The 52269-nt window shown below is 49.2% G+C and overlaps 9 protein-coding genes across 9 annotated transcripts; 6 read left to right on the top strand and 3 right to left on the bottom strand.

Moving 5' to 3' along the window:
• Positions 1 to 384: 384 nt before the first annotated feature.
• Positions 385 to 1245, top strand: PtA15_4A192 (uncharacterized protein; the record flags this gene model as incomplete). The annotated part of the gene is made up of 2 exons (XM_053168051.1): positions 385 to 628; positions 698 to 1245. 2 exons carry the CDS (start codon positions 385 to 387, stop codon positions 1243 to 1245), a joined length of 792 nt encoding a protein of 263 aa, XP_053019299.1.
• Positions 1246 to 4276: 3031 nt separating this feature from the next.
• Positions 4277 to 6611, bottom strand: PtA15_4A193 (uncharacterized protein; the record flags this gene model as incomplete). The annotated part of the gene is made up of 7 exons (XM_053168052.1): positions 4277 to 4349; positions 4421 to 4593; positions 4665 to 4746; positions 4820 to 5238; positions 5358 to 5658; positions 5737 to 6415; positions 6485 to 6611. The coding sequence occupies 7 exons, from the start codon at positions 6609 to 6611 to the stop codon at positions 4277 to 4279; spliced, it is 1854 nt and encodes a 617-aa protein (XP_053019300.1).
• A 63-nt stretch (positions 6612 to 6674) lies between these two features.
• On the bottom strand, positions 6675 to 7167 carry PtA15_4A194 (uncharacterized protein; the record flags this gene model as incomplete). The annotated part of the gene is made up of 2 exons (XM_053168053.1): positions 6675 to 6949; positions 7023 to 7167. The coding sequence occupies 2 exons, from the start codon at positions 7165 to 7167 to the stop codon at positions 6675 to 6677; spliced, it is 420 nt and encodes a 139-aa protein (XP_053019301.1).
• Positions 7168 to 8445: 1278 nt separating this feature from the next.
• On the top strand, positions 8446 to 10291 carry PtA15_4A195 (uncharacterized protein; the record flags this gene model as incomplete). The annotated part of the gene is made up of 5 exons (XM_053168054.1): positions 8446 to 8515; positions 8586 to 8654; positions 8724 to 9160; positions 9260 to 9565; positions 9635 to 10291. The coding sequence occupies 5 exons, from the start codon at positions 8446 to 8448 to the stop codon at positions 10289 to 10291; spliced, it is 1539 nt and encodes a 512-aa protein (XP_053019302.1).
• A 1135-nt stretch (positions 10292 to 11426) lies between these two features.
• PtA15_4A196 (uncharacterized protein) lies at positions 11427 to 14200 on the bottom strand (the record flags this gene model as incomplete). Its single annotated transcript, XM_053168055.1, has 10 exons — positions 11427 to 11446; positions 11527 to 11589; positions 11684 to 11746; positions 11833 to 11895; positions 11974 to 12033; positions 12123 to 12266; positions 12344 to 12889; positions 12957 to 13589; positions 13670 to 13921; positions 14017 to 14200. The coding sequence occupies 10 exons, from the start codon at positions 14198 to 14200 to the stop codon at positions 11427 to 11429; spliced, it is 2028 nt and encodes a 675-aa protein (XP_053019303.1).
• Positions 14201 to 14567: 367 nt separating this feature from the next.
• On the top strand, positions 14568 to 15518 carry PtA15_4A197 (uncharacterized protein; the record flags this gene model as incomplete). Its single annotated transcript, XM_053168056.1, has 1 exon — positions 14568 to 15518. One exon carries the CDS (start codon positions 14568 to 14570, stop codon positions 15516 to 15518), a length of 951 nt encoding a protein of 316 aa, XP_053019304.1.
• A 17563-nt stretch (positions 15519 to 33081) lies between these two features.
• Positions 33082 to 33605, top strand: PtA15_4A198 (uncharacterized protein; the record flags this gene model as incomplete). The annotated part of the gene is made up of 4 exons (XM_053168057.1): positions 33082 to 33090; positions 33172 to 33256; positions 33338 to 33455; positions 33575 to 33605. 4 exons carry the CDS (start codon positions 33082 to 33084, stop codon positions 33603 to 33605), a joined length of 243 nt encoding a protein of 80 aa, XP_053019305.1.
• An 8540-nt stretch (positions 33606 to 42145) lies between these two features.
• Positions 42146 to 43801, top strand: PtA15_4A199 (uncharacterized protein; the record flags this gene model as incomplete). Its single annotated transcript, XM_053168058.1, has 2 exons — positions 42146 to 42664; positions 42749 to 43801. 2 exons carry the CDS (start codon positions 42146 to 42148, stop codon positions 43799 to 43801), a joined length of 1572 nt encoding a protein of 523 aa, XP_053019306.1.
• An 89-nt stretch (positions 43802 to 43890) lies between these two features.
• On the top strand, positions 43891 to 45359 carry PtA15_4A200 (uncharacterized protein; the record flags this gene model as incomplete). The annotated part of the gene is made up of 6 exons (XM_053168061.1): positions 43891 to 44090; positions 44174 to 44198; positions 44267 to 44352; positions 44446 to 44545; positions 44689 to 45288; positions 45354 to 45359. The coding sequence occupies 6 exons, from the start codon at positions 43891 to 43893 to the stop codon at positions 45357 to 45359; spliced, it is 1017 nt and encodes a 338-aa protein (XP_053019307.1).
• Between the last annotated feature and the right edge of the window lie 6910 nt (positions 45360 to 52269).

Genomic DNA, 52269 nt, shown 5'->3' on the forward strand with positions numbered 1-52269 from the left:
TGCCATCAATGTTCCTCTAACTCATGAAGCCAATGAAAATGTAGCTGATTGGTTTGGCTCATACCTTGTTTTTTTGCTTGGGTTTGGGTTTCTTCGGAAAGACAGCTCGCTGGTTTTATGATCTTGACTGCCGCATCCATGATCCTGAAATCAACTCGAAAACCTATCAACAAGGCTTAGACCAAGACGAAGCCAAGGCGCTGGCCGTGATGCAAAAAAAGTGGCCAAAGCTTCGAAAGCAAGAGAAAAATGTTGACCTCTGTCAGATTATTGAACAAGTAGGGGTCTTGCTCTGCATAGACCGTTTTGAAGATTTTGCACTGAGGTTGGATTTTCTGGCTGAATTCTATCAGCATCCGGTTCATATGCCTATTGTTGGTCTGTATGACCTGCCCACTTGGGCCGTCCTTGATTCCCTCAAGCACGTTCTCTTGGGCCGATCCCGCCGAGTCGCGCTTCCTGGTCTCAAGCTGGCTACGCTGCAAGAATGTGACCTCATGGTACTTGTTGTTTGGCCCGATCTTTGGCTTCTCCTCCAGCAGCCCTCTTCGCCCTTCACTTGCAGACCGGACCCGAGACATAATCCTCGGGATTAAAGATCTGGATCTTTCGCGGAACTCACTGACAGGTATTAATTACACACAACTACTGGGCTCAGGTTGGCTTGTTGACTGACGTATGCCCCCCCCCCTCTTAGAAATCCCCCGGAGTCTGCCGCTGGTCTTTCCTGGCCTGTGCAAGCTGAATCTCTCTGGCAACCCGCTCGGTTGTCTGCCTGCGAGCCTCCGCCAATGGAAGCTGGTGAAACTGAGCGTGGACCCGCCCATGCGTCAGCCCTCAGGCCGGCGACGGCTTGCTCGCATCCTGGCCTGCGCAAGCGACCCCCCAACGCTAGCAGAAAGCTGCTTGAGCCGTCTGATCAAGTCTGCGGCCCGGCCGGGCTTACCAGTCGTTCCCGCCCCTCAGCACCCGCTCCCAGCCCATCTATCCCGCGCACTTGCGAAGGGACGCCTCTGCGACGACTGCCACCGCTTCCGGTGGTCAGCTCAGAAGGCCATATATCTTCGTGCCCCTCCCGGGATTCAACGGGAACCGCTTGAAACCTCACTCCCTCATCCTAGGCCCTTTGTTCCTATGCCCCGCTTGCCTCCGCCTTCATTGCATCCGCACCCACCCTTCGTAACAATGGCGCCAACAACTCTATGCTTGATTTGTATTCTTCCTGCTACCCTCTCCACTACATGATGGATTGGCGAACTCCCAAGAGGAACTATTCAGGGATGTAACTGGAAATCAATAGCAAAAGCGCGGCAACCTTGATCCCTGTGCCAAATGTGTCCTCAAAAATGTGTTTGTCCCCCGTCTCGCCAACTCTTCACAAACACCAACTCACTGTAGGAATTCAGGATCAGGCCCAGAGCCAAACTCAGACCCAGACCCGCAGCAACCCCCGAGGAAGCTCGCGAGGTTAGACCCAGACCCAGCTGCAAAGAAAGGTAAGCAAAAGGCAGGTATCATCTATAATTGAGTCAAAAAAGGATGAAAATAGGGTGAAAGTATGTTTCAAGTCAAGCTTTGAGGTTTGTGGCACCAGATTTTTCGCAGTCCAGACCTAACCCAGACGCAGAGCTAAAATGTATCGCCACGATTGCAGAAGCCAGACGATCAGCCGCAACGCCATCGGTAGAACTTAAAGCAGCAGCTCCAAGAAACTTGTGAGTACAAGAGATCAGACAATGGAAGGCTTGTAACCAAGACTGACCTAGATGTGTTTAAGCACAGGACTCTCGCAGAAAGACTAGGACTAAAATCCCGAGACAAACTGCTCGCCAGAATCACGGAAGCCAACGCAACCCGTAAGCACCAAAGCCACGCAATTAGGCTAGACAAGGCCATGCGACAGATAAGCTAAGAGACCCGGTTGAAATGTAGCACAGGAAACAGCAGGCCCATTTGTCAGAATACAGGAGATGATGCGCAACCTGCAAAGAGGCGCGGGGGAGAAACAGACTGTGATGGAAAGACATGTAAGCACAGATGTTTCATCTGTAAGGGTCCGGTGGACCCTCACTGAAGATGATGGGAAAAGGCACGTGGAGCGGGCGGAAGCCGGAAGTTCTAGGTCCAATCTGTATTGCAAGCTAGCCGGGAGGGAATGAGTCCCTCTAATTGGTAAGTACAACCATGTAGGAGAGGAAGAAGGAGGACAAGGGAAAATGAAAAGGAATCAGAAAAGACTGCTTACCTAGCCGGGAGGGAATGAGTCCCTGCCGGACTAGGGAAGTGGGGACTCGAGTATAAGTGTTCATCCGCGCGAGGGGTCACGTAATACCGTGACCCTTTGTGTGAAACCCCGTCGGAGGCGGGGGCTTCACATCATCCCTCCAAACAAAGCCACAAGTACGGTAGCTAACTTCGGGTTGTTTCATTGCGACTACAGCAGATGTCACTAGCAGCAACACCCCTAGGACACAAGCCACAGACTACAGAAGCCGCAACAGCAAGGCGAGCACGGTTCCAAGACCTTCGGAATCGTGAGTACTTAAGCAGCAGACTAAGACGGGCAGAAGCACTAGACTAACAGCTCCATCGCCCGTACAGCTCTCTATTCCACAGAATAACCAATCACCCAGCCAGCCTCAACTCTTGCATCAGTCCGCTGACCGACGAGTGAGTGCAGACTTCATTCATAGCTAGACCGTCACATGATTGAGACTAACCAGGACGGTCTCTTAGCCACAGCCTTAACCGGAACGACTCGTCGCGATCATAGACCGTCACTACGAGCGTGCACGTTACAAGAGGTAGAACATCTCTCCTCCATTGATAGATCATGCAATTAGCATTGAGCGAGTTAGCTGACTCGTAGCATTAACATCACAGACATCAGACTGCACTCTTGTCCGAAGCCGATCCCTTCCTACTTCAACCTCTCTCAAGACTTCTTGTCCTTTCAGTTTCCTTTTTCTCTCTTCTACTCAGAAGCACGGCAAACCGGCCTGCTCTTAGGTGATTAGCTATTTCACCTCATCTTCTCATTACATTTAGATAGCGGCAATATGCCATTGTATATAGTTTTGATCTAGGCTATTCTAACATGAAATCATATCTTAGTTGTCAGAATTCTTACAGATTTACAGTCTCGACTGCTCAAACAACCTCACTCACCACCATCAGCAACTAGGAGCAGGATCGAAAATGCCGACCGCCACTCGACAAGGCTCTCTTCCTCCAATCAGCATTCCAACCCCAGGAACCGCTGTCACCAGCAAGAAGGAAGAGAAAGAAATCATAATAATTCCAACCTTCAATGGCAGCAACTATGCCAATTGGCAAAACACCATGAGTGCCTACCTGGAATTCAAGAAGCTATGGCCTGTTGTGGAAAAGGATACGTCCAAGTCAAATGATGACAAGATTAAGGAACAAAAGTTGGAGGCGTGGCTCATCCTCAACTCAAAAATTGTTCTGGAAATTCTTACGAGCTTGTCAAGCACCTGTGGACGCGACCCACACAAGATTTGGAATTGATTAAAGACCAATTACGCCACGGCCACGATTTACGGCATATATCGCGTCTGGTCGCAGTATCTTTGTATCTCCTACAACAATGACCTCCTCAAATACATCATCAAGGTGGAGGCATCACTGGCGGAAATCAGCACCATTGGACTCAGCGTCATGAACGAGCTCATCAGCGTGAGCACTTCAAGGATAATTGAATTCCCCAAAAAAAATATTCAAAGTTGAAGGTCCGGGAAACACTTTTTTTTGTTATGTTGGAACACCCAAAAAAAAGTATGTTGGGCTGAGTATCCTCAGCCCCCGCAAAACACAACAAGAAAACTGAGCCTCAGCAGATATTCTTCTTTCTCTTGTTTTTTTGCACCTTTTTCACTTTGGTACTGTGTGTTTCTATAAACCTTTTTGTCTCCTTTTTTTTTTTTGTAATTTTCAATCAATTTTGACTTCATTTTCACAGTATATCTTATCTTGTTTGTTTAATGGTTATTTGTTTGTTTGTCTTGTTTGTTGCAAGCTAAAAAATTGTGATGCAATTATTGACAAGAAGTTGAAAAAAACACTATGTACATTATGGAACAAAAAAGGCAGTCATCTGTCTTCAAAAAACTAGGCAAGTGATTTCAATCTAATGAGCATCTTTTTCACAACTGATTGCGATACAATATTTAAGCCATCAACAATAACCCTATCTTGGGCCTCTAGCCATTCTCTATTGTAAGTATCTTTGGTTAAAGCTTTAGCTGGTTTGATTTTACTCATTGTGGGGCACGGCGGTCGTCGTCTGCTCCGAGCTGGAACCCCTCTGTGAGCTTTGCATGTCGATGCTGTTTGTTTATCGCGGTATTCATCTAGTAGAACAAATGCCTGAGTAACCTCCTTGCTGCGCCACACTAACTGCCGGGTCTTGCAAAATTTGAGTTGGCCTCGTTTAGACAAAGAGCTAGAGGGTTCGGGGGCTGGAGTGATTTCGTCATCAGTCTCATCGTCACTGGTGCAACTCTTGATGATTGGGATCAATGCCTGCAGGCCTCCGATTTCCAGTGCGGATCTGACTCGGGCATTCCGCACCTGAAAGCCAAGTAGAATGGGTGATTTCAGTGATAGGAATACACTTCAGCGGATAGGCCTAAAAATCTTACATTCACTCTTCGTGAACTCCTTGACTTTTCCTTTGCTCGCAACAGCTGCACTTCCATTGGGAGTTTCACTCTCTCTCTTGCCCTGAATAAATAATGATAAAAGGGTTTTAAGTATGCGTACAGAGCAAAGGGGATCAAATGTCAAGGCAACACACTTTCGCACAAACTTGTCCCTGGCATAGTCTGTTAGCTGCTTCAAGATAAAGTCCGGCGCGCACTCGTGAGGCTGGAGACCATCATATTCACCACACTCAACCAGCTTGACAAATATATCGCGGGCAACAGTGAGGCAAAAAACGTTTACGGGATCCGTTAAACTGGCGGTAAAATCCATCCGGAATTGTTTGATTCCTTTGGCTTTTAACATGTGATACATGATCTTCAGCTGCTCCTGCGAGGCCCAGGGATGGCCAGGACCGCCACGGTACGGGAAATGGGGATATGAAGCCTCCTCGTCGGTCTCAGGGTCATCACTGTCATGTTGCCTTTCCGGGTCGTCTAGAGAATCATCGTCCATGTGAGCACGCCACTTGGTTTTTTCGGAAGTAGTTGGAGGAGAGGGAGGTAGCTCCGCCTTAGCAGGCAATCCAAACAAAGATTCAAAAAACAGTTTTTGGAGTTGCTTATAAATGGTTAATGTAGCAAAGATGGTCAGTAATCAGTGCAAATGTTTGTGCAAGGAAACACACATACCTTGAGCCTCCCCGTACAAGGAATGGCCTGCAGCACAGGAGCATTGGTTTCCGTGGGGTTCGTGCGCGTGGGTCTGCCCGGACCCGGACGGGAGTGCAGCATTAATTCCGATAGGATTTCCAATTTCTCTTTGATCTCTTGCTGATGTCGAAGTGTTGAAGCTATATTGTCTTGGAGTACTGAAAACTTCATGGAGTGCGTTCGGAGCAGCTCGATGATTGCAATCTGGTTCTCTTGCATCGTGTGTAGGGCTGAAGGACTCCCGCGGGAGTGATGACTAGAGGTGTCGTCATTCTCTTCACTCGATACAGGCACAAGAGGCGGTCAGCATTGCATCAACTTTGCTTTGGATGGATGTTGATGCACGGAATAAACTCACTTATGGTTGGGAACATCTGGATCAAGGCCCGGCAATGAGGAAGGGATCACGGGGTCACAATCCGGGCGATTGCCTTTAAGGGAGGTCACGGGAATTGAGGACGGGTTGGGAGAGCTTGGGTGCATTCGCTGGTACCGAAGATTAGGTGTGCACCGAGGGTTAGGAGTGTTCCGACGGTTAGGAGGTGTGGTCCACTGGATCAGATCGCCATTTCCAGGAGTCAAGACGGAGGCTGCCCCTCCTACTTCAGCTGGGCTATTTGAATTGACAATGGGCGGCTGAGACAAACTTGCGGGGAGGTGGATGGAGTTGGTATTTAACTGACTCGACTTGGTACCGTTCAGGGGGTTTTCTGCTGTGTCGGAAATATGTTGGGTCTGGGGAACGTTTGATGAGGATTCAGGATTTGACTGGGGGTTCGTCGGGCGGCTTGGAGTGATGTCTGCTGAGTTTGAGACAGTGGCTTCCGGCGCCTGGGGAGTGTTGCCTCGAGGGGACTGAGACGGACGCGGATTTGAGTTGTTCCTGTGACTATCCAAGTAGGGAGTTGCACCGTTTGGAGTAGAATTGATTCGGTTTGAGGAAGTGGCGTCCGGCGGCTGAGAAGCGTTGGGCAAAGAGGACTGATGCTGCGAGTTGGTCGAGTCGGAATTCGACTGCTTACTGGGTAGTTTTAGAACTTGTTGTTTTGTGTCGGAAAGTCAGCTTTGTAGACGTACACAATCACAAAAGCTGAAGAGATACATACTTAGCTGTGCATATTGAATGCATAATTGGATGAGTTGAGGCCTGGTTTTGACAACCAAACCGCAGCATCCAACTTTCCGAAGGACACCTCTCATATCATCATCTTCAACTTGGGCAAAAAGAGACATGCGCTGGTTGCTTTGGCTCAACTCCGGCAGAGGTATGGAGAAACCCCATGGGAAGTTGACAATTCAAGGCGGCTGTCGGGTTCCTTCGATGCCGGTGAAAATACATTCATTCAGCTCGCCGGGCATCTGCTGATTGGGTTGGCTTCCAACCACGGTGAGCTTGTTCGGGGCGTTTCCGCAACGCGGCCGGGTAGTCGGAGGCCGATACGTTTCATCATCGGTTGATTCGTCACTATCGCTGTCTTCAACAACTGTCCGGGACTTTTGTTTCCGGGCAGTTCGAGGAAGTGAGTGGGGTGGAGATCCTGGGGTCAAATGTCTGGGACGCCTGTGTCGCGCTAGACGCAAGATGAATACAAGGGGGAACTCAGTGACACGCAACAAACAGAAATGGCTGGGCAATTGACTTACAGGTTGTGGAAGATTGTACAGGTGCTTGAAACGATTTTCCCGAGCGCGTTCGTTGAGGGGAGACTGCATGATGTAAAGTCGGGTGGGGGTCTGATATTGCAGGTGGGATGACCAAAGGGATCTGGCAACGTCGTTTGGGTGGCATTTTTAATTACAAGGAATGTTGACGGAGTGTTAATTCAGAGAGCAGGGAATTGAATATAGACAGATGTGATTCCAGATCAACATTAATGTAGAAAGATGATCAGTCGGAGATCAGGATTGTCAAAAAATAATTGAGGGAGAGCACTGGGGGCTGGGGGAACAACGGAATTGGAGGACATGTATAACTCACCTTCAATTACCCAACCGGCGAATGGCTTGTAATGAGACGTAAAGCCAAGAGAAAGGTGCGGAAGCCGGTACCAACGGCGTTTCAGAGGGCCATTGCCACATTCTTCCTATGAAGGGGCTGGTGATAGTGTTGACAGGTGGGGAGGATAAAATTTGGAAGGGCTCGCAACGACCGGCTTCTGTGTAAGGCAGGCAAGACCACAATGAGTTTTTTGGTGCAGTTGGCGGACGGTGGGATGATCAAAAAGGGGGATTGGTGTTTGGGTGTGCTGTGCTTGCTACTCGCATCCAGAAGTCTAAAAAAGTCAGGTGGTGGGTCTTGGTTGTCACAAAGGAGAAGGTGATAGCCATTTAGCAGTCAAACGGCGAAAAATAGAGATATGTATACGGTCACTGAAGAGTGTTGGATTGGGCGGGTTTGAGCGTATCGGGCTTAACATTCAAAACTATGATTGATAACAAATTGGGTTACATTGGAACGTGGGGGATAGACTGGTCAATTGACAATAAAATCGCCAGCCCCGCTGTTCAGGATAAAATCGCCGGCCCGGCAGTTCAGTGAGATTAGATGTTCAGGACTGGGTAGCACGTATCTCTTTGAAGGGAGATGGCGATGTAAAACAGTTCAACTAATGAAAATGGCGTCATTGTCTGTTTGGGTACATAACAATAATGATTGGCCGCGGTCGGTCGGCCAGGTCAGATGAGTGGGGAAAACGGCGAAACTGGGGCAGAAATGAAGGTGATCAAAGGAGTCAAGGAAGAAGTGGTGTGTCGAAGGAAATTGGGCAAAGAAAGGGACTCGTCGGAGAGAGTTCATCCCAATACTTGATCTTTCGGCCACCTGCAGCGCAAAACTGAAGTTATCATCTGTCTCTCTGAACGACCATCCCTCCTCATCTTTTGAAGTCCTCTGTACCTACCTAGGGGTGTCGGAACCAACTCTAACGCCCTCTAACCACGCTATAGTCTCCACCCTCGTGTTTTGAATTCCTCTGTACCTACGTGCTTGTCCGTCGGGATAAACAATAACCAACTCAACGTTTCAACGTTCTCAGCAAGATATAGTCAAATCCCTGGCCCCTCAGAAATGTCATCCCGTCGGAGCCGCACCACCGTGTACATTAGTGATCGTGAGCTGCCCGAGAGGTTCCGAGAGTGTGAGTGGCTTGTGGAAAGATTTGGGTATTGGGTGGACTGTACTGATGGCTTTGACTTTAAATTGGGTAGTGACCGCGGAAGGTATGGACACCGATACTCGCCTGAGATATCTGAATCAGAAAATCAATCAAGTAATCCGTAAGTTTCTCTATTTTGTGGTCAACTACTCTTAACTTACTGGCTGATTATCATTTGCTGCGCGGGTAGAAGTCTGTAACACAGAAGCCAGACAGTTTCATCTTGACATCGAAGCCGTCGAGGAAAGGATCAATGGCTTGTTGCGAATCATTGAAAGCCGTGGGATGGTCGGTGTTCCCAATGCGGGAGAAGCTGCTAGTGTTGATCAGGAGGAGGCAGACGTTGCGTTACCTGCCGCAGCGGAAGAAGATCCGATGGATGTCGATCACACAATTGAACCCCACTTGCCGAACGAAGGCGCGGCCCCTGAAGCAAATGACCCCGATACTGAACCAATTCCCGACAACATCGAACCATTGCACGGCTTGGTCGCAGCAATGAAGACTAGTATTGCTCGAGCTGTGCTATCTACGATGTTCAACTCTGAACTTTTGGGTCGTATCACCGAGGAAGAAAAGGCGAGGCTGCTGAGTGCTGCTGGGATTCCACGGGAGGAGCTTTCTGCAGTGCTTGGGGGAGCAATAGTTTATCAGGCCTTTGTGGGACGTGTCTTGGACGGCTTGAACCGGGCGGCTTGGCAAGACGAGACTGAATTTTGAGCGAAGTTCTGGAGTCTGCTTGGGACTGAACAACAAGCAAGGGCGGACTCCGACGAGAATTTTTGGCTGCAGGTGGACAAATACCGGAGGCGGTTTATCATTGAGCAGCAGCAGCTGGCGGATGAAGTGGGCGGGCCAATCAATGATCCTGTGCAGGGAGACAATGATAATCCAGTGGAGCCGGCCGTCATGGATCGGGATGCGGATGATGATCGAGTGGAGCGCGCTGTCGTGGATTGGGTGGAGGACGATGATCCAGTGGAGCCGGCCGTCATGGATCGGGATGCGGATGATGGTCGAGTGGAGCCGCCCGTGCTGAATCCGGCTCAGGCGAGGGAGGCAAGAAGAACCGAGATTCGAGACGAGATGAGACGGATGGAGAGAACCATCCGAGGGGCCAGGCGAACAGTTCGGCGGGCCGAAGCGAGGATTGCAAGTGCGGCGCAATTACTAGCCCTGCGTGACTCCGAGCTTTTGAGGACTTTCTATGATGAGGAAGAAGACAACCAAGCCGAACACCGCCGCATTCAAGAAGCATGGTACGCCAACCGTGAAGTGAGAATGCGATGGGAAGGAGCAGATTTCTCAGAGGATTGGGCGGATGTGGTTGAGGAGGGGGAAGGGTATGAAGATTATATGAACAGAATTACCGGCCTCTTGGAACTTTGTGATATGGCCGAAGAGGCTGCTCGACGGGACACGGAGGCGCTTCGTGATCCACCCACGCTGCGAGTCCATTCACCACCTCATGAGGCAAGTCCCCCTCCTGAGTCAATCGAGCGTAGCGAGGCAGAGGCAAGTTCGGCCCCTCCTGAGTCAATTGAGCGTAGCGAGGCAGAGGCAAGTTCGGAGGCTTCTGAGAAAACCGAGCTTAGCCAAGCAGATGGTGCGGAGGAGGATTGGGTCGACGCGGCTGAGGAACGAGTTATCACGGCTGAGGAACAAGATTTCAATGCGGTTGTTGCTAGGATTAAGCAAAACGTTGACGACTCCGAGCCTGTTGCTGGTCCCTCAAGCAAGCGCGCCAGGTTGGACTGATCTGGAAGTGAGTGCGGTGAGTTTATCTAGCTTGCAGTTGTGTGTTTTTGGGTGCAAAAAGTACTCACTTTTCCTTCCTATGCCAGGTGCTATTGCGTGGCTGAAGATGGTTTGAAGCCTGGGCGTTTTTGGAAGTCGTGCGGGTCCTTTTGGCTTGGTGCTCACCATTGCTTGGTCCTTTTTCTGCTTGTGTTGCGTGTGTTTTTATCTGCCCTGTATATAGTTGTAAATATCTCAGTCAGTAAAATGCGGGAGATCAATCTCATGCGTGAAATCAATGTGGCGGAGAGCTTGCCTGATGAGCCTTCGAGATTCTGGTCTTGATTACTAGGAGTAAGGGGCACAAACTACAGAGGCTCGCACGGGGTTCTTGATGGCGGGCAGGAAGTCAAAGAGGGAATGCAAGGGGAGCATTTGCTCCCCCAGCACAGGGGGAGTTACGAGAGGACCGTTAGGATCCTGCGAGTCAATTGTTACTGATTCACTTCTTATTATTTCTGGATCGGCCACTCTTGCTGTGGCCACTATAGTCTATGCCCGGCGGCGCATGTTTGTGTGTATTATGTATTTAGATGTTTGGGAGACTCTCTACATACGCTTTCATTCTCTTTCATTCACAAACACATCAAAGAGAGTTTACTAGTGTAAGCGATAGGTAAATATATACAACGTGTGGCCTATCACTGGTGGTGATTGTACAAGTATTAGGGGGGTTCACGTAAGGCTGATTTTGCAAATCAGCAACCAAAACAAGCAGATGCAGCTTTTGAAAATTGTGAGAAAGCAAAAAGGTTTGGCTGGGCAGCTCCCCTTTCGAAGCAATCTGCAAGGCATAAACCTTACTCACAGGTGCATGAGCAGACGAAATCAGCATTGCTTTTTTTGCAACGTGAACCCCCCTATTAGTAAATACACATATGTATGAAAGGTGAGCCTTTACAAACAAGTTTCAGTCGCGATAGGATAGCACAAGGGTTGTCACGTTTGGCCGGCATATGTATTTGTTTACAAAAATCAGTGTTTCCGGCCAGGGTGGGATTGTGAGGTTGCAGGGCACAAGAATGATATCAGCTCGTCCGTGATTGATGATCATTGATGACCCATTAGGATCCATCCGAGTCCATGTGTAGCAAGTTCATGGGGTTGCCCCCGGCCCTATATAAACCATGATTTTCAGTTGATGTAAATATCTGGCCCGAGAGCGGTCAGTCATGCTCCAATGCTCAAAAACTCACCGGTTAATTCTCTGTGTAGATCCCCGGAGATAAAGTTGGCCGGTGACGGTGAATGAGGTGCGACTACATGTAGTCATCCAAGCTACTTTCAACTTAAAAATACCCAATTGGATCCGAGGGCGGTTACATACAAAGATAGTCAAGCTCAAAGGCTTACCTGATGATGTTCTGTCAAGATCCATGGGGGGGAAAAGTGCCGAGGCTGATGACTGAGGTCCGACTGGACCTCAATGGTACGTGCATGAACAATCAGTTTAATCTTTTCTGATCCGGAAGCGGTGATGATGTCAAGCTGATGTATCTTACCGGTGAATTTTCTGTCCAGATCCATAGGCATAATGTCGGCCGAGGCCAGTGAATGAGGGGCGACTAGTCATCCGAGGTACGTGCGTCAACCATCACTTAGTTATCCAATCCAAGGGTGGTTAGTTCAGCTCGCAAGCATACCTGATAACTTTCCGTACAGATCAGGGATAATGCTGGCCGACGCGGAGGATTGAGGTCCAACTGGTCATCAATGGTATGTAACAAACAACCCCACTGATTAATTAGCACCTCTTTTTTTTGACCTCATCAGGCGGCAAAACATTGCTGACTTTCAATCAAATTTTGACTGTCCTCAGCTGGGGCAAGCGTGGTGACCGTCTCATGGACTTCAGCAGCTCTGGTGGAACCAAAGCACTTGATTGGCTTGACTTTACGGTAGGCCTGATAGGCATATTTGTAAACCTCTGCAAAATCTTTACAATCAGCAGAGGGACAGGGTCATGAGTTGACTATTCATTTTCATTTTCTCCTGCACAGGAAAGATTCTTACCGTGATTTCGGATAGTGGAGTCATTTTTCTCAACATTATCTGGGTACATCTGATTAGGATCCGAATTGTTCTTATCCACGGGCGGGCGGGAGCGCGGCAAGGAAAGGCGGCAAGTGCTTGTTTCTGAAAGTTTTGATTCACACTCAAGGCTTGAGTCTACATCGTTTGAAGAAGCAAAGGTAGAGCTCGTCATCTGCTGAGCAACTCTTTCTTCAGGCTGACAATGGTCGTTTCCCTCCATGGCATGGGTGGTGTTGGAGAGTGGCGGACTGAAGATAATCAGTGTATCTACCGGAACGCTTGATTCAATAGCTCCCATGGCCATTGGTTTCTCGATTGAGGACAGAGGTCCTAATTGAACCTGTCTGATGCGGAGGCCGGCTTGATCAGACTGAGGCGGCGCAGATCGGACGATGAGACCCCTCTGCACTAATTTATCCAAGAAGACATGCGTCGGCTGATCTTCCCTCACCAAATCCCTCTCATCCGGGTTGCTCGAGTTTGATTCATCAACGCCTTGGGGATCACAAAGGTTTTGCCATCCCGCTGGTAAGCCCTTGTTAGTAAGTGCCTCAGCTCACAAGCAATTGAAAATGGTTTGTTGGGAACTCACAGCTCAACAACCCAACTTGTAATGTCCTCATCACTTGCATAACGGTCTGACTCAGCGTGTCATCGGCCGGCTTATTATTTTTCAAACGCAAACTTTCAATTTCGCCTAGCTCTGCCTCAACAAAAGGATCCACGGCCTCTGGTACTTTTTCATTCGTTGGTGAGGGTATTCTTCTTGGCGTCGGCTTCAGAGGAACCCAGCTCGACGTAAGGCCGGGGGAGGATGATTCTAGCGGCTGATCTGGCTCAAACCAGATCATAGGTTCTTGACTGGGTAAGGACTCTTCCAACGATTCTATTCCAGTTGGGGAGATCAGAGGAGCGATCTGGACACGACCGATTGGTTTGGGGGGCTGCTTCTTCCTCTTTGGGCTATTACGTCCGGCGGCAGTGGGGGCTGTCTCCGACAAGATCACAGGTGCGAACTGGACACAACCGATTGGTTTGGGGGGCAGCTTCTTTCTCTTTGGGCTATCACGTCTGGGACCAGTGGCGGCTGTCTCCAACCCATCTTCCATTTGGCGACGCTTGGCTGAAGTACGATTGTTCGAAGTGCTTGCCACCGGGTCCAATCGTCCGACATTGGATCGCCTACCCGTCTCATTAAAGTGCACTTCCTTCCGATTCCCTGCACCTGTATATCGAAAAGGTATGCTGATACTGATCAGTTCTCCACATGCAAAGAATAACGGTATCATCTGACCTAACACATACCATTCCCCCGCCCCAAATCCATATTTCCCTTCTCCTTTTCAGGACTGGTCCCCTCATCTTCATGGACAGAGGATAGAGGACTACTTATCGGCCCCGTCTCGTTTGTTCCCTCTGTCTGTCTGACACTCGCAGGAATACTTTCGGGCCCTTCTTCATCGGGGTGCTCACGACGCAGGACGAGTTTGAGCCGTGGCTTCAACGGGGCTGTACCTTGCTGCATCATTTGCGATGTGCCCACATCATCAGTTCCTCCTAAAGATGAACAGTTTGCTATCAGCAATTACTCCGAGTTGGATGGCTCACAAGATACGTGACCCAAAAACAGAGATATGGAAAGTCAGACGTACGTGACTCGCATAATCTGGCCGCTGCCCTTTGCAGTACATCCCTCGGCGTATTAACATCAAATCCACTCTCCTCTCCGGGGGCCGTCCTCAGGTTGATAAAGTTGACCAACTGTCGAGGAGTTGCTTTGGGATTGTTCGAGTTGAACGGTGGCTTTTCTGGCCGCTGGCCTGATCCCTTCGGCATGGTCACGTTTGGAGGTAGGCCTAATTACGGGTCGTAGGGATTCAAGTAAGTCTGCGGTCGCACCAAGCGTTCCTAAGACCCGCATGTGTCTGAGTAACACAGGATTCCTTTGTGCTTTCTCTCCGGTGCGGAAATGTAAATCCTGACGAGACTATAACTAAAAAATCCACTCCATCTGACCGTTTCCATCCCCGCCATCACCATCCAAGAAACAGCCGATTCGACCATCCAACGACACTGTCCTCAAAACTTTTTCTAATCCACCCCTCGGACCACCAGGTAATATATTGAGGACTTTTTGCATATAAACCTCGGAGAAAGTTCACTTATACAATGAATTGCATCCTTTAATTGATTCCCCATCAGCATGGCCAGAAGAAAAACCACTCGTACCAGCGTACTCGTTCGAGCCACCCGTGACCCGACCGCTCCCCATGAAGATCAAGGGCCAATCCAACTTGTGGGTGAAACCGCGACCAATACCGAGGGCGGAGTGGCCCCCCCTGTTGATCAAGTCACCGAATCTCAGTTGCGTTCAAACGTCTTGGCCCCCCGCGGATCCACTTTAGATCTCATCGGCACCGTTCCGGAGCACCTTACATTCTACCTCAAGCGAGCCGTGAATTTGGAGAAAAAACCCAGTACAAAGCCCATCCTTCTCAAAATCATCAAGCATTTCTACCCTGAATACAAACCGCCCTCCGGCTACTCAAAGGGGATTCTCATCAATTACTATTCCAGCAAGGTGTACCCCCTCATCCTAGCCTACCTTGAAACGCAAGAGGCATCAGACCAAGACGAAGAGAAAGATGACACCTCGGACAATGCTGTGATGATGGACAACACCAAGCTCACCACACCTCGACTCAACCCGTACAATAATAGTATCACCATCGCCATTGTCTTGAAAGCCATCAAGCACCTACATCCCAAAGTGAAGCTCCCCGATACAATGAAGAAAGACGCCGCCATCGTATTTTGGCACAAATGGGTCTCGCCCCCGCCCGTTGGTGGCTATCCGGCCCCTTTCACCACGTTCCCAAAGGTGGTTCCGGCCCCGTTCCATGTTTCTCTTACCAGGGATCAACTCCGATATGCCTTACAATGCCATTTTCCTCGGCTGTATACTCAGATTATCTCAGACAAAGACGTCCTGATTGCACTTTACGAAATGTTTGTCCTTGAAGATATTGCGTCCAAAGTACTCTACAAAGGTATCGATTATCATATCCGAGAAGACCCCGCCTCTTTAGCGCCACAACCAGCCGCCTCAGCTCAAAGAAAACAGACTTATCTCGAGACGACCCCGCCTCTTTAGCGCTCCAACCATCCGCCTGAACTCAACAAAAACAGACTTGGGTCCTCTGAGAACACAGGAAGATATTACGTTGTTGGTTTCCAACCTCATGGCTTTTTTTTCTCCCTTATACGTCCCTGCTGTGTTCCACCGTTTGTACAAGTTTCACTCTCTACGGTGTGGTGTGCCGCATGGTACAGATGTAGACTCAGTTCAAAGCATTGCGCGCTGGCGCGCGGCTGGTCAAGGTGCCCTAGGGTTCAAGCTTCAAGACTCAAGACTCAGTTCCTTTCAAGATCTTCGCGACGCGGCGCGCGTCGCGCCTTCAAGACGTGTTCAGGATCACCCTTTCCTTTGTTTGTTCTGCTTGTTCTCTCAGGTTGTTGTTTTCTTTTTCATGGATCCTCTGTTCTATTTTCCTTTTTCTCTACTGCGCGCTTTGGATGGGTTCAGTGGGGAGGGTTTGGTTTGTTCTCTTTTGTGGCCTGCTTGTGGTTTTGTGTTGTTTTGTTTTGTCTTTGTGCGCGCGCGGGGTGTGATGACTGGTCCGCAGCGCGCTGCGCCTCCCTGAGTCTGAGTTCAGCCCCGAACTCAGACGAGGGGCGGCATGGAACCTAGCTGATCCCAATCAGGAATCCATGAGAGTTTATTGATCATTATCCGGCGCCCTCCATAGCGCTATTCCGAATCCTATTGATCTTTCAAGTTTTCTTCCTTCTAACAACAAAACCGCCGACGCGCGCTCAACGCCGTCGTAAAATTTCCCCCCCCAAAACCTCATCGCTCAACCGATCCTCACCGCTCATCCCGACCATCACCCGGAGGGCACATAAAAACTTCTTTTCCCCATTCCCCTCCAACTAACTGCCGCCGGCCTGCACCGGACGGAGTTCCACATTTGGTCCCCCGAGCCGGGATCGAACCAGCGACCTCAAGATTTACAGTCTCGCCGAATTTTCACGGTTTCGAGACGCTTGGCGGTCGAGTTTCTTTTTTTTCTGTTTTCCTTTTTTTTAGTGAGTTCAGCGGCGGAGGCACAAGGAGCTAGAAGTAAGTCCTCCCCAATAGTGCACCTCCGAGGGCTCTACTACTTGTTTTTCAAAAGCATTACGTTGCCACAGCCGTGAGCCGCCCTCGATCGCCTCTCTTCCTTTTCTTGCCAGATCATTATGGATACACCTCAAGAATCCGGACCATCGCGTAAGATGGTGAAGATCAAACCTCAAGATCGCAATCTCAAGTTCACCGGCACGCGCGTGGAAGCGTTTCTTCGTCAGTATGAGCTGGCCGCCAACCTCGATGGCGCGTCGGATGAGGACAAGGTCCTCCAGATCCCTTCCTTCCTCGGGAGCGAGGACATCCAGGACGCAGTGTGGGATATGAGCGGCTACGCGACGAAGTCGTGGGCCGTGCTCCGCGAACAGATGGTCAAACGTTGGGGCCAGGTTGATATAGTCCGCTACACGGTCGCGGATCTCCAAGCCCTCAAAGACTCGTGGACCGCCAAAGGCGGCATCGCAACGTTGGACGCGTACAGATCCTTCAAATCCGTGTTCGACGTCATCCTATCTTATCTGATTCGCTATCAGCACCTATCTTCGGAGGACCTAGCCGTCGACCACTTTTTCTTTTCATTCTCTTCCGGGTTCCAGCAGCGCATCAAGTCCTATCTAGTCAGGAAGAAGAAGATGGTTAAGACGTTGGACGGGCGGTACCGCCTTCCAGCCCTTAGTGAGCTCAGAGCAGCCGTAAAATCAGAGATGGAAGAGGAGGTGGCTTTTACCTCTGAGCAGATCAAACCCGAGCCAGTCGCAGTTCCCGCATCCGAATTCAAGGCCGCGAATGACATCATGCAAAAAATGGAGGACGATCGACGGCCGAAGGATGCCTCCGTCTCGGATAAGGCTCCTGCGACCGTAGATGAAATCTCCAAGATGTTGCAGTCGTTTGAGCAACGCTTGGAAAAGAAGTTCGGGACGAAGGGCGCGCTTCCTGCGCCGGGAACGCCGCGCGAGCCGCGTGGACCTTTGGTTTGCTACTATTGTCATCGAGAGGGACACGGCACGGGGCGCTGCATGGAGCTTGTCAAGGATAAAGAGGCGAATCTAGTCGAGCAGAAGGGCAGCAATTTCTTTTTGCCAAACGGCGCGCTGATCCCTTTTGACTCATCACGCCCAATTCGGCACGTGGTGGCGTCTTATCAGCCTAAGGCCGCGGTGGCTTCTGAAACTCCGGAATTCCGTGCCACTTGCGGTGCGCTCAAGCCCTGGTACCCTCCGGCAATCTCTTCTCAGACCTTCTCTGGGACCTACGAGGCCGACGCCGCAAGGAAGAAGCACGAAGCTCCCAATCTCTACAAGGCTCCGATGGTTCCGCCCTCTGCAGCGCGCAAGCCGGCGCGCAAGGCTGCGAAGGCGCCAGCTGAATCTGATGTTGAAGATATGGACGAGGAGCCTGAACTGTTTGAGCAAACCCCCGCTGCTCCGGCTGAGGACGCGATTCCTTCGACCGCGGACGCGTCGGAACCAGCGGGCAAATCCAAATCACCCGCTCCTAAAGTGCGCTTCGAGAGAGGGGTTACCAAGGATCACCCCCACGCGGTGGAAGGGATGTTAAAGAAGATATTCGATCTTCCGGTGCCGGGCGTGACGGTTTCTGAACTCTTGGCGTCTTCGCCATCGGTGGCGGAGGGAATGAAGAAGTGGGTCTCCAAGCGGCGCGTGGAGATTGGCGTTGAAGATCTCAAGGTGTCCTCTGGCACGCTTTTGGCTGAAGGGCCTGACACAGAAGGCTCTGGTGGCGACGCGCGCCTATACTCGTGTCCGTTGGGTTTCCTTCCGTGCTTGATCGGCGATGAGGAGAGTTCGGCTTCCCCTCTCATTGATTCAGGATCCCAACTGAACCTGATCTCCGACGCAATGGCTAACAAGTTTTGTATAAGCCCGCGCGTTAACTTTAGCTCCGCCGTTTACGGCATTGGCAATCAGTCGTGCGAGCTCGTGGGCGTTGCGGAAGACGTTCAGATCAAGATTGGGCGGACAATCCTCGGGTCTTGCCACTTCTGGATCACTAAGGCGGCAGGGCCCCTAATCTTAGGTCGCCCCTTCCTCATAGACTTCGAGGCCACCCTCATATTTTCAGGTCGTGGAGGCGAGAAGATTCTGCTGCCCGACTCAGAGGGACGCCAGATTGAAATTTCACTCTGCGCCACGGATCAAGGGCGATGGGAGCGGGATTTTCCCGCGAAGGGAAGGAAGGCGGTGCTGACGCGTATGGCGACGGGCCGCGACGACTCTGCGGAGGGTCGTCATTTTTTATGAAAGAAGTTGAACTGGGAAGCGGCCGTTTTAATCTAGGGCCTCGCACTCGCGCCGCTGGTTCAACTCACTCTCAAGAGGACCCATGGTTTTGTCTTCCATCTTTTTCCGGTTATCATCATATAGGTCGTCAACATCAACTTCATCAAAACATTAAACCCGAAAAACAGTTTAAAAATCATCAAATCAATAAAAAAATGTTGTCTGTTTCCGGTCCATCTCTTTCTTCGGCGTCTTTTCCCTCTTCTTCACTCTCTGGCGCGTTTCCGGCCGCGCCCGCGGTAACTCCAGGCCGGGGTCTCAAGGCACAGGATATTTTGGAGGATTTTGGGCAACAGCGGAGGGCTGGAGGACTGAAAGTAAGTTCCTCCCAGTTATGCACCTCCGGGCATGATGCTCCCTTCCCGTCGAAAACATTACATGCCACATATGTGAGCCTTGGACGCCCTGCCGCTATCTCTCTTTCAGATCAAGATTCATCGACGATTGGCAGTGTTCTCCGCGATGAGCATAAACTAGTTGCGCCTTCGAGCGGCCTCCGAGAAGAGGGTAAACTATTTTCTTCAAATTCGGACGTGCGGGCATTTGTGGTGGATATGGGCACTCAGCGGAGGGCTGGAGGACTGAAAGTAAGTTCCTCCCAGTTGTGCACCTCCGGGCTAGATGCAACCTCGTCGTCAAAAACTCTACCGCGTGCCACATCCGTGAGCAAAACTTTGGATCCGGTTTCCGCCTTCTTGTTAGGGTTCGACACGACGTTTGAGGATCTACTCCGAAATGAGGATAAACTATTTTCTTGGAGAATGGACTGTGAGGGCGGGAGCGTGATGTTTGGTGCACCGTGGAGGAACTTTGGACTGAAAGTAAGTTCCAACCAAAGTGCACCTCCGGAGCGTGATGCTACGCAACGTCATTGTACCCTACCGCGTGCCACACTCGTGAGCAATGGACGTCCATCCGGTCTTTCTTTCGCAGACAAAGCGGCGTTTTTGGATGATGGCGAGCATCGTACTTGGTCCCTTTTGGAGCACGGTCTGCGTTTCACGGAGCAGAAGGCCCTTCTGGAGGCGTGGTCATGGGGCGAATACCTCGCGTTTGCGACCAAATACAAGCCAGTTGCCAAGAAGATCAAACCGGTGAATCAAGCTATGCCCCAGGGCCTCAATCCTCCCTTACGCCGGCCTCCTCTGTCACGCGATCCGTATTGCGGACTCGCGCGCTCTCTCGCGGGCCCTTTTGTTCCTCAAGGGCGCGTCACGGAAGAACGACTGGCTGTGGTCAATTTCGGTCCCGACGGGTGGCTGCGGCCAGACGAGCTCAATCTGATCAAGAACGTCTTAGCAGAGCGAAACCTAGCGATAGCCTTTACGCCAGCGGAGCGCGGTCTCTTAAAAGACTCGTATGGAATGCCATACATCATTCCCGTCGTGGAGCACGCGCCCTGGCAAAAGAAAAAGATTCCGATCCCTGCGGCCAAGCTAGACGAGTATATCAAGGTCATCCGGGAGCGAGTCGAGACGGGGCTGTATGAACAGTCTACCTCCAGCTACACTTCCCCAGTCTTCTGCGTCCTCAAGAGCAACGGCAAGCTTCGAGTTGTTCACGATCTCCAGCCCCTAAATAAGGTCACCATTAAGGATGCGGGCGTGCCGCCCGCCACAGAAGAGTTTGTAGAGTCTTTTGCGGGACGGGCGTGTTATGGGCTCGGCGATATAATGGGCGGCTACGACGAGCGCGCTCTGGACCCGATTTCTCGTCCCCTCACAACCTTTGAGACTCCTCTTGGGCGTTTTCAGCTTACGCGCCTCCCTCAAGGGGCCACTAACTCTGTGGCTGTTTATCAGGCCCAGATGATGTGGATCCTTCAAGAGGAGATTCCAGATCATGCCGGTATCTTCATAGACGATGGAGGCATCAAGGGCCCCGATTCTGATTATGATAATGCGGCTCTCTCTTGGCACCCCGGTATTCGCCGCTTCATCTGGGAATACGCCACGACATTGGAGCGCGTTCTGTTTAGGATTGAGGAGTCAGGACTCACTGTCTCCGCCTCAAAGCTTGCTGCTTGCGTGCCAGCGCTTGAGATAGTAGGGCACGTCGTCTGCAAGGAAGGGCGAAGGATGTCTCGAGGAAAAGTCAACAAGATCTTAACGTGGCCGACCCCCGTCAACGCGACAGAAATTCGCGGTTTCCTTGGAGTTGTCGTCTACGTTCGTATCTTCATTCCCGCTCTCTCTCAGCTTTGCCTTCCTCTTCGTCGCCTGACGCGCAAGGACGCCGACTGGATCTGGACGGAGGAGTGTCAAGCGGCTTTCGAAAAACTCAAGTCTATCGTGGGCAAGGACATCGTCCTTGTCAAGATCAACTACGGCCCTGACGCTGGGAAGATTAAGCTAGCTGTAGATTCTAGTTTTCACGCGACGGGCGCGGTTCTCACGCAGGAAGACTCAAACGGACTGGATCGGCCAGCCTTGTATGAATCCCTCCTCTTCTCTGATGTCGAATCGCGGTACTCACAGCCCAAACTGGAGCTGTGCGGCGTGGCGCGGATACTCAAGAAACTCCAGACAATCCTTTGGGGCCAACGCTTCGAGCTTCAGGTTGACGCCCACTCTCTCATCGAAATGATCAATGCGCCAAGTCTGCCTAACGCCCCGATGACGCGCTGGGTGGCCTTCATTCAACTTTTCTCGTTCGATATTGTGCACCGGCCGGGAAAGACATTCCTGATGCCTGATGGTCTGTCCCGGCGTCCTAAGGGTGAAGATGAGTCGCCTCCTGATTCTGTTTTCGACGAAGAGGAGCTCACGATCAAACCCCTAGGGTTTTGCTTGACAACTGCTAACGGTGAATATTCAGGATACCAGCAGGGGTTCTGGCGACAGTTGGAGCGCTACCTGATCGACCTTCGGGCGCCGCATGGGATGGCGAAGGAAGATTTCAGGGCTCTCAAGCGCAAATCGTCAGAGTTTTTCGTCCACGCGGGGCGCCTCATGAAGAGAGGCTCCCCTTGCCCGCGAATTGTTATCACGATCCCAGCAAAGCAGGATGCGGTGCTAGAGCAGCTGCATGAAGGATTAGGCCACCGCGGGGAGACGGAGACGTATCGACGCGTGGCGGAAAGATTTTGGTGGCCCTCTTTGAAGAAGAGTGTCGCGCTCTGGTGCAAGAGCTGCGAGGCATGCCAGAAGCGCGATTTGCGACGGCCTTTAGAGATCAGAGGACCCACGGGTGAATCATCTGTTTTTGGGCGTGTGGCCATGGATGTTGTCCATATCAAAGCCCCTGGCGCTCAATATCTCATCGTGGCCCGTGACGATTTTTCCGGTTGGGTCGAGGCTAAATTCTTGAATAACCTCAGCTCAGAGGCGGTGGCAACGTTTCTTCATGAGAACTGGACGATGCGCTACGGTTTGGCGCGCTCTTATTCGACAGACGGCGGATCTGAATTCGGCGGCAAACTTGCGGAGATGTTGCGCGAACTTCCCGGCCAACATCGCGTCTCTACGCCCTATTACCCAGAAGGTCAAGGGATGGTCGAGCGCGGCCATGGTCCTCTGAAGGCTGCCCTTGTCAAGCTCGCAGGTGAAAGCGCGAAGAACTGCCGGAAATATCTCCCGCTTGTCTTATTCGCGGATCGGATTTCAACAAAGCGCACGACGGGATACTCGCCTTACAAGCTTGTCTTTGGCCAGCGCGCTGTGCTGCCTATCGATCTGGAGATGGAATCCTACCTCGGAATCGACTGGGACGAAGTTCACAACACTGCCGACCTCCTAGCGGCGCGCTCACGACAGCTGGAGCGCAGCGAAGAAGTGCGCGATCTGGCGCACCGTAAGCTGATGAAGTCACGCGAGGAATCCGTCAAGTATTGGGAGGAGAAGAACACGAGCCGGCTTCGGGCGCCTCTCCAGCCTGGTGACATGGTGCTGGCGTACAACCGGGCCCTCGAGACACAGTGGGGCAAGCTCTTCGCCGGCCGCTGGAATGGGCCTTTTCGCGTGGTGCGTCAGGTTCACGGTGGCTCCTATATCTTGGCGGAACTCGACGGGACCCCCTTGGCGCGGCGTTTCTCAGCAGATCAGGTAAAAAGGTATTTTTCTCGTGGAGGCATAGGAGAACAAAAGTAAGTCCTCCCAATGTGTGCACCTCCAGGGTATTTCTACCGCTTGTTTTTCGAAACCCTACTTTATGCCACGTTCGTGAGCACCGCGCCGGCCTTTGGTTCCTCCGCAGTTTCTAGGCTCCCCTTCCCCCTTCCTTTTCTCTTCCTTCCCCGATTAAATTCCCCGATGGCGGACGCGAGCAGTCTAGGGACAGACTGCAAGCGTGGTGGAGATGTGGTGTGCCGCATGGTACAGATGTAGACTCAGTTCAAAGCATTGCGCGCTGGCGCGCGGCTGGTCAAGGTGCCCTAGGGTTCAAGCTTCAAGACTCAAGACTCAGTTCCTTTCAAGATCTTTGCGACGCAGCGCGCGTCGCGCCTTCAAGACGTGTTCAGGATCACCCTTTCCTTTGTTTGTTCTGCTTGTTCTCTCAGGTTGTTGTTTTCTTTTTCATGGATCCTCTGTTCTATTTTCCTTTTTCTCTACTGCGCGCTTTGGATGGGTTCAGTGGGGAGGGTTTGGTTTGTTCTCTTTTGTGGCCTGCTTGTGGTTTTGTGTTGTTTTGTTTTGTCTTTGTGCGCGCGCGGGGTGTGATGACTGGTCCGCAGCGCGCTGCGCCTCCCTGAGTCTGAGTTCAGCCCCGAACTCAGACGAGGGGCGGCATGGAACCTAGCTGATCCCAATCAGGAATCCATGAGAGTTTATTGATCATTATCCGGCGCCCTCCATAGCGCTATTCCGAATCCTATTGATCTTTCAAGTTTTCTTCCTTCTAACAACAAAACCGCCGACGCGCGCTCAACGCCGTCGTAAAATTTCCCCCCCCAAAACCTCATCGCTCAACCGATCCTCACCGCTCATCCCGACCATCACCCGGAGGGCACATAAAAACTTCTTTTCCCCATTCCCCTCCAACTAACTGCCGCCGGCCTGCACCGGACGGAGTTCCACAACGGCTCAGCTCTGAGTTATCTCCCTATTTTCCTCCTCTGACAAGACTGTTTGTTAAATGCTTCAGATATATGGAAATTTGTTCTAATATGCTATTTGATAGGGGGACAACTTCGGAATGACAAACGCTAACCCTTGCCGAGAATAGTTTTTCTGGCTATTCAGATCCACAAAAGGAATTGACACCCACCGGCACAGCAGTCCTGCAACAGTAGTCTCCATATTTTGCCCAATACATGCGCGCTCTTGTTTATACATGTATGGCAGGTTGATAACAACACTGTACAGTGTTGTTATCAACCTGCCCCAATTTATCTTGCTCCAGCGCCGTTATCAACCTGACTCAAAACGCATCGACCAATCAGGCACAGCAGCCCTGCGGGACCAAATCCTTTGTCTCATTCCTTCCAAACCTTGTCCCCATATCTGACCCACACATCAGTTTTGTTTGCACTACTGGTTCCCAGTCCGGATTGCACAAATATATATACCTGTGGACGTTATCGTGCCAGTGTGCTTAGATCGAGCATCCAAATTCACCTTGGCCTTGCCGCTTCCGCCGCTTTATCTGGATTGATCGACAGCCCATCACGTGTGTGCTCTTGTTCCATCATACTCATCAACCTGACTCTTGACCATCAAAGACTGCTAACCCATGTTCGCTCTTGATTTGTACAGCATGCCACCTCGCAAACAAACCAGAGATCGCATTTTATGCACTTGTGTCAGTCGACATTGTGGGAGCAAGCAATACTGGATCAATGGCCGTTGGGAACGAGGAAACCTGGTTGTTCTTGCTACAGCCAAAGCCCACCGACTAGAGGAACAAGCGCAGGCGGCCGAGTCATCGACTCCAGAAGCGTTGTTGACCGCAGGAGGTGCTAATCATCATGACTCGTCATCAGGCTCATCCCAACCGGAAGTAGAACCCGTGGAGCAAGACAATTCCCTAGCCGCTGTTACCAATTCCTTATCACTACTTCGGACCGACCCATATGCTCATGCTTCCCAGTTAAAGGACGTACTTGATACATGTAGGTCATCATAAGGCTGTTTTAAAGAGACACCGAAATATCTAACAGTTCCTGATCGATATCCCCCTTTCAATCGACCCCGCCCGTTTTTACGTACGGAATTCTGGTCGCTAGCCTCATGAAAGTCCTTCAACCCGCTTCCAACATAACTTCAGCCTGGCTGTTAGGAACACAGCGCGACTTAATCAAACTGACTATCTGTAACGGGGTGCAATCCAATCCTTCAGTCCGGTCATTGACAGCCACGGAGGAATCTAAAATTCATGAACAACTCGCCACCGATATTGTCACCCCGATTAAATGGCTCAAGCTCAACCCTGTCATCATGCGGATGAATTGTTGCTCATCTTGCTTTGCCACTTACCCCTTGGATTGGACCCCTGAGCACTGCATTCATCAAGATGATAGACTGGACGAATCAGAGGATGAAATGGCCCACAACCCTTCCCACATTTGCGGTACTCCTCTCTTCAAACTACACCGCATGATCAAAATCCCTGTCCAATATTTTGCCTACCAAAGCCTCAATCATTGGATCGCTCGCTTGCTTACTCGGCCTGGTATCAAAGACGCGCTCGACCAATCATTAACCTCAGCTTTTACCCCTCATGATGAATCTGGTCACGTCTCTGACATCCATGGTTCGCAGATTTGGAAAGAATTCAAAGGGCCTGACGGTGCACCGTTCACAAGCCAATCTGGCAACCTTGTCTTTGGTCTCTTCATTGATGCAATCAATCCATGCGGGAATAAAAAAGCTGGAAAACATGCATCAATAACATTCATGGTTCTTGTCTGCATGTCTTTCCCCTACTCGATTCGATTCCTGCCCGAAAATATTTTTTTAGTTGGCATTGCGCCGGGTCCGAAAGAGCCCAGTTTAACTCAGACTAACTGGATCCTGAGGCCAATGGTCGAACAGCTAAATGGACTATGGGCAAAAGGACTTTCAGTATCCCGCACCTATCGCCATTCGGCAGGTTGACACGTCAGAGCAGCTCTTGTCCCTGTGTTTGCTGATCTCCCTGCTTTGCGCCGCGCTTTGGGCCTTCCAGGACACAGCTCCAACAAGTTCATGTGTTCCTTGTGCAATGTATCAAAAGCCTTAATCCGAAATCTTGACGTCGCTTCTTGGAATCCTTGAACGTCAGAACACCATCTGAAATGGGCACACGCATTGCGGGATGCTGACACCTTCGAAGAACGCGAGAAAATATTCAAGCAACACGGAGTGCGCTACTCGGTATTGACCGAGTTACCTTATTGGAAGCCAACCGAGTATCAAACGGTTGATGCAATGCACAACCTCCTTCTGGGCCTATTCAAGTGGCACTGCATGCGCTTTTGGGGAATGGATGAGAAATCTGTCAACGAGGACTACACATTTGGCCGGTCAGACATTCCCCAGACGGAACTAGCTGGACTCGCAGACGAGCATTCCTCTCATGATGCCACAACCTTCCAAAATGCCGCAGCAGCTACGGATCTAGACAATGAATACAAGGACGAGCTTGATTTACCCGATGCGCCCGGTTTTCTTGACATCCAGTTTGGTTCCAACACCGATCCTAGTGACACAGATTTTGACGGTCCAGACCCTTCTAGTAGTTCAGGATGGGGAGGTAGATGGACAGCAGGATCCTCCGAAGACAGCATCCTTGACTCTGCAATGCTCCGTTTGATAAACTCTCTTCTTCCTCGCATACATTATCCATCTTGGATCAAGCAAGCCATACCTATCCTAGGAAAAGCATCCAATGGAAAATTGAAAGCCGACGAGTGGCGAAATCTTTTCCAGATGCAACTACCGCTCATCATGGTTAAGATTTGGTACGGTTGGGATCGTGCGCATATGTCGCTTTTGCAAAACTTTTGTCATCTAGTCTCGGCCGTAAACCTTGCATTGAAGCGAACAACATCAGCTGAACGCATCAAATGTTACTCCTATCACATCAAAGAATACCTATCCAGCTCGCTAATCATCTTCCCAGAGGTTCAACTGGCACCCAATCACCATATGGCGATGCATCTTGGAGAATGTTTAGCACGTTTTGGTCCGGTCCGGGCGTGGTGGTCGTTCCCTATGGAAAGGCTTATGGGGCAAGTGTTGCATTCAAGCCACAACAACCGCCTGGGTAAGTACAATAACCTTGCTTTTATCATGTATCTGTTTCATTGACCATCTGAAAATATGTGTGTTGTGTAGGTGAGCTCAAAATAACCTTCTTGCGGTCGTTTTGTCGGGCGGGAAATCTGTGTGGTTTGTTGGAATGCAGCGAATTCTTCCCCGACACACTCAAGCCCTACATACAGAGACTCAAGAACATCTACAAGCCTACATCCTTGGTCCCAAAGTACTCTCCCCACCCGATGCAATCAGAATCCTTAAGCAGCTTGGATTGTCAGAAAATCATCGATTATCTCAACGCAAAATCCGGTGAAACAGCTTGGGTCACAACAAGTAGATTTGCTTCCTTGGGCATTTCTGAAAAACTCAGTGTCACACCTTTGTCTTCTAGATGCAACCTTCTTTCTCAGTTCACCCACAAGGAGGTAGACTTTTCGACATGGAGAGATAATCCCAACAACAGCATCATATCCGTGGATGCCTCCTTTCCAAAACTTCTTCACTTCGCTCGGATTGAAACTATATTCACCCATTTCCAAAAAGCCACTGGCGGAGAGAATATAACCGATACTTGGCTCAAAGTTAAGCCATTGCCGCCAATCCCGCTCACCACCAATGTCTTTGCAGACCTGCAGCAACCTCACCTTCAACTACATCTCTGATTACCTGTTGTCAATGACGAGTACATGATTAAAAGTACGGACATAGTTTCACATTGTGCTTGGCTTGAGTATGCAGCCAGTGAGCTTCATTCTAAAATAGACCATCCAGTTGTTGCATTGGTATCCGTTGATCGAGAATGAAATTTCATGGCTGAATTACATTAGATACAATGAATTAGAAATGCCTTATGTATGTGTAATTTCCAAACTCAGGATGCTAATTTCTAATTATGCTCAGAACTATATACATATCAACTAAAACATAAATTCTGAAGAGCTCGGAGACCAACCCCCCCAAAAAAGGCAAGATATAATATGAAAAAAGAACTCAGACGGAGACAAAAAAAGGTTTCTAAAAATACACAATACCAAAGTGAAAAAGGTGCAAAAAAACAAGAGAAAGAGAAATATCTGCTGAGGCTCAGTTTTCTTGTTGTGTTTTGCGGGGGCTGAGGATACTCAGCCCAACATACTTTTTTTGGGTGTTTCAACATAATAAAAAAAATTGTTTCCCGGACCTTCAACTTTGAATATTTATTTTGGGGAATTCAATTATCCTTGAAGTGGAGCATTATCGAGACAATCACTGAGAGAAGGCCCATCATCATGGAAAGAATCTTGGGCGATATGGAGACGCTATCAAATCCATTTCTCTTACTCGATAAGCTCAGACAAATCGCAAATCATGAACAGGTCACAAGAATGAAGACTCTCTCAAACGGACCCAACCCCCCATTGGGCCCTCCATCCGGTACAGCGCTACGCACCAGCTCAAGAAAACAACCATTCATCGCATGCAAGAATGGGAGACACAACCCAGAGGCAATGCATGAAGAAAGCCAATGCTGGACTCTACACCCAGAACTCAGGCCAATGACATCGCTACCGAAGAAGCAAGCAACCAACCTCGTCACGACCACCAGCAGTGATGATCGATGCAGCACCGGACAGAGCTACGCGTATCACATCACGGCTGAGCAAATCGAGAGAAACTCGATCATCCTAGACTCTGGAGCCAGTCAACATATGTTCAACTCGTTGGCATACTTTACTGAGACGACTCCCACCAACGTGCTCATAATCACAGGAACCGGCAATGACAACCCTGAGATGGTCGGCAGCAGAATTGGAACCGCCAAACTCAACTTCAGCAACAATACAGTGATCACCCTTCGAAATGCTCTCTATGTTCCCAACCTCGCAACCAACCTCATTTCCTTCGCGCAGCTAATCAGAGACAAAGCTGAAATCTACAATGCCGAAGGACAGATGATGGTTAGAATCAATGGAAATCACACGATGAAGATCAACACGAGTCAGAATCTCTTCAAGATCGAAGGAGCATTATCTCCAAAGTCGACTGCCCTGAGCACCGCGGTCATAGCACCGGCAAATACCTTCATGACTTGGCATCAAAGACTCGGCCATGCCAGTGCAGCCAGAATCAAGACAGTGCTCGGCAACATCGACCTCCCTCAAGAAAAATCCGCCCGCAAAGCATGTATGCAAGGCAAGATGATAAAACTTCCGTTCAAAGGAAGATTTTCCCCAACCGAAGAACCCCTTGAAGTCATACACGGTGATATTGTCGGCCCGATTCGGCCAGCCACAAACAGTGGATGCAGATACTTCCTCACCATCGCCAATCAGCACACTGGATTCATTCACCTTACCCTACTCAAGGAAGAATTTCAAGCAGTCTCCGCTATCCTTGAATACAAAACAAAGTTCGAAAAGCAAACAAACAAGACCATAAAAAAGATTGTCACCGACGGAGGAGGGGAATTTTGCAACAACGCCCTAAGCGAAATTCTCCGGCATGAGGGCATTCAGCACAATGTATCTCCGCCGTATACTCCGCAGCACAACGGAATCGCTGAACGGGCTAATCGCACTGTCATCGAAATGACCAGATGCATCCTCATTCAGTCAAACATGGCTGCTGAATGGTGGGGAGAAGCTGCTCTCACCGCCACCTCAATCACCAACTCCCTGCCGTCGCTAGCCAAAAGTCGGACTCCACCAATAACACTTTTTCTCAAGCTCCGTCCAAACATCGCCTTCTTCAAACCCTTTGGATGTAGGGCTTGGATTCTCAAAGACAAGGTTAAGCGCAATCAAAAATTTGATCCCATTGCGTGGGAAGGCACCCTTGTCGGATACACCAACGACTTCTCGGCATATCGGATACTCCGCCATGAAGATCGCAGCATCATAGTCTCCAGACAAGTCAGATTTGATGAAAATGTCTTCCCAGAATGCGGGGCCATCAACAAAAGCCTGGACGTGTCGCCATTGGCAGAAGACTCAGTTCCCATGTTCAGCTCCAATCCAATTCTTCCATTTGAAAACGATGCAGAACAAGACACCAGTCCAAATGAGAATCACGCAGCGGAAGATGACTTTGATCAAGATCCTACAACCGATCATCCGATCAGTCCCAAGCCCGGCAAGAGATGGGTGTATGTCAATGACTTCTCACCATCCAAAAACATTACCAGTTCCATTGATGAATCCAACATCATCAAAGGAAAAAGATCAAGAAAGCCAGTCTGTTATATCGCCATCACAACGGACCCAAAATCTCATAATCAAGCCATGAAGAGCAATGAGAAGCTGAAATGGGTCAAAGCCGAACTCAAAGAGATTAACAACATGAAGAAATATCAAGTTTGGACAGAACGGCAAAGGCGACCGACCGACAACCCCATTGCATCGACATGGGCCTATCAAAAGAAGCTAGGACCCAAGAATCAGATCATCAAATACAAAGCAAGAATATGCACTCAGGGCTTCCGACAGACTTTTGGCGTCAACTTCGAACTGAAGTATGCGCCCACTGGGAAAGCTGCTTCCCTTCGTCTCCTTCTTTCGTATGCGGTGAATTGCGGACTAGAAATCCACTAGCTTGACGTCCGCAGTGCGTTCCTCACATGCCCTTTGGAAGACACGGTCACACTGCTACCGCCTCAAGGGTACAACTGTCCAACCGGGACAATCTTTGAACTTCGCAAAGCCATCTACGGCCTCAAACAGGCCTCGCTGGTATGGTACAAGAGACTCAGTGGATACCTCAGCGAAATCGGCTTCACAGCCTCAGTCTCTGATCCATGCGTTTTCCATCGGGCAACGGCTCCCGCAATTTGGCTATACTGTCATGTAGATGACATCGTCATCATCAGCAGCAACCCAGCCATCTTCAAGGCTGAAATGGAAGCCGAGTTTGAGATAAAATACCTTGGACAAGCCTCTTTTCTGCTAGGAATGAACATTGATCGATTGGACACTTTTCTCCATGTGCATCAAACTCAGTACATTGAAAGAAAATTGATTGAATTCGGCCTCAACTCTGCAAGACCGGCCTCCTGCCCAATGAATCCCAAGGTCCACCTCAAAGCCGCTACTGAGAAAGAAGCAGCCGAATTTGCACGTATGAACATCAACCACCAAGCCCTCATTGGCTCATTGAACTATCTCAGCGTCTTAACTCAACCCAACATCTCATATGCTGTGAGCGTTCTCTCCCAGTACCTCGAGAAACCGGCAGTTCATCACCTTCATGCCGCTCAACAGGTGTTTTGATACCTACTTGGTACAAAACATGTGGGCCTAGTCTTCAGAAAAGCACCCAGCCTAGAAATCAGAGCGCATGTTGACTCCGACTGGGGCAACTGCCCCGACACCAGAAGATCGGCAACCGGTTATGTAGTCATGACGAAGTCGCAAGTAATCTCATGGAAGGCCTGCAGGCAAGCCACAGTCTCGCTCTCCTCAAATGAAGCCGAGTACAAGGCGCTATCCGACCTCGGTAGAGAGATAGCATGGATCGTCAACCTCATCTCAGAAATCAATCTTAATTACACTCCTGATCGTCTCTTTGTTGGAGTTGACAACCAGGGAGCGATTGATTTAGCAAAGAGCGAAACCTCACAAAATGGCTTTCGAACTAAGCACATGGACATCAGACTCCATTTCGTGCGAGAACTGGTCACATCAAAGCTCATCGTCCTTCACTACATCAGAACAATCAGCAACAATGCCGATTTTCTAACCAAACCAACTGGTCGATGCACCATCAGAAGGTTGCTCTCAGCAATAGAAGTTACAGCTCCGCCTTCCTCTGCCTTGAGCCTAGCGGCTCAAGGCAACCCAGCCTGTCAGAATACAGGAGATGATGCGCAACCTGCAAAGAGGCGCAGGGGAGAAACAGACTGTGATGCAAAGACATGTAAGCACAGATGTTTCATCCCTCCAAACAAAGCCACAAGTACGGTAGCTAACTTCGGGTTGTTTCATCGCGACTACAGCAGATGTCACTAGCAGCAACACCCCTAGGACGCAAGCCACAGACTACAGAAGCCGCAACAGCAAGGCGAGCACGGTTCCAAGACCTTCGGAATCGTGAGTACTTAAGCAGCAGACTAAGACGGGCAGAAGCACTAGACTAACAGCTCCATCGCCCGCACAGCTCTCTATTCCACAGAATAACCAATCACCCAGCCAGCCTCAACTCTCGCATCAGTCCGCTGACCGACGAGTGAGTGCAGACTTCATTCATAGCTAGACCGTCACATGATTGAGACTAACCAGGACGGTCTCTTAGCCACAGCCTTAACCGGAACGACTCGTCGCGATCATAGACCGTCACTACGAGCGTGCACGTTACAAGAGGTAGAACATCTCTCCTCCATTGATAGATCATGCAATTAGCATTGAGCGAGTTAGCTGACTCGTAGCGTTAACATCGCAGACATCAGACTGCACTCTTGTCCAAAGCCGATCCCTTCCTACTTCAACCTCTCTCAAGACTTCGTGTCCTTTCAGTTTCCTTTTTCTCTCTTCTACTCAGAAGCACGGCAAACCGGCCTGCTCTTAGGTGATTAGCTATTTCACCTCATCTTCTCATTACATTTAGATAGCGGCAATATGCCATTGTATATAGTTTTGATCTAGGCTATTCTAACATGAAATCGTATCTTAGTTGTCAGAATTCTTACACCATTTAGGCAAGATAAAACAAAGCTACTACAATAGCCGTGCTTCATCTTGATTCTGACATTATCAATCCAAACCCTAGACCAACATCTTTAGTCTCACTCTATCCCTCTTCTCTCTAAAACAACTTAGGCAGATCTCTGTCTGCTTTCAGGTATTGCGAGCTCACTTAATTAGAATGTTTTGTTGATTACAAATCATGTATTTAGCGCATCTGACAAGGAATTATATCTTTCAGTTGCCCCTATCTTTTTACTCACTAACCCGTTGTGTATAGGAATTTTTTTGGCAATCAGTCTTCCCTCTGGGCGTTGGGCAAGGATATCGGTCTTTTGCCGATCCAGAAGCCAGTTCACCGCGCCGCGGAACCCAATGGATCACGCCCAAGCAGATGCCGAAAGTGAGCTCAGATTGCCGGGCGTGACCAGGATCTTGCGGATCCCCTGCTGCTAGACTACTGGTGGAACTTTTGGCTGCCCAGGACGTATACGCTGATGAAGGACCGGCTAGCATGGTCATCCTCGCAGGGAGCCTCTTAGGCGCGGCTGAAAAGCTTTTGGCCACAGGTATATTGATCTCTAGACTCTCCTTTCCTAACATCATCACTCTAGAATGTGTTCACTTACCTCTTTGGTTTTTCTTCTAAGATTCCATCCAACCATCATTGCTGAGAGCTTTTCGCGCGCAGCAATCAAAAGCGTGGGATTTCTCGTCACAATTCTTACCCTGGTTGATCTTAATGATTGTGACTTGTCACTTCGCACTGTAAGCACTTCCTTGAACTCCAAGATCGTCTTGCATAATTATTTTAACCTGGCCCCAATGGCAGCGATTAGCTCCGGCCACAGAAAGTTGACTAACTTCGCCCTTGCCGCTGGCCGCAGAGACAATCAGCTGGGACGCTCACCAGATTGACTGGGTCATTGCGGGATCCATGGCCATCATGGCCATCCTTGTAAGCTCGCCCTCTCTTTCTCCGCGTGCTCAAATCACTTGCTTACACAGACTATCATTGTCTCCGCCTAATCCGTCCTCAACACGCCCGGCACTACCTTTGCCTCGCCAAAGAGTGCCAGATCATCGTGTGCACATGTCCAAAATGTCCTCCAATCAATTCTTCTGTTGTTCCGTGTGCGCATCTGTTGTCAAATGCTTACAGAATCAAATCATTCCCGGATGCACAAAGCTCATCTGAATCAAGACGCTAGCTAATCCACCCTTGCAGCTGATCAAAATGGCTCGCGTCTAGGTCTCCAGCGGGTGAACAGTGTAAAAAATATATGTAACAACTGGATTTCTTGTAAGCCACTCCCGGGTCTCCTAGGCAATCCTAACAACATTGGATTGCAAAGAGAAACTCACAGCGGCTGAATATCGCGAAAGATATTCAGCCCAACCCTAAGCGGAACGGTAGCATAGGGATTGGATGTGCGCTTACCAGGAGCGCAGCGGGAGGTGGGCCGAGTCCAAGGGACAGCGGTAGTGGAGCCACCGCGAGGCATGGGCGCAGGGGGCACCCGCAGCACGCAGCTAGAGCGCGCCCGGCTGAGGACAAACCTAGTTCAGCACGGAGCAACCGGTACCGGCTAGGCACTAGCATCCCGAAACCGGCAACAGAACACAGTTCACCGAGCACAACAGCGGCCGAAACATTTCGATAAATTTTTGCCCCCACCCACCCACCCAGTTGGGGATCCCACCCGCCCGTCGGGCTCAGACCCCCACAGCTTAGTGCTCACACGGGAGGAGAGGCCACACTCCATAGGAGCAGTGACCACTCCCCCAGCTCGTCTCTCCGCCGCGCCTATTAGACGGTTTTTCCATATGCATATTCTAGTTGTAGTTCATCTTGCATATTCTGTGATAGTCGCACTTTGTTCCGCTTTCCGTTTGAGTTGTAAACCTAGTTGATTAGTTTTTATACCGCTATCTCGTTCTTTGTAACGGTTCTCTAACCAAATCAACATTGCTCAACTCTCACTTTGCTAAAGCTGATCACGTTCAACTACCGTCTAGGTCTGTTTCCGTTTCCATCTTTTCTCTCCATTGTTTCTTTAGTCTCATCTTTACTGCTCACTCTCTAGGTTTGTCTTGTGCCGTTGTCCACCGCTGTCCGCTTGTCCGCTTGTGTCTAACAGCACCCTCAAACTCTATCAAAGGTGTGCTAGCAATTCCAACCAAATCAACATTGCTCAACTCTCACTTCGCTAAAGCTGATCACGTTCGACTACCGTCTAGGTTTGTCTTGTGCCGTTGTCCACCGCTGTCCGCTTGTCCGCTTGTGTCTAACAGCACCCTCAAACTCTATCAAAGGTTTGTCTTGTGCCGTTGTCCACCGCTGTCCGCTTGTCCGCTTGTGTCTAACAGCACCCTCAAACTCTATCAAAGACTTTTCGTCTCATAGGTTATGAGCCCAGGTAGCGCTTAAGCTCCGGGAAAAAATTATACACAAAGGACCAATTGTATCCGATTCTGTCATCATGTCAACCTCCAAAATCACCTCCGATCTTCCCATTCTTTCCGATACCAACTTCAAAGATTGGAAAGCTCTCGTCAAATCGTACTGCGCCCAAAAAGCTTGCTCTGGTTATCTTGACACCGACAAGGCAGCAACGGCGACTCCTGAACAGCTGGAGTCGTGGACGGAGAAAAAGAAGATGGCTGCTGGAGTCTTAGTTAGATACATGGAGTCGGATAATCGAGCAAGGTTCGTCACAGACGAAAACGAAGAGCAGGCACATACTCTCTGGAAGCTGCTCTGCGATTTCTATCAAGCCAAGACAGCCCAAAATCAAGCCAAAGTTTATCAAAACTTCCTGAAAATCCCCTTTGGTAACAGCTTGGATCAATATTTGGTGGCAGTCGACGACGGCATCGCCAACATGCGTGCAGTTGGAATGACCATTCGAGTTCCTCTTCCCACTGAACCCACTGTCAACAAGAATCACCTCGCTGAAATCATCATGAGTAAAATTCCTACTACGTTCGCAACCACTAAAGATATTATCTTCACCAAGCGACCTCTCACTCTTGAGATTGTCAAAACTCAACTTGAATCCAAAATGCTCGACGCGGATCCTGAAGTTCAAACCACCTCTCAACCCACCATCAAGACCGAAACGGCTTTAAAGGTCAACACCGTCTTCTGCAAAGACGGTAAACACAACTCTAAAACTCGACACACCGAGGATCAGTGCTATCAATTGCACGGGTATCCAAAGAACAAACCAAAAAAGAAAGCCAATCTCGCAACAACGTCAGAGACGGAAGAACCAAAAGCCTATCACTGCTTTTTGATGCACTTGGCTTTCGCATCCACTCAAACCGGTCGTTCCATCTTCTTAGACAGCGGTTGCTCGGATCATCTTTTTCCAAACAAGGACAGCTTCTTCAACTACAAACCCTACAAGTCATCGGTCTCCATTGCCGACGGGAAAACTCTTCCTATAGTTGGCTCCGGTCTTGTCAAACTCCGGAACGCCAATGGGGAAGTGAGCCACTTCAACGCTCTACACGTGCCAGGGCTCTCTCATGCCCTAGTCAGTTTTGGTCGACTTTTTCTCGCTGAATGTGACTTGATCAGGAAGGGTGAAGGTTCTTTCTCGGTCGTCGATCAATCAAACGGCACGAAACTCTTCGACGGCGCCATTGAAAGTCAGATCTTCTCTATCAAGGCCGATATCATTCCTCACCAAGGTCAGTCGTCCAGGTTCACATCATTGCAAGTTTCGACCACTGACGCTGAACTCGTTCACAGGCGAGCCGGTCACCCTAGTCGAGAAGCCTTGAGAGTTATGTTTGGGGTCTCCTTCTCCACTCTCTCATGTGAATCTTGTCGTTTGTCGAAATCACAACGACTTCCCTTCTCTGGCACATTGCCCAAGCCTGCTGGCATTCTAGACTACATCTATATGGATCTTAGCGGAAAAATCTCTCCTCCAACCATAGGAGGAGGTCTTTATTATTTTAAAATTACCGATGCTTTCTCGTCTTATAAGCATGTTTTCATTTTGTCAAACAAATCACAAGCCTTTGAAAAATTCCAACATTATGTTAATGAAGTGTCAAATTTTCACCGCAAAAACATTATCAACATCGTCACTGATGGCGGCGGCGAATTCTGCTCCAACAAGTTCAAAGCTTACTTCAAGGACAAAGGCATAATCCATCATGTCACTGCCCCATACACTCCTCAACAAAATTCCATTGCCGAACGAGGCAACCGGACTACCAGTGAGAAAGCCCGGTCAATGCTCAAGCACGCCAATCTTCCATCTTCATTGTGGGGAGAGGCGGTCACTACAGCAGTCCTGTATGAAAACATCACGCCGATGCGTCGCCTCAAATGGTCTACTCCTCACGATTTATGGTTTGGGAGCCCATTCAATCTTTCTAGGCTCCGGGCGTTTGGCTGTAGGGCTTACGTCAATATCCCGAAGGAGCGACGTTCTGGTAAATTCGGCGATACGTCTAAAAAAGGGATTCTGGTGGGGTATTGGCAGGGTATCCCTAACTGGAGGATACTCACTGCGGGGAATAGGGTTGAGTTTAGTCACGACGTCGTTTTCGACGAGACTATCTACCCAGGAATCTCCCCCAATTCCCTTGTTGATACCTTTCCATCATCATTCGACGAAGAAGAGGAAGTAAATCATGAGGATCGTGTCGAGGGCGCACAATCCGATCATTCGAGCGAGGAGGATATATTCTTTGATCCGCCGGAGTCGTCGGATCAACTTCAATTGGATCAAACAGAGGCATCGGAGCTTTCGGATACTCCCGGGCCTGCCGCAGTCTCATCATCCTCCTCTTCCCCCGCAGCACAGCCTGCCCCGACCGGATGTCCGAAGCCGGGCTTTGAGTATATCCCAGCTGATATCCCCGCCCCCAAAGCCATATCATCCACCATCGACCCATCCAACATTCTCACCACCAAGCGCCGCGCTCACGTAGCTCACTCAACGCTCTCGTCTGTTCCATTCCACAATTCCATATTCGCCATGTCTACCACTCAATCTTCCCCACTCGCCTCTGTTCCTCGCACATATCGAGAGGCCATGCAATCCTCCGAAGCGGAAGAGTGGCAACGAGCAGTCGATGTCGAGCTCAAAGCCATGTCCCGCCTCAATGTCTGGGAAGTTGTTCCGACTCCTGAAGATCGATCTCTCTTGGGTACCGTGTGGATATTCAAGAAGAAGTATAACGCGGACGGTAATGTGGTCAAGTACAAGGCTTGACTTTGTGCTCAGGGAAGTGCGCAACAAGCCGGCGTGGATTTCCATGAAACCTACGCTCCCACCGGTCGCCCCTCTGCTCTCCGCGTCTCCCTTACAATCGGCGTAAACGAGGGCATGGACATTCACCAGATGGATGTTTGCAATGCCTTTCTGAACGGCACCCTGGATGAGGTAATTCACCTTCGTTGTCCTGCGGGCATGTCTATTCCTCTGGGTCATTGTCTTCGACTGAAGAAATCTATCTATGGACTCAAACAGGCCCCCCGTGTATGGTACACGGAACTCAGTCAATTTTTCTCGACCATCAACTTCTCTCCATCAGTCGCGGATCCATGTCTTTTCGTCTCTCAAGACCCAGCCTGGAAATGTCTCGTCCATGTTTACGTGGATGACATGGTCATCATCAGTCACAACGTTGCTCGGTTCAAGAAACTCGTCAAGGAGCGCTTTCTCATGGACGACCTCGGCCCCGCCAGCTCCCTGCTGGGCATGAAGATCACTCGACACTCCGAACATCTCATTCTCTCACAGGAGCGTCACATCGAAGAACTTCTCAGTGAATATCAGTTTTCGAGCGCTTGGTCTGCCGCCACTCCGATGGTCCCCAACACTCGACTTGTTGTTGCTACCGGCTCCAAGCACGAGGAATTTCTTGCCCTGGGATTCAATTACAGGCGTGCGATTGGTTCAGCAAACTACATCGCTTGTGCAACTCGCCCAGACATTGCATTTGCGGTGTCTCAACTGTCTCAACACCTAGAACGTCCTGGAATAAAACACTGGCGTGCCTTTCTTCACCTTCTTCGATATCTATCATCCACGAAATCTTTCGGGATCAAGCTAGGCGGTGGCGACAAGAAGATTCACATCTACACCGACGCTGACTGGGCAAATTGTGTCAACACTCGGTGCTCATACTTCGGTTACCTTGTCATGTGGGGTGACTCGGTCATCTCTTGGAAGTCCAAGAAACAGTCATCAGTTGCATCCTCCACCACGGAGGCTGAGTACGTTGCGCTCTACTCCGGCGTGCAAGAAGCCATCTGGCTGCAATCTCTTCTTCACTCAATTGACAACTCATCTTCATATCCAATTCCGGTCTTCTGCGACAATCAAGCAACCATCGCTCTCTCCAACAATCCGCTTGCACATCAAAGAAGCAAGCACATTGACGTGAAATACCACTTCACTCGCGAGGCTGTCGCGAAGGGATGGGTGGTTCTGTCATACATCTCCACCGCCGAGATGCCGGCCGACGGTCTCACCAAGTCCCTCAGCAAGGTCAAACATCTCAACATGATCAACACCCTCAAGCTGAAGTTCATCGACACTCAAAGCTAGAAAAGGTGGGGGGGTATTAGACGGTGTAAGACTCAAAAGTGGTTGTGAAACCCTTTTGCTGAATGGAGAAGGGGATGATGGAGGTGCAAACTCTGCCCTTCTATACTATCAGATAACAAGACCCACCAAGCTGAGCTTGGCAAGTTTTAATCAAGTGATAGGTCTGGTCTAGTTCCAGATGAAGTTGTTCAATGACAGGTATGTGAGAGTTGAGAGGATTTATGACGATGGAAAGGGTGAAAGTTGACTTGATGTTTCCGGTGGGGGTTGAACACAGGTCCTTGAGAGGGTGATATAAGAAGTTGAGAAGAGTGTCTGGACTGAGAAGGGTATATGTCTTAGTCGGGAGTTGAACCAGGAACCGGGTAACTCGTGACAGGTGCGTGATATGCAACCAGTGATATGAGAGTATGAGAATATGAGAGTGAGCTCAGTGGTTATTGCAGATAAGAGGGATGATATGGTATGTTATAAAAGTGTAAGGGTGATGATAATGGCTAATGGGTGATATCTGTATAACTGGTGGGTACTGAACTGAGGGAAAAACAACTGGGGGAGAGAGCTCCTTATATAGACAAATGTGAGGGATTTTAGCTACAAGGGGGACCCTGGATGAGGGATTTTAGCTGGTGGGCTGCATACAAGTGGTGTCAGAAGATACTAAATACAGGAAAAAAGTGGGGTGAGAAATGAAAGATGAGGTCATACTATGCAAGGACCGCATAAACAAAGCGGGGAAATGTCAAATACAGGGGTACTTCATGCAAGGGGTGCATGAGTGGTGTCAGACTAATGCATGGAGTGCAGAAATGGGGTCAGAAGACTGCATGCAGCTGCAAGGGGTGCATAAATGAGGCGGGGACATGTCAAATACAGAAGAAATGGGGTTGGTCCCCTGCATATGCAGTGGAGATAAGTAGGATAGAAAAGAGTATGTGTTTGGCTGGGGCTGAGTATGTGTATACCTGGGAAAGGTGACTTGAGGGGTGTGACAGGTTGATGACTGGGGCTGGCCGTGTCCATGAGGGTCCAAAAGGGTGTAACTTCCAATCCAGCGGGGTTCCAGTGATGCTTCCAGTGGTGACTAGGGGTAAAATTGGCCGTGGAATCCATTTATGAGGTCTATTTGGTGGTATCTTGAGGACTAGGGTGAGTAAATATATGTATGAGAAAAAACTTTTGATTTTTCACTTTTCCGTCTACCACAACGGTTTTTCCATATGCATATTCTAGTCGTAGTTCATCTTGCATATTCTGTGATAGTCGCACTTTGTTCCGCTTTCCGTTTGAGTTGTAAACCTAGTTGATTAGTTTTTATACCGCTATCTCATTCTTTGTAACGGTTCTCTAACCAAATCAACATTGCTCAACTCTCACTTCGCTAAAGCTGATCACGTTTGACTACCGTCTAGGTCTGTTTCCGTTTCCATCTTTTCTCTCCATTGTTTCTTTAGTCTCATCTTTACTGCTCACTCTCTAGGTTTGTCTTGTGCCGTTGTCCACCGCTGTCCGCTTGTCCGCTTGTGTCTAACAGCACCCTCAAACTCTATCAAAGGTGTGCTAGCAATTCCAACCAAATCAACATTGCTCAACTCTCACTTCGCTAAAGCTGATCACGTTCGACTACCGTCTAGGTTTGTCTTGTGCCGTTGTCCACCGCTGTCCGCTTGTCCGCTTGTGTCTAACAGCACCCTCAAACTCTGTCAAAGGTTTGTCTTGTGCCGTTGTCCACTGCTGTCCGCTTGTCCGCTTGTGTCTAACAGCACCCTCAAACTCTATCAAAGACTTTTCGTCTCATAGCGCCAACCTCTCCCTCATTCAGAGAAGAGGCAAGGCACACCGGAGGGGAGATGAGGAGGACACCCCTTTTCCCACACTCAGGCGGCTTGGGGAGTTAGAGGGACCACTCCCGGGTCTCCTAGGCAATCCTAACAACATTGGATTGCAAAGAGAAACTCACAGCGGCTGAATATCGCGAAAGATATTCAGCCCAACCCTAAGCGGAACGGTAGCATGGGGATTGGATCCAGCCATTCATGATTTCTTTTTCAGCCAAATTTTTGACTTTGTGCACAAGTCCCTCCCTGCGGGAGGGGCCGCTTCGCGGCCAGCCTCAGCGAGCCTCCCACCAGGGTAGCATGCTGCACAGCTGGTGTGACACAATTGGGACATGGTTGGGTGAAGGTCGGGGACTCAGTTGTGCCAACATTTGACACACCATGCCCCTTTGGGGATGCCATGGTTGCGGTGGACCGGGCCAATGTCCCAGTTGCCCAATTGTGTAGCCGTTACAGGTCCGGTCACCGACCATCCACTCTTCCGTATCAGTATCGGCTTCCGTGGGATCTGGATTGTAACCTGTTTCAAGTACCTATGTATGCACTCTGGGCGCCCTCAGAGCCACTCCGTGCTGGGTTGGCCCTTGGGCCGACCTACATACAATTCGGACCCACTGGATCTAAGTATTCGGGTTTTCACCTAAGTATTCCCGAGCCGCACACGTTTTCGGTGTCTGCCTTGTCAGTCCAAAAACGTTCTCAATTGGAGGACTTCCCGTCATTTTTGAATAAATCTGGAATTTCAGATTTCGCAGGGAAATCTGGAATTTGGGACTCTGGATTGCTTCGGGGATCTTCGGGGACCTAGATTTCCCTGCGAAATCTGAAATCTGGCGGCTCAGATCTGACTTTCCAGATCGACGGGAAGTCCTCCATTGTCTTTCTAAGTTCTTGTCAATTTGCACAATTCTACTCGGGACGGCATCACTTTCCAGGACGTCCAACAAGGATGGGAGATTGGCCACTTTCACAAACTCAACAATGCCTGTCTTTCTTAATTTGCTTCTGCCATGTGTTTCACGCTGTCCAGGGAATTCCGATGCACCCCGGCTTCCCAGAAAACCCTAGAGCATCATTCGACTTTTGGAGCACACCAGCTTATGCCGAAAGCGAATATGTGCCCGAAGGCTATTCTATTGTTCATACCGCCCAACCTGGTTTTTACACCAGAAGGACGCGCAACCCATGCCCTTTGACTTCTGCTGACGCGTACCAGTATCAATACCACCCGGTTACGCTGCATGCTAAGCATTTAGTTCCAATTGCTCAATCAAGGCTGGCGCACCAAAATATGCTATATCTACAACACAGGGCAATCCTTACAGAAACTTCCGAGCATCTCGAGGAAATATTCCAACGTGAAATCAAGGAAAGAGACGATAAACGTACTGCAGCTAAAATACGCAAGGAAAAATCTCAACAAGAGGTATCCGCACGCGTTAAAGCGTTTTCCAAGCCGATGGTTTCTGACGGAGTGTCCGGTGGATTTTCGTGGCAACCGCAAAGCGCAAAACTTCCTGTGCGAATCAGGAGTATCCAACCAGTAATATCTCCCTCCGTGTGTCATCAAGATAGTTATTTACATTTGAATGAATACACTGCTGATCGCGCAATAAATTGTGGCAAATTTTGCTGCTATTAGGGTTTGACTGTGCATGAGGAACGTAGGAGGTTGCTGGCCAACAAAGACTTGATTACGCCGACGGTGGAGTTCCACCAGGAAGAGCCAGAAAATCAAGCTCACCCGAAAGTTCCGAAGATAAGTGATGCGCGAGAAAATCTTGATCCAAGTTCATTCACAGCAGCAGAGGACTCTGCCAAACAGTTTGAAGAGAAAGATGATTCCAGGGACCTTTCCACACCTCTTAATGAGAAGACCGAAGACAGCAGCCCGGGATTTCCTTCGAATGAGATTGGAGGCTCGGCACATGATCCGGCTGGGCTGAGAACGTCTGTACATCTTCCCACGTTTGGGAAAGTTGAAGATTTGGAAAATGAGAAGCTTGCCGGGTCAAATATCAAAATTACCCATCATCCAGTCTCTGGAGAAACGGTTGTCCCTGTGAACGAGGCCGCTACGTCTTTGTCGAAGACTCAAGCAGCAACTAAACGAGAACTTACTCCCCCAAAGACTGATATTGCCTCAGGCAATCAGGATGAAGTTTTCCTCCCTGCTGATACATTCTCGGTTCAAACGAGCCAATTGCAGCAAAGTCTGCCGTATGAATCAGAAAATAATCTGGCGATGTCCATACGAAATAAAGCTCCTGAAAGCACTTACAAATATGCGCTTTTAAAAGAGGAAAACGTGCCGCTGTCAGTGGAAGAGTTCGCCGGAGTTGAAATGCAGAAGAAAAAATATATACCAGGGTCGCAAGGACCTCATCGAGCTCCAAATCCTCACTGCGTCACACCGAATGCTCGGGCCAACGCAAACGATTTGACCGCAGTCAAACAGCGTCAAAGTCTTAACACGAAAAGCACCCAGAAACCTCACAGCGATCAAGCCAAAGCCACTCCATCGCCCAAGTCTCCAGAAACCCTTCGCTCCATCGATGCAACCAATCCTAGTGAGCAAGTTGAAAATTCAAAGACCTCCGAAGAAGACCCCAGCTTTTCTTCTGGTCCTCGTACCGTTGGAGATGGCACAGAAGATTCAGCCTGGAGGACACATGGGAAGACTAACAAGGTGTAAGTTTGATGCAAAATGAGCTTTGAAATAATGTGAAAGGAAACTGATTCATTTCAATTTACAGGAAGCTTGATTTCAAAACGATAAAAAATATGAACTTGAATGGATTGAGAAAAGGATACTGGGAAGTCTTGGATAAGCAAGCTAGTGTTGATTCAGTATCTTCACATGAAGAAACCCCAAAGGGTTTGAATCAGATATCAAATCCAGAACATCGTGTCCTTCCTTCGCCCAAGGGCAAAGAAAACAAAATTGGAGAAACTGGCGCCGCTGACCTCAAATCAGATCAAAAGTAAGCCCCATCATCACCTTTGTTTCTGTCCGATGAAATTGAAGGCGAAAGAATTGAAAGTATTCAACTCTCACAAACGATAGTGGCGACAAGACAATTAAGAATACGGTTCATCGCAAGTGGAAGAATTTGATGAATCCGGAAAATTGGCTGGTATGAAAGCATCTGAGCCAAAGAGAAAGAATAAGAAAAAGTCAAAAGGCAGCAAGTCACAAGTAGATGATGATTGGACGTTTTTGGAAGAACTGGACCAAGAGCGAAAGTCAGTCAATCGGGTTGATCTTCGGATTTCTCATCAAGTTCATTATTCAAAACTCCACTAACTTTGAAATTTTATTTTTTGATACATGTGTAGCGCCAAAACACCACCTAAAAAGCGGCTGGGAGGCGTCGAGCTGACGGATGAGAAGAAGGGTCAAGGCAAAGGAGGGTCTACCAGTGAGGAAATCAAGAGGGTGGGTAATACTCATGAAATTTGGGAGGCCAAAGACATAAATTCCAGTCAATTCATATTGACCCAAAAAACCTTCAACTTCAATCTTCAATTTTTGAAAAACACTTTTTTTGTCTATGTACTATATACTCCGGTGTCGAAAAGATGTCTGAGGCAGAGCGCGACGAATTTATCAATGGCCCTGTTTCGCAAGCATTGAGCAAGGCCTTCATACCTTCCATGAAAAACTCAGAAGATCACATTTATCCAGGCTTACCACGACCAAAGAGCCGGCGCAAACCAACAACAAATGAAGCTCTTGAAAAGCAGCTTGAAGATTGGAAATCATATGTGAACATGTGGAAAGTTTTGGGCTTAGATTTGGACTTGATGGACAGCATATCAAGGCACATGAAAATTGATGTCAAAACAGATCATTTACCTTTGTCGGTTTTGGGTGATTATACGTACGAAGTGCTCAGGGACGTATGGCACACGCCTGAAGCAAGGGTACAATTTCTAGCCAATTTCCAATGGTGGATGAAAGATATCTTAAGCCAAGATGAATTTCACCGAAGGATTAAAACCTTGGTCCAGCAAGTTTCTGAACGCACAATTGTTGAGAATTGGAAGTTGATCAGCAAGCACCTCGTTGAAAAGAATTCACTCAAGAAGTTTCAAGTTGAAAGGATACAGAAATTCTACAACCTTGCGAATGAATTTCCGAAACCATCTACAGTTTCCCAACTGCAGGAAGAAAACCTGGTTAAGGCAAGTAAAAAAACAATTCTGGCTAACATCCAGAACTCCTTGGGTCTTTTGCCATACAGACCTGAATTTATAGGGGTCAAACATTTTCCTGCAGAAAGCACAGCTGTGAAACATTTTGAAGAGCTACTTGCAAGAAGACAATCTAACGGAATTGAAGTCAGCAAAGTTTTAGGCCTAATAGAAATGTTCAAAATGGAGAAGGGCATTAAAAGGTGTTTACATACGACCTCAATGGAAGACTTTTCACTCTTTGTAGAGGATGACTTGACTCCATGGAAAATTTCTGCTGAGCAGCAGTGGCTTAGAAAACACTACTCAGTCAGCAAGGTAAACCAAGTGGAGAGCCACAGAAGTGTATCGGATGCTCTCATTCAAGGAACTAAAATAGAGTCAGCCATCATGCAGAAGCTTTCTGGTGTTTCTCCCGCAACAACATAATTTAATTAATTCAAATGGATTGTTGATTTTAGTGTCTGCATACCAGCAAGCCCAACATGGTCAACTACACACCACCTCATTTTCACTTTCAAAGCATGTCTTAGGAATTTTCCACTTGAAAAACCCCCCAGCTAGCTCCCCCCACAAACCACTTCAATATTGATGCCTGTAAGCCAATCAAAACAACTTCAAAAAATGTCTTAAAAACTATAGTTCCCCCCCACACAACCAATCAAAATAAAATTTAAACTTTATCTAGTCATAAAATTTTTAACAGAACTTGGTCCCTACAAAAAATCTATACGGTTAGTATTGTGAATTGTTGCAGCTCAGAGTCAAATCCTTGCAGGGGTAAATTTCCATGATACTATGTTCACGGGTGCAACCGCTGCGCTGCAGGAAGCGCAGCGCAGCAATTTTCGCGTCCGCTTTGCTGCGCTGAAAGTAGCGGCCCCACCCGCTGCGCTACGGCTTTTTGAGTTTGAGAAGAAGCGGGGAACCGCTAATTTCAGCGGTAGCGCAGCGGCGCACCCCCTGCGCTACCGCTATTTAGGTTGGCCGCGTAGCGGTCCCCCGCTGCGCTGGGCTGAATGACTGCTTTTTCCAGCAAAGCGCAGCGGTTACACTGTTTCGGGCATAGAGCACTATTAACAGTAAGTAGTTTTCTGAAAAAAGCGCAGCGTAGCGCTTTTGGAGGCCGCTGCGCTGTGCTGAAAGTAGCGGCCTCGCCGTTGCGCTACCGCTTTTTGGGTTGGATGAAAAGTGGGGGACCGCTCGGTAGCGCAGCGGTGGTCCAGCTGCGCTGCCGCTTTTCAGGCTGGCCGCGTAGCGGTCCCCCACTGCGCTGCGCTAAAAGACCGCTTTGTCAGCGCAGCGGTTGCACGGTTCGCAGTCGACGCAAGGTTGGCGTGGGGAATTGCGTCGGCCCGACCTCCCCGACGTCACCAGAAAATTTTGGTGACCGACCTGATTTCTCTACGCGGGAGGCTGTCAGAGCCGCAGTCGGCATATCTTCCGATGCCGGCCTTGCGTCAAGGCCCGAAATTGGCATACCTTTTGCGCAAGGCCTGCGCAATACCTATGGTGTTCAAAATTGCATAAGATTTTTTACATAAAATCATAAACTGCAATTTTGGCTGGGAGATGTCACTTTAAGTTTTATGCACGCTGACATCTCCCAGCCAAAATTGGCTTTATGATTTTATGTAAACCGTGACATACAATGCAATTTTGAACACCATAATTGCATTGGCATAACACTTGCGTAGCGCGGGCCTTGCGCAGTGCCAGTGCATCAGCACATTCTTGACGCAGGCGCGGCGCAATACAAAAGGCATTGCGCCGGGCTTGCGCAACGCGAAATGCATTGCGAAAGGCTTGCGCAACGGGAAATGCACCGCGCAATGCCTGCGCAAAGGAAGTACATTGGCCTGATCCTCTCCTCTGTGTAACGCCGGCTCAATGGAAGCTACCTATGGCCGACTGCAGGTTGGCAAGATGGTCGGGTCAACCAATTCAACAAGATACTAGTGCAATGGTCAAGGCAGACCTCCTAGGTATACAGTCTACCTAGGAGGTCTGCCTTGACCATTGTGAAAGAATTCAGAAGACTAAGACAGTTTTATTGCTTGAGTACAGTTCTGTGACTAGCATAACAAGTATGTGACAACAAATAGACAATTGTAACTATTTAGTGATTTACCTAAGAGCAGGCTGCTGGCTGTGCTCTGCTTAGTGTTGAGAGAAGAGAAAGCTGAAGAGAACTCAACAGTTCCCTTCAGGTTGAGAAGGTTAACACTGTAAGCCGACGGGGTTTGTCAGTTCTTTGTGTGATCTCTTCTTCTCTGGTGTAGCTCATGAGTCCTTACACTTGTTGAGCCTATGGTCCTTGGGGTCCAACTGGTCTAGGTTTAGCAAAACACCGGAAAAGTTCCTCGACGTTGTCTGTAGCGCAGTTGTGCTACTCATTAGTTTCTCAACCTTAGATATTTGCTTTGTCTAGCTTGCTTACCAATTGTTTCCCCTTCTCTTTGGGAGGGATTGGATTGGTTTGTCTTGTTCTTTAAGAGTTGCTTTGCTGTTGCTTGATTGAAGAATTATCTCTTGTCTGATCAAGCCAAAGTTTAAGATTAACGGCTGCTCACCTTTGGTGCTAGCCAATATTCTAGCTTTGAGTGGCTGAGGGCTGGGATTTTCCACACGCCTGAGTTTATTTCTTGTTGGAGTTGGACCTGCATGGATCAGTTTGATGTGTCAGTTTTACAACTCCGCGGAACTCTAACTTTGGACTGCAGAAGCGGTTTGCTTTGCTTACCAGTTTCCGCAGCTGAGTTAGATCCCGGCCACAGTCTCAATTTATGAGATTGCGGCCGTTCACCTTGGCTTGTATTCTCACACATTGCACTAGTATCTTGTTGAATTGGTTGAGAAGTACGTTCTATATCATTCCTTAGTAATCCAATCATCCAGCACTTGGCGACTGCAACGTCATTTTTTTTTTGAAAAACAGAACTTCCAGAACCTCTTTCTTACATGGAGAGAGGTATACAACACTTGGTCAATAAAAAACTTGATTAATCCAAATGATAACCAATGCTCAATGCGGGTCCAACCAGATGATAGTGTCAGCTTGCTTGGCTAGAAATGACTTTGTAAGCTGATGAGTCCAGTTGGACTTGGGCTGACAATTGGTCAAGCCAACGGGATCTTGTTGGCATGTCCAACACATCAATATTGTTGGCATGCTCGCCAGGGCAAAAACTGGTTGGCTGGGCACGCCATGCCACTGGGTTGACCCTACTGTCATGCTAACACAGTGTGTTGGCGGGGTTGGGAATGACATTTGGGTTGCATGAGACTTGAGTCAGACCAACATAGGTCTGACCCTCTGTGAGGAACTCACAGGCAAGCCAGACTGATTACCATCATTGATGACCTTGCCAAGGTCTGACAATTGCTCAACCAGTGGATAGCATTGGCTTGCTGCTACTGGCAAGCCTTCATTGGCTGGTTTGTCTTGTTGGACACTTATTTGACACCCATTCAAGCCAACGGGGCCATCAGGTTGGCCCAGACCAGCAATACCATTGGTGTTCTCAGAAGGGCCAAAAACGGTTGGCTGGGTAGCCATGCCTCTTAACTGACCCAACTGTCATGCCAACACAATGTGCCAGCAATGTTGGCATGGCATCCAGGTCAAATGAGTCAGACCAACGTCAATCTGACCCATCTGCGGCATTGACCTGCAGTCATTGTTGACATAGTGGCCTGTGACCACCATGTAGCCAGTAATATCTGAAGCAGTCCATAAATCAGTCGTCAGAGCAATACGCTTTGCATCCGTTTCAATCTTTTTGATAAGCGCTGCCTTCTGCTTGTTGAATATGATGATACAATAGTTTTGAACGTTCTTGCGTCCAGGCATTTGAAATTGAGGCTGAGCCTCCTTCATAAATCTGTTAAAGCCTTTGTGTTCAGCCATTGCAAACGGATATTCGTGCTGAATAATCATTTCAGCCAATTGTTCTTGGGTCCTTTCTTGATTATAGATCCACACGCTACGGCTTCCAGCAGCCTGATTTGAGGAGGTGAAATTTAACAGGCCTTGTTTGGGTGCAGTCGTCCCAACGGTGGGCCGCTACGCTAAACTATCCGTAGCGTGCGCTATCTGCTAGTTTAGCGTTGCGTAGTTCCTGACACATTGCCGTTAGTTGTAGCGCCCGCTACGGGCCGCTACGCTACGCTAACGGGCACTAACAGCGCTATCAGCTTTTTTAGCGGTTGAATAGCACTGCTAGCGCTGATAGCGGCGATAGAGGCCCTGTAGTTTCAAGGGGTGCCTGTTAGCGGTAGCGGGCAATCACTGCCCGCTAACGGAAAACCCTGTCATTTGTAGTTTAGATCCGCTACGCTGCGCTGAACTACGGACTAAATGTAGCGTAGCGGCCCACAGTTGGTCGTCCCACCTTTTTTGGATATACATCAACTCAAATGCTTCCACAGGTGTTTTGTTCCAGCAGCTGAGCCTCCCGTGAGTTTCTGCTTGCAGTAATTGCACTGAGCTTTCACCTTGCCGTCGGGTTCTAGACATTAACCATTGGAAGATGAAACAAAAGGATAAGGACCCCATACTTCCGGAAGCAAAAAATTAACAGCCTAGTAACTACTTACGTATGACCTTCAAGAAGTGGTCCCAAACCTCACTGGTAAGTTTCCTTTTCTTTGACTGAATATTGTTGACTGAGTTGTCTTCGGTATGTGCTGGAGTCTGAGGGCCTGAGGTTTCCCTGTCATGGCTTGAAGTTGAATCCCCGGTCTGGGTCATATGAGCTTGCAATTGAGATTGTGAGCCGGATTCTTGATTAGCTAAAACTGGGATGTCAGTATCCCTGGTGTCAAAATGTGCCATCTTGTCAAGCCGCTTAGCGTTGAGGTTGAGATCCATGGTGGATCAGGTCGCCGTCGCCAATGGTACTACTGGCATGCTAGTCGGCCAACCCCCTCACCGGGGGTTGCAGGAGCAGGCGGTTCGGGTAGCTTGCTGGGCTACCCGCGCCCAACCCGTTTAGGTCGCGGGTCGGGCCGACATTAGACATTTTTTGAAAGGGTCAATCAACAGTGGGTCAGCTACGCTAACATAGCTGTTAGCGTAGCGTAGCGCAGCGCAAATGCGCTATTTTTTAGCGTAGCGTTAGCGCAATTGCGCGCATCTGCGCTAACGCTACGCGCAAAGGATGCAAAGCTATTTTAGCTTTTAGCGTAGCGTTAGCGTAGATGCGCGCAATTGCGCTAACGCTAAGCACGCAAGGCGCAAAAGAGCGCACGCTATGCTGCGCTAAAGCGTTTTTTGCGGCAAAAAAGTGCCTTTTTTCCGCTAAAAGCGCCTTAGCGCAACGTAGCGTAGCGTAGCGGCTGTAGCGTAGCGCTAACACTAAACAAAAATTGGTATGCTGTTAGCGCCGCTGAAAATTAGCGAAGCGTAGCGGCGCTAACAGCGCGCTAACGCTATTCAAAAAAGGTTGGCGCTTTTTGCCGCTACGCTAAACTTTAGGGCTAAAATAGCGTAGTTTAGCGTAGCGGCCCACTGTTGGGTCAATCTAGATGCACGCCACTTTTTGACTAGATGCACGCCAAAAAAGTGGCGTGCACGCCTGTACGCCAAAATAAATGGCGTACAGGAGCAGTGCACACCATTTGTTTGGCGTGCGTAGCCCTGCACGCCAAAAATACTCCTTTTTGGAAGAATTTTGGCGTGCACAAACCCTCCACACCATTTTTTTTGGCGCACAGGCTTTGCACGCCACTTTTTTGGCGTGCATCTAGTCAAAAAGTGGCCTGCACCATGTTGAATGCGATTTTTTTGGCAGGAACAGTTGCGCACAACAAAATAGGGTGTGACCACTGCGGCCCAATGACATATTTCATGTACTATTCATAGTGCCTGCGCCAAGCTCTGCACTATGAACAGTGCCTCCGCCAAGCTCTGCACTATAAATAGTGCCTCTGCCAAGCTCCGCCAATGAATAGTGCTTCCGCCAAGCTCCGCCACTATGAATAGTGCCTCCGCCAAGCTCCACCACTATGAATAGTGCCTCCGCCAAGCCCCGCCACTATAAATAGTGACTCCGCCAAGCTCGGCCACTATGAAAACTATTCATCCTGGCACTATTCATAGTGGCGGAGGCACTATTCATCATGCCTTTGGGGCGCACTGGCCAACTGTGCCACCAAAAAAACTGCATGTAAAACGGTGCACGCCAACTTTTGACTATATGCACGCCAAAAAAGTGGCGTGCAACGCCTGTACGCCAAAAAAAATGGCGTGGAGGGTTTGTGCACGCCAAAATTCTTCCAAAAAGGAGTATTTTTGGCGTGCAGGGCTACGCACGCCAAACAAATGGCGTGCACTGCTCCTGTACGCCATTTATTTTGGCGTACAGGCGTGCACGCCACTTTTTTGGCGTGCATCTAGTCAAAAAGTGGCGTGCATTTAGATTGACCCAAACCCGCCTGGGTTCGGGCAGCCCGTCGGCCAACCCGCCCAATTGCCATGCCTATTTGTATATGTACCCCTTGCAGCTGCATGCAGTCTTCTGACCCCATTTCTGCACTCTTTACATTATTCTGACACCACTCATACACCCCTTGCATGGAAGACCCCTGTATTTGACAGTTCCCCACCTTGCATTAGTATGGTCTCATTCTTCATTTCTCACCCCATTTTTTACCTGTATTTAGTATCTTCTGACACCACTTGTACGCAGCCCACCAGCTAAAATCCCTCATCCAGGGTCCCCCTTGTAGCTAAAATCCCGCACATTTGTTTATATAAGGAGCTCTCTCCCCCAGTTGTTTTCCCCTCAGTTTGGTACCCACCAGTTATCCAGATACCACCTATCCACCATTATCATCATCCTTACACTATATAATAACCCTTATAACATACCAAATCATCCCTCATATCTGCAATAACCACTGAGCTCACTCTCATATCTCTTGGTTGACATATCACGTGCCTGTCACAAGTTACCCGGTTTC

The sequence above is a fragment of the Puccinia triticina genome, chromosome 4A (genome assembly GCF_026914185.1).
Source record: "Puccinia triticina chromosome 4A, complete sequence".
NCBI lineage: Eukaryota > Fungi > Basidiomycota > Pucciniomycetes > Pucciniales > Pucciniaceae > Puccinia > Puccinia triticina.